Source organism: Quercus suber, unplaced genomic scaffold, assembly GCF_002906115.3.
Source record: "Quercus suber isolate HL8 unplaced genomic scaffold, Cork oak 2.0 scaffold_565, whole genome shotgun sequence".
In the NCBI taxonomy this organism is placed as follows: domain Eukaryota; kingdom Viridiplantae; phylum Streptophyta; class Magnoliopsida; order Fagales; family Fagaceae; genus Quercus; species Quercus suber.
This window is the reverse complement of record NW_027070010.1, coordinates 359753-427098: the sequence shown is the minus strand read 5'-3', so window position 1 is coordinate 427098 and position 67346 is coordinate 359753. Positions and strand designations below refer to the sequence as shown.

At 35.5% G+C, this 67346-nt stretch overlaps 4 protein-coding genes and 2 long non-coding RNA genes across 8 annotated transcripts in view; 4 read left to right on the top strand and 2 right to left on the bottom strand.

Annotated features, from left to right (window-relative positions):
• Positions 1 to 4293, bottom strand: part of LOC136063723 (uncharacterized) — a 4456-nt gene extending 163 nt beyond the window's left edge. Inside the window, exons 1-2 of one of the 2 annotated variants that reach the window (XR_010625341.1) lie at positions 3972 to 4293; positions 1 to 2242 (exon numbers count right to left, since the gene is read on the bottom strand). The exon at positions 1 to 2242 is cut by the window's left edge and continues 163 nt beyond it. This is a non-coding gene — a long non-coding RNA (uncharacterized LOC136063723). The remainder of the gene's footprint in view (positions 2243 to 3971) is intronic. The other variant, XR_010625340.1, reaches the window with a different exon arrangement.
• An 8435-nt stretch (positions 4294 to 12728) lies between these two features.
• On the top strand, positions 12729 to 34231 carry LOC112027233 (serine/threonine-protein kinase Nek2). 2 transcript variants are annotated; one of them, XM_065764515.1, is made up of 15 exons: positions 12729 to 13170; positions 15362 to 15502; positions 15588 to 15654; positions 16071 to 16136; positions 16281 to 16327; positions 16443 to 16488; positions 16946 to 17026; positions 17119 to 17161; positions 17287 to 17336; positions 17425 to 17506; positions 17587 to 17636; positions 31527 to 31600; positions 31911 to 31962; positions 32553 to 33017; positions 33225 to 34231. In XM_065764515.1, the coding sequence occupies exons 2-15, from the start codon at positions 15417 to 15419 to the stop codon at positions 33858 to 33860; spliced, it is 1845 nt and encodes a 614-aa protein (XP_065620587.1). In that variant the 5' UTR covers positions 12729 to 13170; positions 15362 to 15416; the 3' UTR covers positions 33861 to 34231. The 2 variants fall into 2 exon arrangements, with proteins under 2 accessions (XP_065620587.1, XP_023915667.2); XM_024059899.2 differs by lacking the exons at positions 31527 to 31600; positions 31911 to 31962.
• Positions 34232 to 34719: 488 nt separating this feature from the next.
• LOC112027239 (uncharacterized) lies at positions 34720 to 37634 on the top strand. The gene is made up of 2 exons (XM_024059906.2): positions 34720 to 35053; positions 36438 to 37634. Exons 1-2 carry the CDS (start codon positions 34799 to 34801, stop codon positions 37530 to 37532), a joined length of 1350 nt encoding a protein of 449 aa, XP_023915674.2. The 5' UTR covers positions 34720 to 34798; the 3' UTR covers positions 37533 to 37634.
• Positions 37635 to 37915: 281 nt separating this feature from the next.
• Positions 37916 to 45566, top strand: LOC112027237 (VAN3-binding protein). The gene is made up of 8 exons (XM_024059903.2): positions 37916 to 39137; positions 40404 to 40990; positions 41312 to 41437; positions 43301 to 43733; positions 44433 to 44663; positions 44735 to 44784; positions 44868 to 44925; positions 45053 to 45566. Exons 2-8 carry the CDS (start codon positions 40598 to 40600, stop codon positions 45265 to 45267), a joined length of 1506 nt encoding a protein of 501 aa, XP_023915671.1. The 5' UTR covers positions 37916 to 39137; positions 40404 to 40597; the 3' UTR covers positions 45268 to 45566.
• A 10866-nt stretch (positions 45567 to 56432) lies between these two features.
• LOC112039973 (uncharacterized protein At2g29880) lies at positions 56433 to 58247 on the top strand. Its single transcript, XM_024072875.1, has 2 exons — positions 56433 to 56759; positions 57660 to 58247. Exons 1-2 carry the CDS (start codon positions 56433 to 56435, stop codon positions 58245 to 58247), a joined length of 915 nt encoding a protein of 304 aa, XP_023928643.1.
• An 8025-nt stretch (positions 58248 to 66272) lies between these two features.
• LOC136063722 (uncharacterized) overlaps positions 66273 to 67346 on the bottom strand; it is a 1849-nt gene continuing 775 nt past the window's right edge. Inside the window, exon 2 of the long non-coding RNA XR_010625339.1 lies at positions 66273 to 66727. This is a non-coding gene — a long non-coding RNA (uncharacterized LOC136063722). The remainder of the gene's footprint in view (positions 66728 to 67346) is intronic.

The window sequence follows — 67346 nt, the reverse complement described above, 5'->3', positions numbered from 1 at the left end:
CTCAACTTTTACAAAATTTTTACAAAAGCTTCCCTCTTTCTTTTCATTCTTGTTTCTTTACTTAAATGAAATAACTTTCACTTGACATTCAGAGTATCTACACTGTACTCAAAGAATAACATAATCTACCAGTTACTCAAATTCTAAATCTTACATAATACATCTCTTAATGTTTTAAAGTACACAACTTTCATTAGATCCAAAAATATACAATATTAATAAACTAACATCAAATTTCTAATTTGGAATCTATACATTTAAAACTAAAACTAACTCTTTCCAAAACTCAACTAAGGCTCCCTCTGCTCCAAATTAAAACCTGTTGACTAAAAGAGTATGATAGGCCAAAAACGTATTGACCCCTTGTGATTAAATTAATTAATTACTTAGCCAAGTTATTAATTAATCAATTTAACATGCAAACGCGTGGTAACACAAACAAATCATCAATAAACTAATTATGCAGCGGAAAATAAATAATACGGTGATTTGTTTACGAATGGGGAAAACCTGACGGCAAAAACCCCACCGGGTGATTTTCAGGTCACCACTCCCAAAACTTCACTATTATCATAACAAGCAGTTACAAGTAAAGGAATCCCAAGTACCTTACCAACTTACAGTTAAACCCTTACTCCAATATCCAATTGAACTTGTTCTGTAGTGATAGTTCCTCTTTTTGATACACTACTCCCAAGTACGTGACTAACCAATGCGCAGATCCCAATACCCAACTTCAATCACCAACTAGAAGGAGTTGTTGGCTGCAAAGTTCTTCAATTCATCCACGATGAAGATCAAGAAGATGCTTGGTCACAAAATCCAAAGGTGCACATATATAGCAACTTCTTTAAAAAAGATGAACTATGGCAAAACTTTGTCTCTGGTTACAATTTGCTTGAACAGAGTTTGCTCAATGTTTGTGCAACTTATGAACTCTTTGACGGCCCATAAAACAATCCTTTTATATGTCTAGGGTTAGGAGAAAAGAAAGCCCAAAGACACATTCACAGATCCCAAGAAATCAGATCAAAGATTCTGATTTTATAAATCTCAACAGATAGTAAGGTGTTGAGCAGGTGTCGAGATTTAATGATTGTGCACTTCTTCAGCTTGTTTCTTAGACAGACTCGATAACTTCAACACTTGATCTTGAAACCTTGTTTCTTGAAATATTAAAAACACCTAGAATAACCCAAAAACAAGTTGAGTGCGTTTTGTCAAAGGATTAGCCAATTACATACAAGAATGACATATGTTATTAACAAGTGAAATACATATGTCCTAACAGAGTAGAAGGGGTGAGCTACAGCTTAGTAAGGGTAAGATACATAAGAATTCAATAAGAATACAAGTAAATCAAATCATTTCTTTTTATAAATATTCAGATAGGAGAACATCTTTTCGTGCATAGTATTTTATACAATTCATAATAATAACTTATACGCTTTTCGTAAGAAAAATAATTGTTCTCCATTTTCTTATCATAATAATATCACCAAAACCTTTCAGATTGAATTTCTTTATTTTCTTACAAAGTCACCAAATATAATATTGATTGTTTAAAATCACATACATACATACATACATACATACATACATATATATATATATATATGTTCTCATTACAAAATAACATTTTAACTTAAATCGGATAATTGGTAACTTTGTCTTAAACTAGAAACATCTTGATGAATAAGAAAAAACTTTTCTTTATAAACTTCTTCTCGTAAAATATTATAACTTTCATAGTCATAAAGCCTCACGTTTCATAAAGAACAAATATCTGATAAATTTTTAACATAAACTTGTACTTTCATCAAAAGTTTTATCTTTATAGAACACTAAAACCTTTTCATCAGATTCTTTATCTTTAAAGCACAACAGAACTTCAGAAATTTTTATCTTTAAAGAACAACTTTTCTTTTCATCAGAAACTTCTTTTCATGCGAGCTTTTAACTTTCATAATGCATTTAAACAAAATCATTCTCTCATGATCAATAACATAATATAGTTGTTCATAACATATTGGTTAGTCCATATCTGATAAGTCTGTACTTATGAGCGCAGACACACCGCCATCCTCAATACATACTTTAATTGAGCGCGGACAAACCACCATCCTCAATACATACTTTAATCGAGCGCAGACGAACTGCCATCCTCAATAATACTTTGATTGAGTGCGGATGCATCGCCATCCTCAATAATACTTTGATTGAGCATAGACACATTGCCATCCTTAAAAATACTTTGATCAAGTTCAGATTACCAGAGGACATAACCCGAAAACATTTCTTACTTATATATCATACTAAATTTCACAGTTTGCATAACATTTCATTATAATAGCATTTTCATTCTTTTCTTTAAACATCATGTTCTTGAAATTAACAATAGTATCAATATGCTTAAATCAGATACATAAGGTTTCGAAAGCTTACAAACATATTTTTATTTAAAACATGATTATATGCCATATCTTTAATCAAAAACCTTTTAATGCATAATATACTTTAAAATAACCTCATGAATTACCAAATGCCCAAATAACTTATCCTTTAACTAAAAGCAGAGGAACCAAGAGCCTAAAGTCGAATAAGCTCAGACTTGAGTATTTATAACACCTAAACCAAATATCAAAACTTATTACTATCAATTATTCATTATCATAAACTTACACATTCATCTCAAACCCTATATCTTAAAATCAAAGAAATCCTAATCCCACCTCAACGAGGTTCCCCAAACACAAAATACATTCATTAAACAACATAATATACCAAATCATGGAGAAACCATTGTTTAATTGTTCAAATTCTGTTCATGTCAAACAGCTTTAAAATCAATTAAGAATGTGTTTGAAATTGGAAGCAATGGTGCATGCATAAACTTACACAAGGCAACATACAACATGAACAAAACAGTTTCATAAAAATAACAGTTGAATGGTTTAGAACCCCTCCTTTAGAGTACTAAACCTTAAAGCAAGTTATACAAAATCTATCTATGATCTAGACATATCAAAAGATAAGCTTATTAAATTATAGTTCAAAGCATTCACCCTAACTTTAGAATTAGATCCTCATAGTCAAAGTTATCATTTACTGTTTACTGCTCATTTCAGCAGCATATGCTTTGTTTGTAAAATACAAATAGGCTATCTAAACACATCCAATCTTCATTTAATTTTATAGAGCCATTCCTCTAGATGTCTAGTAAATACTATATTAATTTCAGAGTCAAAGCAAAAAGCCATGATTTATTAAAAATCATAAAAGACAACATGCTCAAATCTATTCTGACAGAATTTCATGCAACTTAGAAATTAAATCATTATTTTTATATTGATCAAATGTTGTGAAACTACTTCCAATACAACCATACGTGTCTTAGTTTTCAAAAGAAATATTCCTAGCATCCAAATTCACTGTATACAATTTAATACATAATGTACCATGCATAAACACAAAATCTATCACAGTGACAACTTTGCAACATTTTTTTGTAAATTTACAAAAAATTATCAAATGATGGTATTTTCATCTGAAATTTAATACACACATACTAGACATATTATATAATAATCTCCAATAAACCTTTTACCCATAACTATCCTAGAAAAATACAGGATTTATGATAACCAAACAGGTTAACCAATGAGTGCAACTCTTAGTAAGTTCATGAACTAACTCTTAACAAGCTTCAATTACTGAATCAACCATACATTCAGCACCTCAAATAGCAATTCCATAAAGTTTATCTAACTATTTTACTCTTTTAACACTTACCCATAACAGATTTTTTCTTAGTCTATCATCTAGGAGTACATGCAAGCATAACAATAATTCAATTCATATTAAGGAAATCAACAATCTCTAAAATTCAACACACTCATATACAAATTCATATAACCATCACTTAAATTTAAAATGGACAATAGACTAAAAGAATTAGATTTTTCCCTTACCTAAAGCATGGTTCTTGGAGTGAAAGAGCTAGAATCACTCTAGCTTTAAATAAAGAACAAAAGCTTGAGAAGAATTGAAAGAAAACTTTGTCCTTACTGCTAGACCTGTAGGTGTGAGAGGGAGAGAAGAGTTGAGAGCTTTTCTTTCTTTTGGTGTTGGACCTGTGGGTATGAAAAAGGGAGAGAGCTTCTTGAGTCTTTTAGTTGCTTTGAGAAAGTCAAAGAAGAGATAAGGTGTTGCCGTGTAAGAACAAGGGAAAAAGAAAGAGATAAGAACAAAGAAAAAGGAATAGGGAAAGAAGAATAAGGGCTGAACCTTCTGGTGTAGCCAAGAAAAGATAAGGGAAAAAGTTTTGGGTGGGCACATGTATGCAGAAAGGAAAAAGGGCTGATGACTCACCCTTGTAACTATTAAAAATTACTTACCACCCCACCCCCCTTATAACCTTATACTTTATAAAGACTCAAACTATAAAATAACTTGGCATCTAAACCCTTACCTTAAACACTTAATAAAACACCGACAACTATATATCTAATAACTTAACCACTTAATATAATTTTGTATATATTTAGTATATATTCATAATACAATTAACCATTCAAGTATTTATAATTTTTACAATTCTTATTCAAAGGCATTATAAAATAATGTCTTTATGAAATACTCTTCTATTAATTATAAAAATGAAGTGGCTTAAAAATAATAATTAACCACTCAAACACATAGTTTAACTATAAAGTTGGGTCGGGGTGTTACAATAATTAGAGAGAAAGATTGAACTGTTCCCAACCTTAGGTTACTCAAGCCATAAGCCCGAAGAAACAAGTATGTCTGAGGTTCTATTAAACAAACAAAAAGTATTAATTTATCTAAGGTATGTGGTTCGAGGAACTAGGCATAACTGAGATTCTATTTAATACTTAGTCAAAATAAAGAGTATTAATTTACCCAAGGTATGTGGTCCAAGGAACCAAGCATGACTGAGGTTCTATTTAATACTTAGTCAAATAAAGAGCATTAATTTACCCAAGGTATGTGGTCTGAGAAACCAGGCATGACCGAGGTTTTGTTTAATACTTAGTCAAATAAAGAATATTAATTTACCCATGGTATGTGGTCTAATGAACTAGGCATGACCGAGGTTCTGATTAATACTTGAACACATATAAAACGTTAATTTACCCAAGGTATGTGGTCAGAGGAACCAAACATGACTGAGATTCTGTTTAACACTTAGTCAAATAAGGAGAATATTGAATAATAATAATCAAAACAAAAGATAGCAAGATTGTCTTTCATTAATAGTAATACCTTTGAAGGTTATTTACATTCCACGGATGTGGTACGACATTATCATCCAAATCTTCCAAAAAAATAAGCACCGATACCAGCTACCAAGGTAATGCGATATGACTCTTCCTAGTTAGGTCCTAATTTTCCCTATGATGGGTTCCTTGTAGTTCCTACCACTTTTCTCAACACCAAGTCTCCTGGTGTCAACGGTCTAAGCCTTACACCCAAGATGTACCTTTGTTTAAGCTTTTGCTAATAATATGCCAACTGGACCATGGCCACTTCCCTTCGTTCATCAACTAAATCCAAACTCTCTTGAAGTAACTAGTCTTTTTTGTCTGGGTCAAATAGACTTGTTCTCAATGTCGAAAATCCTGTCTCTAAAGGGATTACTGCCTCGGAACCATAGGTCATAAAAAATGGAGTTTCCCTAGTTGATCGATGAGAAATAGTTTAATATGTTCAAAGAACATGCGGTCCCATTCATCAACCCACTTGCCCTTAGCTTTGTCTAACCTTTTTTTCAAACTGTTAACTATGATTTTATTCACTGCCTCTACTGGACTGTTCCTTTGCAGATAGGTCGGGGTTAAGTACCTATTTCTGATGCCTAGCTCAACACAGTACCTTCTAAAGGCCTTGCTATCAAACTATAGTCCGTTTTCCAAGATAAGAGTATGGGAAATCCTAAATCTAGCAACTATATTCTTCCATACAAACTTTTTTGCATCAACATCCTTGATATTGGACAACGACTCAGCCTCAACCCACTTTGTGAAGTAATCTGTCCCTATAAGGGGCTATCTTTGGTTTCCCACTGCTTTTGGAAATGGTCCTACGATGTCCAAGTCCCACTGTGCAAATGGCCATGGATTAGAGAGAGGATTTAGCGTGCTCCCTGGCTAATGGATGATTGGGGCAAATTTCTGACATTGATCACACTTCCTAACATATTCCTGAGCCTCTTTCTACATATTTAGCCACCAATAACCTTGAGTTAGGGCTCTATGTGATAACGACTTTCCTCCTATATGACTACCACAGATTCCTTCATACAGCTCCTCTAGTAGTGGCTCCACTGCCTCAGGGTGAATACAAAGAAGGTATAGCCCTAAGAAAGAGCGCTTATACAATTTTTGCTCTTCGGACAGCCAAAAATGTGGAGCTTTTCTTCATATTTTCTTAGCCTCTCCCCTGTCTTAGGGCAACTCTCCATCCTTAAAAAATGCAACTATGGGATCCATCCAACTTAGACCAACTCTTATCTGGTGCACCCCAACCTTCATCAGTCCTGGCTCGGCAGGCTTTAATAAATCCTTAAAAGGATGACTCGAGGAAAGCCCTACTCGGACGAAGTTGCCGAAGTTGCCAGAGAGTCTGCATAAGTATTCTTGCTCCTTGATATCTACTATATAGAAAAAGATTCAAAACCCGATTGTAGCTGTCGAACTCTATTGAGATATCCCTACATCCTATAATCCCTAGCTTCTAACTCACCATTAATTTGTTCAACAATCAATCTTGAGTCTGAAAAAATCTTAACAGCTTTACCTCTCAGTTTCTTCACCATAGCTACACTAGTTAACAAAGCTTCATACTCAGCCTTATTATTAGTAGCTAAAAAACCCAACCTCAAGGATCTCTCAATAGTAATCCTTTCTAGGGATACTAGCAATAGCCTAACTCCATATCCCCTTTGGTTAGCTGCTCCATCAACATAAAGCTTCCATATTGAATGTTTGAGGAAAGCAATTGTTGTGACTTACACCCCTATTGATTCCCCCTCCTCGGCAACGACTTCCCCTGGGTATTTAGCGAACTTTGCCACCAAGTTAGCAAGAACTTGTCCTTTGACAGTTGTACGAGGCATGTATTTTATGTCAAATGCTCCCAAGATTGTTCCCCACATGGCAATTCTTCCTGTGTGGTCAAATCTCTAGAGTAATGATTGCAGAGGGAGTTGAGTGAGGACCATGACGGTATGTGCCTGGAAGTAATGAGGGAGCTTCCTCATAGTGTGTTCTATGCCCAAGATCGCCCTCTCCAGTGGCAAGTAACGGGTTTCTGCCTCCTGCAGAGATTTGCTCACATAATAGACCAGTTTTTGCACCCTAGCCTTCATCCTTACTAGAACTAAACTCACGGCGTGACATGTAACCTCAATATAAGCAAAGAGGACTTCCTTCTTTTCTAGCCTGGACAATAGGTGGTCAAGATAGGCATTCCTTCAATTCCTTAAATGAAAGTTTACACTCTTTCGTCCACTCGAATCCCTTCCGCTTGTGAAGGAGCTAAAGAATGATCTACATCTATTTGCCGACCGAGAGATAAACCTATTTAGAGCAACAGTCATTCCAATAAACTTTTATACTTCATTAGGATTCTGAAGAGGTCATAAGTCACTTATTGCCTTAATTTGATTAGGGTTAACCTCAATCCCCCGGTACGTGATCATATACCCTAAAAATTTATTGAAACTGATGCCATAGGAACACTTCGAGGCATTGAGACACAATTTATGTTTCCTTAGTATTTCGAACACACCTCCTAGATCATTCAAATGCTCGGTTACTACTTTACTCTTCACAACCATGTCAACAATGTAAACTTCTATATTTTTTCCAAGTTAAGACTCAAACATTTTGGTCATCATCCTTTGGAAGGTAGACCCAGCATTCTTCAAACCAAACGACATTACTTGGTAGTGATAATTTCCAGTAGGAGTCAAGAAGGCAGTCTTTTCCTAGTCGGCCAAAGCTAGTGGTATCTGATGGTATCCCTAAAAAGCATGCAAAAAGCTCATCTGAGGATGACCGACCGTAGCATCCACTAGCTGGTCAATTCGAGTAATCGGAAAAGGATCCTTAGGGCAAGCCTTGTTTAAATCAGTAAAATCCACATATACTCTCCACTTCCCCTGACTTCTTTTTCATTACAACTGTATTGACTAGCCATTCTGGATACAAAACCTCATTAATCGTCTATGCATGTTTAAGTTTATTTACTACTTCCTTCACAGCCTCGGCATGCTTTTTGGAAGAGCGCCGAGGTGGTTGCTTCTTAGGGATAACTATTAGGTTCACATTCAAAGAGTGACAAATGAAGTCTGGATCCACACCAGGAGCTTCATACGCATTCCAGGCAAAAACATCAACATTCTTCCTTAGGAAAGCCAATAACTCCTCTTTTTCCTGTAAAGGCAATTGAATCCCAATTTGAAAATACTTCTCCACATCATAATCAATAGTAACCTTCTCCAGCTTTTCACACATTATTCCCCCATCTACAATATCTTGGTATTTAATTACTTTTGCTAATTGCTACAAGGCCCCCTTTGGGTAGCCGAAACTCCTTCCTCGGACTGACGTTTGATAGCGGTGACCAGGCACTGCCTTGCCATGGCCTGACTTCCAACCAACTCCCCGACCTGCCCCCCCGAAAGGTACTTCACCTTTAAATGCAAAGTCAAAGAAACAGCCCCCATGGCACGGAGCCATGGTCTTGCTAAGATAGCAGTATAAGGTGAATAAGCGTCCACTTCAGATCCTGTCTAAACAAGCAACCTGATCAGGCCCTTCGGGATGACCGTTTTTCTTTCAAATCCCACCAAGGGGAATCGTTGCTAACTAAGTCCTTGTGTTTCAAATTAAGTCTGTTGTACAAGTAGGGATACATGATCTCTACCCCACTGCCTTGGTCGACCAGGACCTTTCTCACATTGTACCTTTCAATCCGAAGGGTTACTACTAAGGTATCATCGTGCGTTTGAAAAGTCCTAGCCTTGTCTTCATCGGAAAAGCTCAGCGTTGGTCGGACTTCTAATCTCCCATGTTTAGACTCTGGGACCGAGTCCTCGGTAATTGGTCTTGCAATAGACATAAACCCAGAAAAGCATCTCCCAATCTGACTTGGGGTTGCAAGGATTACACTAATGGTTCCCAGGGACGGTTTCGAGGCAGACTCCCTTTGGTATGCCGACCCTACTTGACTTCGCTGCCCAGAGGGCTAATGTAAGAACTGTCTTAGCTTCCCCCACCTTTACCAATTGTTGAAAGTAATCACGGAAAGTTCTACAATCTTCGGTGGTGTGCCTACGATCCTGGTGATATTGACAATAATGACCCTGATTATGCTTCAAGGGGTCACCTCCCTTCTTGTTTGGCCACTTAAAGTATGACTCAACTTTTATCTTCTCAAGGATCTGATGAACAAGCTCCTTGAACACTATATTAACAACTTGCGCACTAGGGTGCCCAGCATGTCTAGCAAAATCCCTTCGAGGTTGGTTGATATTATATCTCTCCGACCTGAAATTTCTTTGGTTAGAAGGAGCAATTTTTTCCTTCCCCTTCCCCTGCTGCTGATCCTTCCGACCTCCTTGTGCTCGTCAATGCGATCCATAAGTTGCTTTGCGTAGGTTTCATTGTTAAGGACTTTCTCAACTCATGCTCAGTAGGGAGGCCAACTTTAAAAGTCCTTATGGCCATGTCTTCAAAATCTTCATCTATCTCATTAAACATTTTCCAGTACATATCTAAGTAAGTTTTCTGGGTCTCACCCTCTCTCATTACCATAGATCACAGGGAATCTAGGGGACGAGGCCTTGAAAACCCTAATGAGCTCTTCAAAAGAACTAATTAAGCCCTCATCTAGCCCATCAAACCACCTCATCGTGACAGGTCCTAAGCTAGAGGGGAACAACTTGCACATCAAAGCTTCATTCCTAGAATGAACAACTATCCTCTGATTGAAATAACTGACATGCTCAATTGGGTCGATCCTCCCATTGTAAATTGTAAAAGTGGGTTGCGTAAACCAATGAGGAAATTTAGCCCTATCAATCCTGCGTGTAAACAGTGATTTAGAGATCTGACGTAATGCCTTACTTATTGCGTCATTCCCCATACTCCTAGGTTGGGCTTTTATTCTTCTTCCTGTGATATCGCTCCTCCCTATCCAACTGTGAATATAATAAGGAGGATTCAATGAGGGGTGTTCTAGACCTTGGTCTATAACTGCCATTTCCACTTGAATTAGTTCCTAAACTAAGAGGGGATGCTTCTCGCTGCTTACATAGTAACTTCCTGCACAAATGGTTTATCTCCAGCCTGAGATTCTGTGTTTCCTCCCTATGCTAAAACATGGCTTCCAGGTCAGGAGTGACTCCTGCTGGTATGACCTGTATGTATGCTAGAAGTCCAGTTGACTTCATGGTCTCTCTTACTTTCCAGATTAACAAATTGGTCTTCACGTTGTGATCCTACAGATTCTTCTCTATAAGGACTAGCATTTGAATCTCAGCCCACCAAGAACAATGGATGATAGCCTATCAAGCCCAAAATAATATATTTGTTAGAGAATGAGTTTTACGAGAAAAAGTCTTAGCAAATTAAATATGGGCCATAGCTAATAGGATTCATTGCCAATAAGATTGAAAACACAAATTGAGAGAATTAATGCTTTTCGGTTAAGTCCAACGATAAGATGTTCTTATATTAACTCAAGCTTATCTAAATACAGTATGCTCTTCTTTTTCTCTTCCTTCTTAGATCACCTCCCTCCTTTTCATGGTGATCCCTTCCTTTTATAGTCCTTCAACCCTTCATCTTAGCCTTTCGCCTGTTGATTTAGCAGAAAATCCTTTGGATGCTTGTCCCATCAAGACCTCCTAGAAGCTTTGTTAGTAGCTGTGAGCTGAGTTGCCACTGTTCAGGTGTCATTTCTCCATAAATGTGGCTAGTTCTTTAGGTACAATGTATTTGATATGGTGGTAGCAGCCTTCTTCCTAAATATTTTGTCTTTCATGATTGACTGAGTTTTTTTTGCTACTTTCCCTGTAGCTCTCCTGAGGTGGCCTAATTCTTCTAAAATTAGAGTCGACCCATCATTCTTTTCCTTTGTCCTCGGCCTATTAACTTAGGCCCAACAATCCCATTAACCATCCTTGGGCGTATTATTGTCCTCGGGCATGGCCCATAGCCCAACACGCTTGCTCGGACTTCCCACCCCTACAATATATATATATATATATATATATATGGGTTGGGTTCAAGTTACATCTGGTGTAGCTCTAAGCAATGTTACACCACTCAATATTTTTTAATTGGATGCAAATATTGATAAATCTATCGTTAGATTACATTATCTTCGTATATTCTTCATGCTTACAAAATTTCAAGGAGATTAAAAATTAATAATCATGTCATTAATCAATTGTTAAGATTCAAATTTTTATAGTTTAAAATAATACATAAAAGATGAGTTTATGGATCAAATGATAAATAGCATCAGATTGATATGAAAATTGGCATGCATGTTAAGATCATATAGAACATGTAATACAATGGTTGGATTTTCAAAATATATATTCAATAATAAGTTATTAGGTTGTGTAATATTATTTAGAGTTACACCAGGTGTAACTTGAACTCAACTCTCTCTCTCTCTATATATATATATATATCAGATCCTAGAAGACAAGGGAAGAAGATGTGTGGAAAATATGAGTTTTCGATGGGTTTAAGGGTGGATTTGGCTAGATGGTTTAAGGGGATGCGGATTGGGTATTGTAGAGGGTGGGTTTGAGAGTAGAGCTTAATTGACGACAATAGAGCCACGGATCAGATATGTTGGAGGAGGGTAGGGTTTCGCCGGTGTGAGGGAGAGTTACGGCTTTATGGATTGGGTACATGCAAAGCTTGAGGTAGGCTTGGAGTGGTCGGAGGTGAGGTTGAGCGAGACAGAGAAGAAAAGGGAGAAAACTCACCAGCGTGGATGGGAAAATGGCAGCGCTGCTCGTCGGAGTGTGGGGTGGAGCTTAGACTAGTGTCGGCAAACAACTAAAGCTCTCTCTCTCTCTCTTGTTGGTGCGTGGGGTGGAGCTCGGACTGGTGGTGGCTTCGCGTGAGGAGGGAGGGATGAGTTGAGGTGAGCTTTGAGTGGATAGTTAAGTGGAGTATTCAGATTGTGTGAGGAGTGAGGAAATACGGAAATGAATTAAAGGTAAAATGAGGGTTGAAATGTTTTTACAGGTTGTGTTGCCAATTTTACGGTCAAATTGAATTCTATTTTCAGTTTGACTGTATTTTCAAGTGGTGCCGAACATGGACCTAGGTGTAAATTGCTTTCGGATTTTAGTTTACCACTATAACAAACGCAGCTTGAAATTCATATTTTAAATGTGGACATTTATTTTTGCCTTTTAAATGGTATTTGTAAATAAAGTTTAAGAAAATATTTTCTCTTAAAATAATAATATGCAAATATGTCTGCTACATCACACATGTATATATAGACTGTGATTAAAACTTTAGCATATAAACTTTAAAAAAAAATGTAAAGAAATTTTTTTTCCTCTTAATAAAAAATGGAAAACAAAAGAAAGTTTTTAATTAAAATGACAAAAAAAAAAAATCTTAACATGGGGAGATGGAATCATGGAACACGGAGGTGTCCTGTAATGTACTACATATAGTTTTACAGAATCGGAGCCTGTTTGTTTTCGTTCACCCGTGCACTCCCTTCACTTTCCTGTCGCTTTCCGGAATCTCGAAAACACCAAAATCAAACAAAATCTTAAATGCTCTTTGACCCCACACACTCTCTCTCTCTATTTTCACATTTTTTTTGAATTGAATTCACAAATAATAGTACTAGTAGTAGTAGCAGCAGCAGAATCACTTTTGCTTACTTTCCAATTCTTTTGCCGCTCTCATCTCTCTACCAAATAAAATAAGAAAAAAACAAGAAGTAGGTAAGAGACCATTTTTTTTTAGTTCCTGTTGTTTTTGTCTTTCAAATAGCTCTGCAAATTCAAATGCTTTAAACTGGAGCTCCTTCCCATTTTCTCTCAAACCCAACAACTGGGTCATCTTCTTCACCACAATTATCTTCAACTTTCAGGTACTTCCATTTTTTTTCTTTAACATTTTGCCACTTCCTGTAACATTTGTTTATTTTTCATTATACCCAGAAAATTTCTTGTTATAGTCTCAGCTTCTTCTATGTGGATTTTCTCACTTTCTTGTCTTTTATCTTATGGTTTTATCTTTCTCAGCTATACAATATTGTTACTGTTTCTGGGTTCTACTGCTTTCAGTTTCTTCACTAATTTCTGCTTCAAAAATTGAAAATGCTTTCTTTCAGTTTTCTTGATGGGTGTTAAATCTTTCATCTTTGAGGTTTTCCTTGACAAATTTCTTGTATTTTCTGGTGGGGGGTGCTAAGATTTATGCATTACATGTAGTGGCTACTACATTAGTTGGAATCTACTTGAACTTGTTAGTGGTGCAGCAATTCATATTGGTAACTTGAAAATAATTTCTAGTTAGCTTAAGCGTTTGTTTGGAATCTGTTTATTTTGCTAAAACTGAATTTTTTTTGCTAAAAGTGTTATAGATAAAAGTAAAAGTTAGTTGAAATAGTATCGTAGGAGTTATAGTATCGTAGGAGTTATGAATGGTATCAAAAAGTATAGTGCAGTTTATAAATAATAGTAAAAATAAGCCGAATAGTAAAATAAGCTAAATAGTAAAATAAGCTAGCAAAAAATAAGCTATCCAAATGGACACTAGGTTGTTTTTGTTTCAATTATTTTGTACATTTTGTTCAAATTTGATGGTGTTTGTGGAACTTTCATTAGCTTGTTATGTTTAGATTGGAATTGTATGGGCATTGGAAGTGTAAATGGAGGCACATACACCATTGTCAGCTATTTTGAATAAAAATGGGGCCTTTTGCTTTAGGTTCAAATAAATGTCATTTTCTTAATAAAAATAAGTCCTTTTCTTACTTTAAGTGTTTTCAAAGAAAACTGACTTTACTGCTTTAGTAGACCCAATTAATTCATTTTAAACTTTTCAGTAATGTCAATATAATTGTTAGATTTCCATTAATTGTCAAAGAATTATTATTCTATTCATATATAGTTTTGTTAAGATTTAATATGAAGTAGGTCCTACGCACTCTTCATTAGCCACGGTGTGATAATGCTTGGCTTACTATAAGGAGTTTCTTCTGTATGGATATAGTTCTTGTCTATTTAAGAGGAGTTGTGATGTGTTTATAGTTCTGGAATTTGGACAGCGTGATGCACTTGAATTTTACCATCATTTCTTATCATAAAGATGTAATTCTTTATGCCTTTCCTTTCTTATGGTCCATATATGCCTTTGGGATTCAAGGATTTATTTGTCTGAGTTTTTCACCTAATAACCAAGTGTTTCTCTTGCTATGCATACACCCAATAAAGATTGGTAATTCCCTCAGATATATGTAAACGCTACAAAGAGTAATGCAAATGGTCTTTGGACCAAATGGCTTCTCCTCCTCCAAAGGAACAAGGGATGGAGGTTGAGGATAAAGTTGCATTTCAATCTCGGTATTTGAGTTTTGTTTGCTTGTGGAAAAATTAGTGGGTTTAAGTTAAGCAATTGTTGCTTATTAACAAAAGAGGTTAATGGGTTGGTGGAAATAGGAAAAAATGTATCCCATGGAAGTCCATGGCACACATATTTTATGAAGAACTTGAAAATATACTAGGATTATGATAATTTTATCCCTTCACAACAGTTGTAGTTCAATGGCATCCATTGCAGTCTGGCATGGAGAAGTCTGTAAGATTAGCCTATGTTCTGAAGACCAAAACTCCACACAATTGTTCTTTGTATACCCATAGTCGTACTTAAATTGATGGGAAACTAGGTGAAGCTTAGACCTGCTAGTTAAACCCCTGGGACATCTACTGTATAGTTATGCCGTGGTCTTCAAATCATGGGCCTTTAGGGGTCTGTTACATCCTCATGTATATGCCTTCTTGTGGCATGTGGTAATGTCACGCGACATGTAAAGTACATTCTTAAGCAGGTCAGTAAGTGGTGTGGGGTTTAGGTGATACTTTTTGTAAATTTACTGTACTCTCGGCTTGGTTTTATTTGTATTTCTATCGTAGATATGTGTTTAGCTAGCAAACATAATGTTAATTTTTTTTTTTAATCTATCATTGGAGAATGTAGCCATTATCTCACTATTCCTTCTTGTTATAATATCTGTGTATGATCCTTCATAATTATATGTTTCTATGAATACTTGCTAGGAATGAAAGCATATTAAGACGGAGACCCCAAGTGGGGAGAGTGGGAACACGTATAATGGAGCAATATGAAATTCTAGAGCAGATTGGGAAAGGTTCTTTTGGTTCTGCTCTTCTTGTGAGGCATAGACATGAAAAAAAGAAGTGAGGACACTTACTGTTTATGTTTTAAAAATTTGATTCGAGAGTTGAACTATGTTCGAGGTGAATATGTTTGTTTTTAATTCAGGTATGTGTTGAAAAAGATCCGTCTTGCTCGCCAGACTGATAGGTCTCGTAGATCTGCGCACCAGGAGGTCAGTATTTTCATTTTATTCTTCATTATCTGAAAATGAAAACAGCTATTATCAAGATCATTATCTTTCCATATAAGGTTTAATGGACTGATGGAATTTGTTTCTCTTAAGCTAGGAAATTTCTGAAAGGTGAAATTTAAGAGTCATTGTTCGATACTGAAAGATATTTTGTTGTCATTTGATTGTAAAACATAAATGGGAACCATCCATTTAGTCTTATTTGGTGCTTTTGGGCAAAATATTAAGTCTTATATTTGCTTGATGTTTGGATCCTGATATGGTTCTTCATAAGATATACTAACTACTAAAACACATAATGTTCCCTAATGGTTGGTATTTAAAAGAATGATGACTTTATTGTACCTCTATCTATGATTTTAGCTTGTAATATGCTTTCTTCTTTCTTAATTCTGCAGATGGAGCTTATTTCTAAAGTATGGAATCCATTTATTGTAGAGTACAAAGATTCCTGGGTGGAAAGGGTTAGCATCGATTTGTACTTTAATTGGTTTACATCTAATGAAGCCTTGTAAATTTTTTATTATGACCCCCCAAGCATTTTAAGGAACATATGTCCTCATTTATTACCAGTTCTACAATTGACATTTTAGTCTTTTCACTTCCAGGGTTGCTTTGTATGCATTGTCATAGGATATTGTGAAGGAGGAGACATGTAAGTTATAATTCTTGCTCAATCAGTTATTTGATATAATGTTACACTACCTGCTTGGACATGATTTGTTATTGGCATTTTTCTGACCTTTGCATAATTGCCATATGTTATACAGGGCAGAGGCTATCAAAAGGGCCAATGGTGTTCATTTTCCTGAAGAGGTTGTCACTATTGCTGCCGAGCTTCTAATTTTCTCTTTTTTTTATTATTTTTTTATTATATATATATATATATATTTGATAGTAGACCTAGTACAAATGTGTAGAGCTTGGGCAAAAGCCAGAACGAAATGCATCGAGGCGTTTGTATTAAAGGCATAATTGATTACCAGTCTCATAACTGTATTGAGCTTTAAATGAAGGTTGATACATGACTTGAGTCTGGTTTTTTATTATTTTTGAAATATGATTGACCAGCCAATGAGTTCTAGCTCAAATGATGCTTCCTCTTCCTTCGATAATGAGATGGAGGGTAAGGTTGTGAGTTTAAGACCCATGGGGTGTGTAAGTTATAAATAAAAAGAAAAGAAAAAACAAGAAAGGCCTTTCTATGTTAGAAACTTGGGTAAATACTATGGTACTCTATTATGTTTCATTCTTGAAATTTTGGTAAGTGCAGAAACTTTGCAAGTGGCTTGTTCAACTCCTCATGGCACTTGATTACTTGCATGCTAACCATATTCTTCACCGTGATGTCAAGGTGAGTGGCAAACTGACTGAGAAAATCTAGCTAGATTTTACATGTGAAAGCCAAAAGCTGATTTGCACTGATGGTGTTCCAAATTGCTTCAGTGCTCAAATATATTTCTAACAAAAGATCAAGACATACGTCTAGGTAAGTTGTTGATCCCTTTATTGTTGAACTTTGTAAGTTTGTTTTTGTATCTGTTCAAATATGCCCTGTTTTATAGCTCTACGTTTTAATTAGTGTTACCAATTTAAAATACATATTGGTTACAGGTGATTTTGGCCTTGCTAAGATGTTAACTTCTGAAGATCTTGCTTCCTCGGTGAGTCATTATCATTGAAGATATGGATACATCTTTTTTCCACCCTCTGCTTTGTATAGTTACCATGAATTTTCTTCTCCATATGCAGGTTGTGGGAACCCCAAGCTACATGTGCCCTGAGCTTCTTGCTGATATACCGTATGGTTCCAAATCAGACATATGGTCTTTAGGTGAATTAAATTTTAATCATTGTTGAACTTTAGCTGGAATTTTCTCTTCATGTGCATATATAATATGATGCATATTCCAGGATGCTGTATGTATGAAATGACTGCTCACAGGCCTGCATTTAAAGCTTATGTAAGTTTCTGACTTGCAGTTACTTAAAGTATGGATTATTGTTATATTATCTCTTTTCCATAATAATGACAGTAAATCAAGTTTTGGACCATATGGGACCTTATATCAGAGTTAGTTATGATTTGATTTGTGCTAATTCTGTTTGGAAAGCATTGATTTTGAGCTTTGAGCAATTACTAATAATGCTGCAAAGTTGTTCACACCCATCGTTAGGAAAATTGGCTAGGAAACAGAAAGGAAAAACTGGTGGGGGAGGGGGGAGATTGAAGAATAAAGAAGAAAGAAAGGAACCATGTAAAACAGTGAGGTTGGAATGCCTTTCTGATTGCCTTTCTGATTGTGTTGCAATGTAATTGACAATTTGATTTATTACTTAATTAGTAACGAATAATTCTAGTTTTGCATTGCAATTGAAGAAATGCCTACCTTAAAATGTATCCTTTATGAAAATAAAATTGGGTGTGACGCAAACCAGAACAAAATTGAAACAACAATAAAATAAAGGGATATGATCTAGGAGTTAGCACCTGGGCTTCGCTTGGAATTAGCACCGAGCAGGGAAACTATTAGGAGTCAACACCTAGGGTAGACCTAGAGTTAGCACTAGGTCAAAAGAGACCAAACGGTCATTTTTTCATTCATCAAAATATCAACTATTTCTTCGAGAAGTATAATAAGTTGCTTATAAAGGATTGTTAAACCCTAGTTCTAATTGACTAGGAAACCCTAATTGCCTTATTAAAAAAATAACCTTGCTTCCAAATTAAAATACTAATAGCCTAATAAACAAATTGGACCTAAAACATAAAAATACAATTGACTTACAAACATAAATAATACTAAATAATAATTTTCTTGCGTATCCTGCGTCATTCTCCTCTAGTTAGAGAAAACTCAACCTCGAGTTCTAAAGCATTGAAGGATTAGGATGTTGACAAGTAACACTTGCTTCAAGTCTGGAATCACCTTAGGGAGCACAGAGAAAAGAAAAACTTTGAATTTCACCATGTTAAACTTTTTTGGAATAACAAAATCAATGTGTGGAATTGACACAATCTTATCTTAAACCACTGGAAGCACTATGTTATCTATTTTCTCCACTTTAGCAAACTATTTGTCTTCATGCACCATGGAAGGCTGATCAAAAGTAGATTCATTAGCTTCCAATATCACATCATGTGCACCCTTTAACATAATACTCTCTTTAGAAACCATCTCTTCACCTTGCTACTCTTCAATAGATTTGTTTCCTTGCACACATGTTAAAGCAACATTTGCTGAGGCATGTACGTCTTTTGTCAACATTAGGCTTTGGTGTTACTTGAGGTTTCTCCACTACCAACATATCATCATCAATGTTGTCTTCTATGGGGGTAGCAATAATTTCATTGTGATCAATTATCCTTGGTTTCCCTATTGAATTAGTTTGAGTCTTCATTTGAGCAATCATGTCTTGAACATCTTTCATAAGCTTTTCAGATATTTTCTTTAATTCCTTGGTAGATTGTTCAAAAGTACACTGAGGACATGAAATGGGATGAGGATTCATCCTATTTGTTTCAACTTGAAAAGTACCACAGTGAGATTGGAGTAGATACTTAGTTCAAAAGTATGGTGACAAATACTCGTTACAAAACTTTTCTTTCATATCTTTCCACACACTAATGGCAAGTTAATACTTTATATGGCGGGAAATATTCAAGATCTTCCCAAAATAGTTGTGCTCCACCCCTTAACTTCAACTTTGCATATCTAATCTTTATGTTATCCGCAAAATTTTCTTGCTCAAAGAACTGCTCCATCCCATTCATCCAGTTGACAAAATCCCTTGGATTATTTTTACAACTATCAAAATAAGGTGTTTTTGATATTACCATGATTAAATAGTGCTTCAACAAATAGTTGGAAGTTGGAACAAGAACCAAGGTTGCTGTGATGTTCTCTGGACAAATTGTTGGAATAGGCTTCTAAGACTATTCTCTCAAATAGTTGTTGGGACTAGACTGGTTGACAAGTTTGGATTTCGTGGGCTGGGTCTCGTATTTTTTTAAAAAGAAAACTGGTGTTGTTAAATGCGGGCTTTAGGCTTGTTAACAAATAGGTCGAGCAAGAGTTTGTTTCTAAAATGAGTTGGTTAGAATATATATATATATATATATATATATATATTGTTGTGCAGATAGCACTCTAGAACTCAAATCAATAACAGTAAACAAGCGAAAATTAAATAATAAGTACACAAAGAACACAAGAATTTACATGGTTCGGCAAACTGCCTACTTCCACGGAGACGACAGAAATTTCACTATAAAAAATAGGGAGATACAATAGTGCGCAAGAATACTCTCAAGAAACCCAAATTCCAATACACCTTAACTCTCTCACCTACAAGACAAGAAAACACTATTCTTGTTCTTATGCAGCTTTACCTAATAGGTTATTGGAATTCTCTAATTCACTCTCTGAATTTGCCGTTCAACACAAACCTAATATATATATATATATATATATATGGTATAGGTCAGTTGTACTAGGATTCATATTCCTAGTAGAATTCGGTTTACTTGTGATTGACTTGGGCTTGTGGCAATTCAAGCCATACACACGGGCCCACTTCAACAAATCTCCATCTTGGCTTGAATTGATCAAGCTACACGAGCAAACTCTTCCATCGCCTCCACCTTTGCCCTTAAGGGCTTACAAGCTACAAAAATCAACCAAGTCCAAGTAGTCCTTGAACTTGTTTGTTGGAATTGACTTTGTCAACATACTAGAGGATTCCTAAGTCTTATTCTTCTGTAGTGACCCCATCTCTTCTACATCCCTGTAAGACAATGGATCTCCACTACTAGTTATGAGAGCAAAGCTAACCATGCCTTCAAAGCCATATCTCTATGGTGCTTTGTGAACCCGCTTCTCTCTACCTTTAGCAATTGAATAAGACTCTTTTTGTTGTTGCTGTGGATTAATCTCAGCATCACCCTTATCACTGGGTGAACTATTCTCGTCAAACTCCACCTCAACAGTTAATTTCTCCTGTAGACTATCATCACGTCTCTGCTTCATTCTGTTTCAACATAAAGGTTTCATCAAATATGACATCTCTGCTGGTCACTGTTTTCTTTGAGATTGGATCCTAAGCCTATAGCCTTTAACACCTTTTTCAAAACCTTANCTAGAACACCTTAGGTAACCCGACATTCAATCTCATGCATCCGGCTCTTTCTGCTAAGGTTCTGTTCATTTTATTTGCAACCTCATTTTGCTTTGGAGTATCTTTAACTGTGAAATTACGAGTAATGCCTTCTAATTTAGAAAATTTTATGAATTCTTTATCTCTATACTCTAGTCCATTATTTGTTTTAAGGTATTTTATTTTCTTGCCAGTCTGATTCTCAACCTGTGCTTTCCACTTTTTAAATATGTCAAACACATCAGACTTATGCTTCATAAAATAAATCCATACATTTCTAGAGTACTCATCAATGAAACTAACGAAATACTAAGCACTACTATGAGAAGAAACTGATACTGAACCCCAAACATCTAAATGAATGTAGTCAAGAAAACCCTTACTTGTATGAGAGTGTCTTGAAACTGACTCTATGTTGCTTCCCATACACACAATATTTGCAGAAGTCTAGCTTGCATGTCTTCACCTCCTTCAGTAAATTTCTTTTGTGCAACTCTAACATACCACGTTCACCAATATGGCCAAGTCACATATGCCATAATTTTGTGTCATCAATGTTGGACTTCACTAGAGTGGTGACTGTAACTCTTTCTACAACTGTGTTCCCAATCAATCTGTAAAGTGTGCTTACTTTCTATCCCTTCACTACCATCAAAGCTCCTTTGGTAATCTTCATGATTTCACCATTTGGTGAGTATGAATAGCCCAAATCATCCAATACACTTAAAGAAATTAAATTCTTTCTAAGATCTGGAACATGTCTGACATTACTAAGAACTCTCACAACTCCATCAAACATCTTGATCTTCACGGTACCAATCCCAATAACCGGGCATGTAGCATCATTACCCATTTGGACCATACCACCGTTGTAAGGCTTATACATGTCAAACCAGTCTTTCTTTGGAGTCATATGATATGAGCATGCCGAATCTAAAACCCAAGATTCCAATAGAACATTGTTGCCTGATGAGATTGAAAGTAAATCTGCACCAACTTCACTGTCATCTAATGATTCTTCAGCAATACTAGCTAATTCTAAGGGCTTCTTCCATTCTTCTTCTCCTCTAAATGCTTTTTCAACTCTTTACATTGATTCTTGTAGTGCCATTTCTTGTGACAATAAAAGCACTCTACATCTTTCTTTACACGTGATTTAGATTGTAATCTATTCCTATTGGAGTTCCATCCTCTTGACCTGCTTCTACCTCTATTGCTTGACTCAAACTTTACAATAAGTCAATCAGCTTGAGAACTATCACCATCTTGCTTCATCTTTATGTGTGACAAGAGAGCACTAGTCACCTCCTTGAGTACTATAGTTTATTTCCCATACATCAACGTAGTCACTAGATAATCAAAAGAAGTAGGAAGTGACACTAATAAGAGTAATGCTTTATCTTCATCCTCATAATTCACTCCAAAACTTGATAGTTGGGTGTTCAACACGTTAAACATGTTGAGAGGCTCCAATAGATCTGAACCCTTCTTCATATGTAAACTATATAGTTGCTTCTTCACGTACAACTTGTTCGTCAGATTCTTTCTTATATACTGTCAGAGTTTCGTCCTCTTGACTTGCTTCTACCCCTATTGCTTGACTCAGACTTTACAATAAGTCCATCAGCCTGAGAACCATCACCATCTTGCTTCATCTTTATGTGTGACAAGAGAGTACTAGTCACTTTCTTGAGTACTATAGTCTCTTTCCCGTACATCAACGTAGTCACTAGATAATCAAAAGAAGTAGGAAATGACGCTAATAAGAGTAATGCTTTATCTTCATCCTCATAGTTCACTCAAAAACTTGATAGTTGGGTGTTCAACACGATAAACATGTTGAGATGCTCCAACAGATCTGAACCCTCCTTCATATGCAAACTATATAGTTGCTTCTTCACATACAACTTGTTCGTCAGATTCTTTCTCATATAAAGACCTTCTAATTTTTCCCAAACCTCCTTTGCGGCCTTTGCTTCTAGGATATTATGAATGACCTCATCACCTAGGTTGAGATGAATAGCGCTAGCTGCTTTCTCATCAATCTCTATCCATTCTGCATCCTTCATCATTTCCAGTTTTTTCTCTTTCCTAAGCAAGGCCTTATGAACTCCTTGTTGAATTAGGAGATCCTTCATTCGCTTTTGCCAAAGTGAAAAATTTCTCTTACTACAAAACTTCTCAACATCATACTTTGTGCTTGACATCTTTATTGTATTCAAAGGATTGAATCATAACCTTGCTCTGATACCACTTGTTATGCAAATAGCACCCCTGGACTCAAATCAATAATAGTAAACAAGCGGAAATTAAATGACAAGCACACACAAAGAACACAAGAATTTACGTGGTTCGGCAAACTGCCTACCTCCATGGAGACGACGGAGAAATTTTGCTATAAAAAAAATAGAGAGATACAATAATGCACAAGAGCACTCTCAAGAAACCCAAATTCCAATACACCCTAACTCTCTCTCACCCACAAGGCAAGAAAATACTATTTTTCTTCTTATGCAGCTTTACCTAATAGGTTATTGGAATTCTCTAATTCACTCTCTGAATTTGCCGTTCAACACAAACCTAATATATATATATATATATATATGTTATAGGTCGGTTGTACTAGGATTTGTATTCCTAGTTGAATTCGGTTTACTTGTGATTGACTTGGGCTTGTGGCAATTCTTCAAGCCACACACACGGGCCCACTTCAACATATATGGCAAAAGAAAGTGGATAACACAGAAGGGGCTGTACTGGGTTACCTTTGAGATTGGGTCGATGGGGTACTTGCAGTAGAACGGCAGTTAGCAAGTGAAGGTCATGGTGGCACAAGGCAAAGGATGGAAGGTGCTCATGGTGGGTCGCTGCAATTGGGGCTTGTGAGTGTGTATAGTGGTAGTTATGGTGGCAAGCAAGAACCAATGGAGGTGGATTGCCGTCGCGAGGGAGGGCAAAAATTTATGATCCGGGTTGGCAGCAACAGGACTTCTTCTCTGTCTTCGTGGTTGCAAAGGGTTGGTGATTTGAGTGTGGCAGTGGGGTTGGGGTCTTGGAGTGGCTGGGTTGTTTATGTTAATGGTGGCGATATGACTTGAGGAAGGAGAGATTGGTGATTCATGGTGGGTCTGGGAATTGTTGGGGATATTATACAGTAATAATGGAAGAATAAGGTTAACACAAAAGATAAATGCAAAATAGATAATTTGGAGGTACAATATCGTTTTTTTTAGACAATATTTGTCCCCCACACTATTATTGCTAAAGAGTTATCGCAAATTTGTCCTCAGAATACAATGAAGATGTTAGGTTCTACAGCTAACAATTTTGGAGAATTATCACAAGATTTTTTGTGTTTCTCTCTAACTTACTATTTACACTCGTAGGGTTGTTTTCATTAAAACGCATGTATGCAGATTTAAAATGTTTCATAAAACCGTTCACAAAACTTGATACATTTTCAAACATTCAGAATAGTCACCAAAAAATCCTGTTTTATGATTTTTGATCGGTTGAAAGTTCCTTTCGATCGATCAAGTGCACTTTTGATCGATCAAATAGGAATCGAATAGCGATCGATTCATCCAGAGGCTCTAGGGTTATTTTCTTACCATTTCGATCGATCGAGCCAAAGTTTTAACCGATCGAATATGCTGAATTTCGAATTTTCATTTAGAAAATTTTAGAACTTGAATTTTCACTTATGAAACAATATTCTCTAAACTCAAATATCATTATTACATGAATATACCTATATATACAACAATCCTCCACTAGGTTGTAATAAACTAATAATATATGTTTCACTTGATTGATATTCTATTGTCCATAATGGAAGGGGTCTTTCAACTTAAATCTTCCCTTAGTGTAATTGCTTTTGAAATCAACAGAGTTAATAGTGGCTTGGTGCTTAAACCAAAACTCTTATGTATTAAAATCGGAAACTACACACACATGAAAATCATCCACAAGACATTTAGAAATACACTGTTGTTAATACTATTATGGCATTGTGCTCTTCTCGGTTTAGTGAACATTTACAAGAGAAAACCCTTTGCTCTTGCTAGAAGCGGCATCACTTCTATGTTCACAAAGTTGAAGTTCTTTCTTATGTCCCTATTACATAGACATTTGTACTTTATGAACTTTATTAAGAGTGTTAAAACTCATCCTCAATTACATTGTAACAGTCTGCACTAATCAATTCTGAATGAAACACAAATTAGTGCTCTTACTAACCACGTATCAATAGCTTATTATTACCCTTTAAACCTCTTTAGATTAAATCAATTTGAGGTTGGGTTCCCATTATTGGTGATTCTCTTAATAAAAAGGTTTTAGTCTCATTCCAATGGATGTTACCCAACCATATCTTGCAACATTGCTTTGTTAAAAGGGTCTACCAAATTATTATTTGACCTTATATAGACAATTGAAATGGTACTAGCTTCAATTAATTGTCTTATGTAATCATGTTTTAAATACATATGATTACATAAGTAAATCTAGAGAAATCATCAATGAAGAACAAAATTTTTCTCCAAACTAGTTTGGAGAAAAACCCTACAAAGTCATAGAAACTCTACAAACTCATCATATATTTTTATATTAAGTATAAATTTTGAAAATTTAACCGTTAGATTGCATGTTATTATTATATCCTTAATGCTTACAAAATTTCAAGAAAATAAAAAATCAATTGCTATGTCATCAGATAAATATTATAATATCAAGTTTTGTATCCTAAAGTTGTATATAAAAAATAAGTTAATTGATTAAATAGTAAATAACATCCGATTTGAATGAAATTTGATATGCATGTTAAGAACATAAGGAATCTGAAATTCAATAGTTAGATTTTCAAAATTCACAATATATATATATATATATATATATGAGAAGTTTGAAGAGTTTCTCTTCAAACTAGTTTAAAGAGAAACTCTGTTTATCAATGAATGTAATGAAATATCTTTTACATTCTCTAGTTAATACACCATTCAATTTACATATATTAGAATGCACAAGTTTAAGCATAATAGAATTTTTATCTGGCTTAGAAAAATGTTTCTTTGTTATCTCTGCTTGAATACAAATTTCACATTTCTTTTCATCATTATGCTTATATGAAATCATATCATGCTTTGACATAAACTTCAAATATTTGAAATTTAAATGTCCTAATCTAGTATGCCACAAATATGAAGAATCAATTATATAAGAACAATTAGAAACTTCTTTATTAATAATACTTAATTTGTATCCCAAAGGGTGCGTCCTCGTGTTATTTCAGATCACTGGCCGCTTTTGTTGGAAGCTGGTGTTGTTTGACGTGGTCGGAGTGCGTTTAAATTTGAAAATATGTGGTTGAAAGCTGAGGGTTTTGTTGATAGAGTTCAACATTGGTGGAATGGGTACAGTTTTGTGGGCTCACCAAGTTTTATCTTGGCTCAAAAACTGAGGGCTTTGAAAGCTGACTTAAAAAAAATGGAATAGGGAGGAGTTTGGTGACTTGGCTCTTAGGAAAAAAAATTTGCTGACTGAACTGTTGAGTTTAGATGTGAGAGAGGAGTTGTTGGGGCTTTCGGGTGAGGATCATCTCCGTCGTATTCAACTCAAAGGAGATATTGAACAGTTGGCTTCCCTTGAGGAAATTTCTTGGAGACAAAAATCTTGGGCTTTGTACGTGAAGGAGGGAGATAATAATACTCATTTCTTTCATAGATTAGCAAATTCTCATAGAAATGCTAATCACATTAAGAGGATCGAGGTGGATGGTGTTCTTTATGAGGATGAGATGGAGGTGCGCTCTCAATTAGTTCTCTTCTATCTTGGGCTGTATAAGGAAACTGATTTGGGGCGCCCTTCTATGGATGGTTTAGATTTTGCTTGTATTGCGGAGGAGGAGAGGTTGTCTTTAGAGAAGGAGTTCACGAAGGAGGAAGTTCTTCAGGTCTTAAGGGAGATGGAGGGTGATAAAGCCCCTGGTCCTGATAGTTTCACCATGGCTTTCTTTCATCATTGTTGGAGTGTTGTGGAAAAGGATGTCATGGATTTTTTTGATTTTTTTCATCAGCACTCTGTGTTTGAACGGTCTTTGAATGCTTCGTTTCTCACTTTAATCCCTAAGAAGTGTAATGCTGTTAACATTAAGGACTTCCGCCCTATCAGTTTGGTGGGTAGTGTGTACAAGTTGTTGGTGAACAGGTTGAGGGCGGTTTTGGATAATCTCATCTCTGAGTCTCAGAATTCTTTTGTTGGTGGAAGGCAGATTTTGGATTCAGTGCTTATTGCAAACGAGTGTTTGAATAGTAGGCTGAAGAGCCGATTACCGGGGGTGATTTGCAAGCTTGATATTGAAAAAGCATATGACCATGTTAATTGGGAGGCCTTGTTTTATTTGTTGGACCGGATGGGTTTTGGTTTGAAATGGAGGGGGTGGATTAAGGTTTGTGTTACTTCTGTCCGTTTTTCGGTCTTGGTAAATGGATCCCCTGAAGGTTTCTTTGGAAGTTCCCGTGGGTTGAGACAAGGTGACCCTCTATCCCCTCTTTTGTTTCTATTGATAATGGAGGTTTTAAGCAGAATTTTGAAGACGACAGAGGAGAATAACCTTATTCAGGGGTTTCATGTGGGAGCAGTGAATTCTGTTGGTGTGCGGATTTCTCATTTGTTGTTTGCGGACGACACTATCTTATTTTGTGATGCCTCTAGGGATCAGTTGCTATCCATAAGGTTGGCGATGTCTTGTTTTCAGGTGTTTATAGGCTTGAAGGTTAATGTTGGGAAAAGTGAGATTGTCCCTATTGGGGAGGTGAATAATCTAGTTGAATTGGCTAGTATTCTTCAATGTAGAGTGGGGAGTTTACCTATGAAATATTTGGGAATGCCATTGGGATCTTCTTTTAAGACTGCTTCGATTTGGAATCCTATTTTGGAGAAGATGGAAAAGAAACTTTCAGGGTGGAAGCGTCTCTATTTATCTAAAGGTGGTAGACTCACATTACTAAAGAGTACTCTTTCAAGTCTTCCAACGTACTTTCTATCACTCTTCACTATTCCTAAAGCTATGGCTGCTAGATTGGAACGTATTTAGAGGAATTTCCTTTGGGGGTCTTCTGAGGGTAGTTTCAAATATCCTTTGGTGGCTTGGGAAAAGGTGTGTTTACCTATCAAATTGGGTGGTTTGGGGATTAGAAGTGTGGTGTCTTTTAATCAAGCTTTATTAGGAAAATGGTTGTGGCGTTTTGGGCATGAACTTACCCATCTTTGGCGGAGAGTAATCTCCACAAAATATGGTGAGGGTCATGGGGGGTGGTGTACGAAGGTGTGCAGGAGGACTCATGGTTGTGGTCTTTGGAGAAGCATTCATGAAGGGTGGGAGAGTTTTTCTAAGCATTTGTCTTTTGTAGTGGGTGAAGGCACCTGTATTCGCTTCTGGCATGATAGGTGGATTGGGGATAATACCCTAAAAGACCTCTATCCTGAGCTCTATGTCTGTTCAGTTGCAAAGGATGCTTGTATCTCTGAGGTTTTGTGGTCTCCAGAAGGAGGTACTTTCAGAGTGTGGGACGTAAGGTTTTTTAGAGCTTTTGAAGATTGGGAGTTAGCTACTTCTTACTCTCTTCTTCGGCTTATCCATCCTCGTATTCCTTGGGGGGATAGGAGGGATACGCTTCGTTGGCAGCTCAAAGGGGATGGGAAGTTTGATACCCGATCTTATTACCAAGAAATTCAGGGCAATCCAAATCTTTTGTTTCCTTGGAAGGGTGTGTGGAAACCAAAGATTCCTAAGCGAGTAGCCTTCTTCTTGTGGACAGCTGCGCACAATCGGATTCTCACTTTGGATAATCTCATGCTTAGGGATCATCCTTTGGTAAATCGGTGTTGTATGTGTTGTGGTGATGGGGAGTCGGTAGACCATCTTCTGATTCATTGCCCTATTACACATACCTTATGGTCCTTCATGCTTCAGGCTTTTGGTATACATTGGGTTATGCCAAGATCGACGGCAAGTTTGTTATCTTGCTGGCATCAATGGCTTGGGAAGCACAATTCAAATATTTGGAATTTGATTCCAGGGTGCTTAATGTGGACTGTTTGGTTGGAACGAAATCGTCGCTCCTTTGAGAACATGGAGAAGACGTTTGATGAGTTAAAGGTTTTATGCCAGCGTAGTCTTTTTGAGTGGGCTCGTTGTTGGGGCTTTACTGATTCTTTGTCTCTTTCAGAGTTTATGTTTTCCCTTAATTTAGCTTTCTGATTTCCTTATCTTTTGTTTTGCTGTTTGGTTCTTCTATCTTGTTGTTCATCATCATGAACTACTTGTACTTTTATTTTTTCTCTTTTATAATATTTCTCTGATTACCTATCAAAAAAAAGTACATGCCATTAGTAGCATATCTCTTTTCTACAAATATCCCATTCTTGAACAAGATTAACTTGTCCGATTCAAGTATAGCTTTTACACCACTCTTACATAACAAATTGGCAGATACAAGATTCTTCTTAATATCGGGTACATAAAAAATATTGTTCAAGATCATCATTTTGCCAGAACTCATCTTCACTTCAACGGTGCCCTTTTCAAGAACCTTTGCTTTATTGTGGTTGCCCATCAGCACTTTTTGTTCTATGGAAGACTCATCATAAGTCTTGAATTGTTCTTTATCATTGCACATATGCACCGTTGCACCCAAATCGAACAATCAATCAAAAGGATTTTCAGTCACAACCATATGAATTTCAGTGATCATATCAATATGTATGTCATTCACCATAGTAATAATGTCCTCAATGACATTTGTTTCATTGGCATTGCTTTCTTCATCCTTCTTCTTATTCTTTAAGAATTTACATTCGCGAATATAATAACCTTTCTTTTTACAATGGAAATAAGCCCGGTTCTTCTTGTCTTTGTTGGGATTCTTGGAGTTGTTCTTCTTGAAACCACTCTTACTTTTGTTCACTTCCAAGTGTTTATTGGTCTTACTTGAACTTTCACTTTGAACATTGTTCACGTTTACTTTAGAATAGGTGTTGGTCTCATCTTTAACCCGACTTTCCTCTTCTTAAAATTGTTCCAACTTGGTGGAAGGTTCGCAGTGATTGCACCAATTTGGAATAATTTAGGAATATTAATTGACAAATCATGTAGTTTATTGACCAAAATCTGTAACTCATGTACTTGATCCAAAACTGAGATATTATCAAGCATTTTATAATCAAAATACTTTTGAATAATAAACTTATTCATACTTACTTTCTCAGTTTTGTATTTTGCCTCCAAAGCATTCTAAATCTCCTTTAGTGACTTCATCGATGTGTAGAAATCATAGAAACGATCTGAAAGAGTATTGAGAATGTGCCCTCTGCATATCAATTCGTCTTCCTCCCGTTTCTTTCTTTGTGTCTTTATCTCGTTAGTGTCTTCATCACTCGCAATAGGAAAATGCATCAAATTTGGGTCCAAGACATAGAAAAGTTTCAGTGCAGTAAGTAGGAATTTCATCTTGTCTTTCCATCGAGAGAAATTGGTTCCATCAAAGCGATCCAATTTCACCAACTCATGATTCAACATCTTTAACGTTGAAACATCACTTATTTCTTCCATCGTAGGAAATATTTTCTAAGATTGTTGGGGATATTACATAAAGTAATAATGGAAGAACAAAGTTAACACAAAAGACAAATAGAAAATAGATAAGTTAGAAGTACTATATCGTTTTCTTTAGATAATATTTGCCCCCACACTATTATTGCTAAAGGATTATTGCAAATTTGTTCCTAGGATACAATCAAGATGTTGGGTTCTACAGATAGCAATTATGGAGAATTATCACATGGTTTCTTGTTTTTCTCTCTAACGTACTATTTTGTGGTTCGTGCCTGCGATGGTGCTTCAAATAGATCAGTGTTTGCTCTGATACCAAAATTGACACAGGACAACCAAAACAAAACTGAAACAATAAAAAAATATGACCTAGGAGTCAGTACCTATGCCTGACTTGAAGTTAGCACTAATCGGGGAAACTACTAGGAGTCAACAACACCTAGAGTAGACATAGAGTCAGCACCAGACCAAAAGAGACCAAACGACCATTTTTTTATTCATCAAAATATCAACTATCTATCTCCTCAAGGAGTATAAGAGGTTGCTTATATAGGATTGCTAAACCCTACTTCTAATTGGTTAGGAAATCCAAATTGCCTTATTACAAAAATAACCTTACTTCCAAAATTAAGGGCCCGTTTGTGGAAATTCGTGTGGATGAAAAAGTGTTATGGAAATACGTGTTTTTTTATTTAAACAACGAAAAGTGTTGTTTAAATCACACAACCAAACACCCTCTAAAATACTAATAGCCTAATAAACTACTAGAACCTAAAACATAAAAATACAATTGACTTGCAAAAATAAATAATACTAAATAATAATTTTCTTGTATCTCTTGCATCAGGGTGTTTACCAAGATTTCAAATTGTCAATAAGTTAATCTCTTTGAGATCCTAATAATGACTTTAAACCGTGGAAAGATAATTTTCTATTAGATGTGATCAGAATCAACTGGAATTGTTGTAGATTCTATTTTAGAGTGTAATGAGTGATTCCATTTCCCTGGCCATTTTTGTGTATAATTATAATGGTTTCTTGCCCTTTCTATAACCATTATGTGTTTCTGTCTTCTTTTACCGGACAGGATATGCAAGCTCTGATTAACAAAATAAACAAATCTATTGTTTCCCCCCTTCCAGCCATGTATTCTGGTGGATTGTGAGTCCTCTTCCTCTCCATCTGCATTACGAGCTTAAGTTCTGAAAAAAAAAAAAAAAAATCCTTCTACATTGTTTTCTGTTATGTAATGTCATGACATTTTCAATCTCCTTAGAAAATAACGATGTTGTTGCACTCTTTTACTTTTTAAAAAATAAGTATACAATAAATATTTAGGTTTTATATAACCAGCTGCTTTTTTAAAAAAAAAATATATATATATATATATATTGGCACTCTTTTCCATACACTAATGGGCCTTGATCACCTCTGTGGTTTCCCTGACCCATTTCTTGATTTCATTGGTCAGTCGAGGGCTCATCAAAAGCATGCTGCGGAAAAATCCAGAACTCAGACCAAGTGTATGCTCTATTTTTTCTTTCTTTTAAGACTTTTTCATTTACCAACACATTCATGTAGATATGAAACAAAGAGACAGTTCAAGAATATCATTATTTGAAAAAAGAGATACACCTGGAGTGTATTTTCTTTCATCTGATCAGGCATTTGGATTTGGCGTTGAAAGTAATAGATGGTCACGGAAGTAATATTGCATGTGTCTTGGACTGTCAATACAGTTGCCTGAGTCACTTCCATATGATAAATTAATAATTAAACCTATGGGTATGATGCTTGTGATTGTGTTAAAACAAATGAGATCGGTAATATTATATAAATTCTGGTAATTACTGTAGGTATGGAAACATTCTGCAGTTCTATAAACAAAATTAACCCAAGTTTTAAGACACACTGATAAAAGTAGGGCTCAAATTTTAAGTTTCCCAAATTAAGACCCATACCCAAGTCCATGTTATGTCACGTTGGGCTTGGGTTCTTTGTTGTTGTTTGACTGCCACAGCTTTTTGATTGAAAATATGTTTTATTCAAGTGTATTTGCTCCAGCAATCTTTCTTCATACTTATTCACCAAAATATAATTTTGGTTTTGCCAGGCTGCAGAGTTGCTCACTCAGCCACATCTTCAACCATACATCCTTAAAATTCATTTGAAACTGAATAGCCCTAGATGGAATACATTCCCAGTTCAATGGTCTGATTCCAACTACATAAAGAGAACAAGATTTGTGGAGCCAGAAACAATTTCTATTCATTCTGTCAAAGAGAAGGGGAGGTCATTCAGCAATGACAGGACCTTGAATCCTAGTATATCTGGAACTGAACAAGACTCCCTATGTTCTTCTCAAAGAGCAGATGAATTCGCAGGCTTGAATCAAAAGTTCATAGAATTATCTGTTGGTTGTGGCCTGTACAAAGAATATGATATTGACGAGTCAATAACCACAAAGTTTTCTAGTGTTTCCCAAACCCCAAGATTGACACCGAGAACAGTTTTTGCTACACCAAGGAAACAGACACTGCCATCAAAGAAATCCCACATGGGTTCAAAACGTGACTCTGTAAGTATAGATGCATGAATATAGCTCTAGAATTCTTTCTTTTTCTTACTAGGGGTGGCTGATGGTTTCTTATTCAATGACCTCTAGTGCTTGATACAATTTCTTAAAATTTCCATCTTGAGAAAAATATTGAGTCTTGTACTGTACTCTTGTCTTTGTGTTATGTGTAAGTGGTTGATTATTTTAACCAAATGCTTATGTTTACAGCTTCCGATGTCACAAACTCCAGTGATAAGATCTACTCATCCAACACGAAGAGCATCTCTTCCATTGCCAACAAGAGTTGTGGCTTCGGAAACTCCTTACAAAGCCAACGTTGGTTTCCTTCACAGCATAGACTCTCCAGATGTTTCTGTCAATGCCCCACGGATTGACAAGATGGCTGAATTCCCCTTAGCTTCTTCTGAAGACCCTCCCTTTCCAATCCGCCAAACTTCATCAACATCTGCACGGTACTCTTCTACCTCACCAGATAGTGCTAATTGTTCAATCACAAAGGACAAGTGCACTGTCCAAGTAGTGGAAAAAAACTTTGTCAAGCCTAGTTTCACTGATGCCAGCCATGGAGCTGCAGGGAATGGCAGTGAATGCTCTGAGCATAATCCACAAACTGGTGTTTCAAGTCGTTCTTCTTCTGAGTCACAACAGCGCCGTTTTGACACCTCCTCATTCCAGCAACGTGCTGAGGCATTGGAAGGGCTGCTCGAGTTCAGTGCACGACTCCTACAACAAGAAAGGTTTGAGGAGCTTGGCGTGTTGTTGAAGCCATTTGGGCCGGAGAAGGTTTCTCCAAGGGAAACTGCAATATGGTTGACTAAGAGCTTCAAGGAGACAGCAGCTTAACTGAAAATACTGTTGCCATGTGATTCTTGCAGATGTACATTATTTCTACCTTTGACATTTGAAAATTGAGAAAGTATCTATAAGTCTTCATCTTGAAGGCAATATATAAGTCTGCTGTGTTCTGTATGATTGCTTATTTGATGAAAGTACTATAGAAAAGAAGGGAGAAACGATTTTGTGTGCGCATGCGAGGCCTGCCAAAATAAGCCGAAAGCTGGCTTTATTTGCGCTTTGCCAAATGCACACTGATAATGTGAATTGAGTTTTTTTTCTTATTCCCCAAGAAAGGGACAATGTGATTGAGGATGGAGGCTTATTTGAAACCCATAATCAAGAATAAATTACTCAAAGATCATCCTTCCTATGTGATAGTTTGAGTGTCTCTCAACCATGGCAATATCATTCTCAAGATCCATAGGCCTTGGCAAAATTCTTCTGATTTCATTTTTTAGAATGGTGCTTGGGTGGTTGTCCCTTGCAATATATAATGCGGTTTTGGTTTTTGCACTTTCAATCCAAGCTGGTTCTTGAGTCTTGACTAGGATTGTACCTAATTCGCATTGTGTAATGTGATTGCATGTGAAACAATGTATCACAAGACGGTGAATTGTAAGAATGGTGGCAGTTGAGCGATTCTTATGTACACTGCATGTCAGTGTAATTTAAAATATATCTTTCACTAGTATAATTTCATCACTAGGAAAAGTAAATTTTCCATGTCATTAAAAAACATTTCAACCACAAATTGAAAAAAAAAAAAAAAAAAATTGTAAGTCGTGATCTTACTAAAAAAAAAAAACAAATTACAGGGAACTTCCATACTAATAAATAAATAAAAAAAAGCGCGATTTTTGGAAAAAAAAAAAAAAAAAGACATTCGGCTTTCCTATTTAAATCCACAATATTTGCAGTGTCTCTCATTCTCTGAGTTTCTTTCAATGGATGAAGAAACAGAGTTGATAGAAGAAGAAGAGTTGTATGAGCTCCATTATTCGGATCTAATGCTTGTTTCAGAACAACTAAGCCAAAGCAGGCAAATAGGAGAAATAATGAAAGCCCTAGGGCCCACTGGCCCAGGCCTGCTCTCAATCACTGGCGTTCCCAAACCCACCACCTCTCTCCGCCGCCATCTCCTCTCTTTGGCTCGCAACCTCGCTCTTCTCTCTCCCGATCACCGTCTTCGCATCCTCAAGGTCAACCTCTTCCCTTCTTCAATATATATATATATATATATATATATATTTATATTTATATTACATTTGTAATATTAGTGCCCATTTTGTCTATTTCAATTCTTGTAGTGAGCATTGGATTTTGATCATTTCTGGTATTTAATGGTGAAAGAAAGGAAGAGTGATTAGAATTGTATTGGTAAAGGAAACAAATTGCAATGATTTACGCTTAGAGATTAGTATTGCACTTCATTTTATTATATAAACTCTGCATTTTATGATTGAACTTACATGGTGGGTGGAGAAGTATTGTTAGAGCCATTTGAAATGGGATTATTCATTGACTAAGAATCTCTGTCCATTCAACTTTGACTAATAATAATAATATCATCTTTCCTAGTTTTCCTTTTTCACTACCAAAAGATCATGTCAATGAACTAAATTTAAATGTAGGATTGGTAAATATGCCAAGCTTGCAAACCAGAAATTGGCTGCACTCTTTATGCTTTCCCTCGAGGGGACAATTGGTTCGCCGCGATGTTATATTATAGGGTAATATTATATTAATGTAATCTCAATACAAGAATACAATATTTCATTTGTTTAGGAAGTGATGAGATTAAGATGATGTGATATATTTTGTAATTTTAGATTATGTTAATGTTAAAAAAAATAAAATAAACCAAAACCCTAATGTCACATAAATCTTAATGTGCATCACATCAAGGGCACATGCACATCATAGCGAACCAAACGCCCCTGAAAGTTTTTGAGTCATCAGTGTCTTTTCTCCTGGGTTGATGATAATTATTTAATCTTTTTAGCTTTAGTACTAAAATACTTACTAATTCTAAATATTTTTTTTAAAGGGAAATTGGGATTCAGCACACATTTATTTGATGTGATTATAAAGAATTTAGCTCATTAGAAGGCTTTAGTCCAACATCTGATTCATTTCAAATCTAGCCAATGTCATTATTTTTATATTTTAAAATAAATCATGGTTTTTTCATTTATGTCAAATTTAATAACAAAATAACTTATGTGTCCTTGAAAAAGAAGGAAACTTGCTCATGTAGAAGGGATTTTTAAAATTTTTTATCAAGATTGTTATTGTGTGCTTGATATATATCATTGACCCATTTCATAACAATTTTATTCTTTTTTAGGGGGTAAATTTCTGTGATTCTCTCTAGCAATAGATTGTGTTTAGGGCCCTCCATGAGATGCCTCATACACCATCATATAACTTCTTCCTATTGGTTTACATTGTCATTTATGTGTGCAATTCGTTAAGTTAGATATTTCTCTCAACACAGAGATGGATTTTTTTTTCTAAAGTAATTTTTTTTAACAAGTATTTCATTGTTCTTAACTTCTATTTGTTCTGTACACCTATTTTCAGGAGCATAACTTGGGGAGTGATGTTCCTTTGAAAAATCCGGATAGAAATGTCTCCTCTTTTGCTATGCAACTCAGATACAAGCAAGGTCTGGAATCTGTTCAAAGTAAACCAAGTCATAGTGTAGATACCTTATTCAGTTCAGAACAAGCACATCTGGATGTTGGTACAACGGGAGAAATTCAGGATATTGAATTTAAAAATCTTGGAAATACTTTTAGAAAGCTTGGATTTTGCATGATGGATCTAGGGCTTCGCATTGCGCGTATATGCGACAAGGCCATTGGTGGGCAAGAGCTTGAGCAAAGCTTATTGGAGTCCTGTGCAGCTAAAGGGCGTCTTATACACTATCACTCTGCTCTGGACAATCTTGTTTTAAGTGAAGCTGGGGAGAGCAAGGCAACCACAAAAAGACAGGCAAATGGTAGAAGGGATGATAAGAATTCCACAAGGAATCGACAAGGGCAATTAAAAGGTGTAGTTAACTTGGATTCAAATGGTAGTGAAGTTGGATCCAGTGGAATTCATTCCAATCTGTGGCAGCAATGGCATTACGACTATGGTATCTTCACTGTTTTGACATCTCCCTTATTTCTTTCCTCACAAGCAACAGAACCAAATGATCCATTTTCATTATCCTGCAATGAAGAATGTCCATCTCCCAGTGGCCACACATGTTTGCAAATTTTCAATCCCTACAAGAATAATGTCTGCGTGGTGAAGGCCTCTCCTGAAAGTTTTATCATTCAGGTGGGTGAATCGGCTGATATCATATCGAAAGGGAAGCTTTGCTCAACCCTTCACTCTGTCTCTAGACCTTCCAAGTTGGGAAGTTTGAGCAGAGAAACCTTTGTTGTTTTCTTGCAGCCTGCATGGAATAAAACTTTCTCAATCTCAGATTATCCTATGAAACAATTTATGTCATGTCATGAGGAAACAAATCATTCTGAGCAGGACCATAATAAACTAACTCAAGAAATTGGAAAAATAATTCCCCCTCTATCATCACGATTAAAGGATGGGATGACATTTGCGGAATTCTCACGTGAAACCACCAAGCAATACTATGGTGGCAGTGGTTTGCAATCTAACAGATAAGTAGTTCCTATGATGTTCTGCAGAATGCTATTTTTATTGAGCCCTCTTTCAATATCTATCCTGCAATTGCATTGCTGATTTTTGGTTTTCTTTCCAGCCTAACGTGTATTTCCGATTCTATTCAATCTTTCTCACTTCTTTACATATTCTTGTTGTTTGTAGCTGTCTAGTTGCCCCATTTTTATGTAGAGAAAACCATTTTATATATGTTGCCTAAGATTTAAATATTAAGAAAAAAGGCGGAGAACCCCTCAAGGGAATGCTTCCCTGTTGCAGAAACTTCTTCTTGTTTCACATATGGTGTGTGCTCCCTTATTTTTGTAGCTAAGAAATGGTGAGTTCTGTTTAGTAAGCCCTTAATCTGAACAATTAGTTGCCTGTAGATGTTATTCTTGTACTTGATTGAATTGGCACCCCACTCCTAGAGTATTACTTGCAAGTTTGGAATTCTTCAATGCTGCTTTCAAAAGACTGCTATAAAATATTTAAAAATGAAGGTAAAGACTGCCAGCAATCAAACTAAACTGATCTCAACTGTTTGACACTTGAAGGTCAGGTGAGGTTTTAACAACGCCCAACACTTGATGTTATTTGAAAGAAGTGGTAGTAGGAAAGAGAACCATTTTGGGTTCATGTTGCAGGGTATAGCCTGTGGGAGGGTTACTGAAGCATGGCACTTGGCAAAGATGATTTTTTTTTTTTTTTTTTACATGTGGTTGAACCGCAATTAGTTGTTATTACTGAAGAAAATAAATTATGCAATCATGTACATTTAGTGTGCATTTGGATTTGGATGAAAATTATAAATTATTTTACTATTTAACTTATTTTTTCTACTATTTATGAGTTCCATTGCACTTTTTGGTACTATTCATGGGCTACATTGTACTGTTTCAACTAACTTTTACCTTTATCTACAGTACTTTTAGTAATAAGTTTTCAGTTTTAGTACAATAAGTGGTATCTAAACAGACCCTTAATTGGTTTTCCTGTTGGACTGTAAATTGCATTTTAAGCTCTTTCTTCATTTTCCTGTCTAGGACTCTTCATGACTAATTTTAGGGTGTGTAGTACTTCTGTCCCATACATTATGAGTAATTATCAGGAATAATCTTTGTGGTGACTTTAAGGTAGTTGGCTAATCTCTGGGTGTTTAGTCCTTTTCAAATTGGGTGTCTAGGGACAAGGTTGAGTGCTTGGAAGCTAGGTCTGGTTTTAATGTGGTATTTTTTTGTTCAGCATGGTTTAGAATTAGATCCCCGTAAGTTCATGCTCTTTTGGACAGTACTATTTACTGAATCTCCTTGTTAAAAGAAGCACTATCTAACTTATTTTATTTTTCCAATATTCCACCTGAATTAAAATCTACCGTTTGATAGTACTACTAAAAATTTTTCTCACTTCTTTTAAAGTTGTCTTTGTCTTTGACTCCTAATCGAAAAGATGGAGATTGTTCCTGTAGCTTTACAACAAGATGCTGATGCCTAATGGGCAATTGAGTGTGCAAAGTACGTGTTTAGCTTGCAATCAAGGATCGGGCTTCAATTCAGAAAAAGAAAACTCAAGCTAGTTTTTTAAACTCCGAATTGATTTTTTCTAATCAAGGTGCATTTTCCATTCCGTACAAATAAAATTAACACAACCTTCATACTATAATTGGTAACTAGCATCTAATTATTGCCTGTCTCGATGAAATACTCAAGTAAACAAAGCAATGAATCTAACACAATGGCTCCTTTTCCTATTCTTAGATCTATTCTTAGATAGAAAAAGCTGAACACTAGGCTATTTGAATTGTCCTACATAAGGGGTCTCATACACATTTGAAATGCAATGGTAAACGAAAAGTGGTAATGATCATTGAGAAAACGAGGCAAAAGGAATAAAGGGTCTCTATTCTATATGGTCAGTAATCATGACCTTTAAAAAACAAAGCTGACCAAAAAATTAATGAAACGAAAAATATAGTATGCTATTGGGGATGAAGAAGCATAGGAAAATGACGTATCTAGTTCAATGGCACGCGCATTTTAGCACAAGTCTACCTCTGGGCTCTGGTGCTCAGGTTTGTGTCCAAGACTCTGGTGGAAGATAAAAAACTAAGCTAAAATTTTGTCTGTACCTCTAAGCTTGTCGGCCTTGGACATTGCCAAGACCTTAAGACATGTAAGAAACACAATCACTTTGGTCACCACCTAGGGTCGCTGCACTGTTGTATATATATTAGATTACTTGCCTCTCTCTGACAGGCTATGTAGTACTGTCAGAATTCAGAATTAGAAGGGCGAACCCCATTTAAAAAGGTGGGGAACGAATTGGTCCACACAGCCAACAAGAAGCTCAAAATCTGAAAGGCACAAGTCAAGCATGCGACTTCAAAAATATCTTCTCTAAGTGCCAATTTTCATTCATGATGTGTGTATATAGAACAATTAAGACATATAAGTTTGTCTTTCTCAAAAAAAAAAGACATAAGTTTTGATCATTAAGACCTATTATCTTTAGAAACTCTCTTTTAACCGGTTTATTCTTTCATGTAATAAATTGTTCATCCAATAAAACTTTAGATATGGTTCATCCAGTTTGGACTCTTTCCCCATGGATCTACTAGCCCAAAAGTGTCTCAAATATGTGGGGTGTAGGTTGCATCATCTCAAATAAAACATCAATGTGAACCACAATGACTTTCAATAATCTACAATAAGATTTGATCACATGATGAGAAATGCAATAAAACCCATGTGGGCATTCTTCTTTTAACAAAGATTGATCACCTGATCAACAAAGCTTTCTTTATTCTCTTCTTTATACTTTTGCCATTAAAGCTTCTCAATGGAATTTTATTTATTTTACCACTGATCTTTGAAATAGGAGGAGAATTTGTCAATGGGCCCCAATCACCATCCCCGTGGCAGTTGAAAGCTACCCCACCTCAAACCATTTGACCGCATCCTGACCAACTTTAGCCATTATTTACCACATCCCATAGGAAACATCCAAAAAACACGAACTTCCAAACCCAACCCCTCCCATATATAACATAACCAAAACCGCACCACACCTCTATGCCACCACCACTCACTCTCATGGAAGAGACACTTCTACCAAAACATTCTCGCCGGGCTTCTGGGCCTACACCTCGTGGAGGGACCCAATTGCCGGAGAGCCCACGAGCCCCAATGGAGTTTCTGTCAAGGTCTTGGAGCGCTTCTGCTCTTGAAGTTTCCAAAGCTCTAGCTCCTCCTCCTGCTCTTTCTTCTTCTTCTTCATGCATGGCTTCCAAGTCTACTAGCGGAGCTTCTTCTTGCACCACCAACTCTATACCAGAAGACATAGCTGGAGAGTGTGAGGAGCTTCCTCAAACTGATAACAGTCTCTCAGCGAACCAGTTCTCTTTTGCTTCATGTGCCACTTCTCAGCTAGTTCTTGAGCGCATTATGTCACAGTCTGTGAGAGAGGTACTTTATAATGGTTTATAGCATAATAAATATTAATGTTAATGTCAACACAAAGTACAAATGCTTAAGAAAGAAGAAAATCCCATTTATTTCTTTCCCGCATACATTGCCTTTTGCACTAATGAGAGGAACAAAAAGAAAATGCATGTATGTTTTTGAAAAAGAACTCTTTTTTTTTTTTTAAGCCTTTTCTTTTCCATTCTTTCCCGGGAACCAAACAGAACATAATAAAATGTAGAGGAGCACTCAATCTATGAGGCTTCCATTTTCATTTGGGTTCTATTTTCTAAATGGGGTTGTTTTTTTCTTTTGTTTTAACAGGAAGTGTCGCCACTAACATCAGGAAGGCTATCTCACAGTAGCGAACCTTTGAATGGCGTTGGTTCTTTAACAGGAACAGATAGTCCCCCAGTTTCTCCATCTGAGGAATTTGACGACGTTGTTAAGGTTTTTCACTTTTTCTTATCTTTCACTTTTTCACTTTTATTATATTCTTTTCAAAATAATACAGCATTTCATATTAGTGTGGTTTTCTCTGTATCCAACAAGGAGACCAATATCTCAGCTTTTTACTGTCTCTCTCTCTCTCTCTCTCTCTCTCTGCCACACATAATTGTTGCTATTTTGGTTTTGTTTTGACTTTTTTTCTTTTTTTTTTTTAATATCTCAGCTTTTTACTCTCTCTCTCTCTCTCTCTCTCTCTCTCTCTCTCTCTGCCACACATAATTGTTGCTATTTTGGTTTTGTTTTGACTTTTTTTCTTTTTTTTTTCTTTAAAAAAAGAATATTAGTTTGGCACCAATGATTAAATAAATCTTCTTTCAATAAAAGCTTTTGGTTACAATCTTCCTATGAACCAAGGCTCCTTGTAAAGAGAGAGAGGGGTTGCTACTTGCTATAGAGGTTGGGCTGTGTGGGCTCAGCACTAATTGATCAAATTCTAGTTAGATACGGACTATAATTTGTGTAATAATTATAGTGACACATATTTTCACAAATTCTCTCACAATTTCTGAGGCAATCTATTGCTATTGATACATGTAGTAAAAATGATATCATGGTCATAAATATAATTGACATCTCAGTAAGATATGAAATAAGTTGAGGAAAAAATTGTTTCACTCATTTAGGTGAATTGAGTTGTAGCTTAGCTAAGCAAGAACTGACCCAAATGTGTGCAAGTTGTAGTGAAACTAGGTAATTACTATGCTAGGATCGGTCATGTTGTCACATTTGTCTGCAATTTTTGCCTGTTTTGGTTAGAGTCATAGAGTAACCGGCACTGATTCTGCATAGTTATCCGCTTCTCTCCCATCTCATCACACATGATAAGCAATTAATATCTTTTACTTCTGACGGTGCTAGCTAGCTGTATTGTACCGTAGTATCTCCATAATCTTTTGGCTTTCATAGTCACATGCTCAATGATTTAAGGCAATTCTGAAATAGACATGAAATATGAAAGCCCTCGTTAATCTCAAAGCAGTCCCTGCTCATGTAAATCAATCCCTTTCACTTGAAAGTGAAAACTCAAAACTGTTAGAGGAAGCCAGCCAATCCAGCCATCATGACTTGGTTACGTAGGGGAAGTATTGTTGTGACGATAGCAATTTTTCTTTTTTTGTCAAGCAGTAACCCCTCCATCAACCACAAGTTGTGCCCTTTTTTCTTTTTTTCTTTTTTTTTTTTTTTTTTTTTTTTTGTCTTCTATTCTATCTCCTTCACGGATTTGCCCTTAAAGTAATCAAAATTAAAAGATCATACTTTACCCAAAGAAAAAAAAAAAGGAAAGATCATGAATGTAACTAGTAGTAGTTTAGTACTATACAGAGTCTATAGTACTTTGTTTTTTTTTTTTTTTTTTTAAAAAAGAGAGTCTATAGTACTTTATTCAATAAAATAATATTTTATGTTCAACCATTGAGGATATGGAATTATTGAAGCTACCCAGTAGACTGATGGTTATGTAATGATTGAATTGCTATTGTTAAAAAAAAAAAAAAAAAAGAAGAGTAATGATTGAATTGCTAGTACTGTTGCTGTGAATATGATCAATTAATGATTGTCCTATTTAATATGATGAATTATGTAAAAAGCTTATGACAATTTTAATTTTTATTGAGACCTTTCACAAGTAAAACCACACTTATTTTTTGCCAATGATTCTTGAATTATATTCAACTGATAAGAACATATATTACACTTGAGGTTAGCCGAACCTTGATTAGTATGTTGATTATTTATGGTCGCTCCTAATAAAGTTTAGGAATTAAAGGCTTAGTTGTTGTTTTACTTTTTTTGTGCACGTAGTTTTTCCGTGCCAACAATACCATACAGCCCCTATTCAATGGTGGTCGTGCTAGTGCTGGCAATGCCAATGGCAACCCTGGTGGTGGAGCCAAGACAGTTGGGAGGTGGTTGAAGGAAAGGAAAGAGAAAAAGAAAGAGGAAACCAGAGCCCACAATGCTCAGCTCCATGCAGCCATTTCAGTTTCTGCAGTGGCTTCAGCAATAGCAGCCATTGCAGCAGCCACAGCAGCCTCTTCAGCTTCAGCAAAGAATGAGCAGTTGGCCAAGACTGACATGGCCGTGGCATCAGCGGCAACATTAGTAGCTGCACAATGTGTGGAGGCTGCAGAAGCCATGGGAGCTGAGCGTGATCACCTAGCTTCGGTTGTCAGCTCTGCTGTCAATGTGCGTTCTTATGATGATATCCTTACTCTTAATGCAGCAGCAGCTACAGGTAAGGTTTGATGAGTGATAAGCTAAATTAGCTATGCTTAAAGTGCTACAAATTTTTCTATAATTTAATTATATATTTGTGTGGTTAATTATTATGTTGCCAAATACAATGTATGGTATTCACTTGTTACACTTTGTACTAAATTTATACAAGTGACCAGCTGTGATATACATGACTAGACAAAATAATACTATCTCAATTTATAATATTTATGTAATATAATTTAGCACCCTAAATGTTTCTCTTAAAGGATTTTTTTTTTCTTGGCAATTAACTCATCTGTCCATAAACGTGTGACCTTACTCACCACCTTGCACTCATGGGAGGTAAAAGTTTTTTAACTTTTTAAGAAATCGATTTTGAAGCTTAGTGACAATGATATTGGCTTGTTTGCGCAGCTTGCTTTTACATCATAGTGAGAGTTCAAATTATTAAGTGATGGAAATTAAATGCATTCCTATTTCATATAAAATAGGACACACTAAGCAACTCTAAAACAGGCTGAGTGATATCTTTTAGGTTGTAACTTTAGTTATCACAGAATACTTTCATAATGCATGAGCTGTTATCTTGAGTATCAGCATCTTGGACACATACCTAAAGCATCTAGTTTTATTTTTTGTCATTGAATTGAATCTATGGATATGGCATTATGGGAGAAAATGCCATTCCTGTTCTTACACTGTACTTTGTATGTAGCTCTACGTGGGGCAGCTACCTTGAAGGCAAGAGCTCTAAAGGAAGTGTGGAATATTGCAGCAGTTACACCTCTGGAGAAAGGAATGGGAATTGGAATTTGTGGTAAAGTCAATAATGGTCATCCTAGTAGTAGCTCTAGTGGAGAACTTGCTCCTGGAGAGAATTATCTAGGCATCTGTAGCCAAGACTTTCTTGCTAAGGGAACTGAGCTCCTTAAACGCACGCGCAAAGGTAATCTTCAAAAACTGAATTCTATGATACCCAAATCCTAGACATAAGCTAATGTTGAATTAATTCTGCAGGTGATCTTCATTGGAAAATTGTATCTGTTTATATTCATCGAACAGGCCAGGTTAGCTCTCTTAATCAAAAGTCAAAAACAACTAATGATAACACTCAGTGAGTAGTACTATACTCGGCTCTCACTTTCTGCAGGTAATGCTAAAGATGAAGAGCAAACATGTCGCAGGGACCATCACCAAAAAGAAAAAGAGTAAAAATCACTGCTTTCTTTATCGTCTTTTCCATCTTTTTCTTTTTTCAATACAAACAGATTCTCCATTTGATAAGTAAGGAGCCAAGAATAGCTAGTTTTATAAGTAGTGATTTTGGAATTATAGATGTGGTGATGGAAGTGTACAAGGACATGCCAGCATGGCCAGGAAGACACTTGTTTGATGGGGGAGAGCAGCGTCGTTACTTCGGATTGAAGACTGAACTGCGAGGTATTGTGGAGTTCGAGTGCAAGAACCAGAGAGAATATGATATCTGGACTCAAGGAGTTTCAAGGCTTCTCTCCATTGTGGCAGAAAGAGAGAACAGAAAAGTTGCATGAAGTTTATTCCAACTGGCTGGACAATAAGTATTAGGACAATTAATTTTATTAAAGTAGGAACATAGGTAATGGTCCCAAGCATATAAGCAAAGGATAATAGGATTCAGCTTTCAATGCTTTAGAAGGAAAGGAGAAAAGAGTAGGAAGGGTATAAAGTTTGCTTTGGGTTGAGGTAAGAGTAAACAATCAATCAGTTGGCCTGCTTTTAAATTATGACATCATATGTGGACATACTAATTAGTTATTTTATGGGTGTATATTATTGTTCATATTGTTTTCAATCAAACAGGTGCATGTTAATCTAGTTGGAATTTGCTTTGTCCCCTAACTCCATTGGATATGCCCTTTTAAGATAAAAGTAAATGGAAGCAACTTTGAATCACATGCAAGATAGTGAACAATTGAAATTAGAAAGCTAAAATATTTAGAGTTGGTGCTTGACTTAAATTAAGAGATATTCAAAGTTTGGTAGGTTGCTTATAGATGATAATGAAATAGTATCCTAGAAGCAATTTGAAAAAGGTCCTAGCAAGAGCAAAAGTAAAAGCTAAAGCAAAAGTAATAAAATAAAGTTCATGTGATTCAGCTTTCATTGTTTGAAAAATATAGGAGATGAAATGTGTCAGGGATGAAGGCTGATTGGAGCACAAGAAAAGATGATTCTAAGGGCATAAATTGTATGTACTTCAAAAGTTGGCTGCTAAAACCATTTGGAGTTGCTTGGATTCATATAAAGTTGAGATGCCTTCTATGGTGTATCGTTGTCACAAGTACAGAGACATGAAGCAGATGCAGTAGCAGTACTAACTATACGACAGCCGTTTTCTTAGCTTATGTCAACCACGACATAGCGTAAGTAACAAATCATACGTAGCTAAAAAGGGGAGAGAGTGAGAAAATATGCCCGTTTGGTTCAGTGTTTTCGAGCCAAAATGCACGATTGTGATTTTAATCGTGATTTTTTTCATTTTTGGCGTTTGGTAAGATTTCCAAATCGTGCGTTTTAAAATCGCAATCAACCCAAAAACATGTTTTGGTAATGGACCATCTGAGATGGAAAACGAAAACGCTCTCCAAGCTTGCATTGTTAGAGCATTCCCATCAGTACATGGAAACTCATGTATAATAGAAAAAACTACCATTTTTACACATTTATATCAAAATTGCTCCACATCAGTGCTTCCAAAGTCTGATATAATCATCTATATTTATCCATGAGCTACAGTAACCGTGTATATATACACGGTTACTGTAGCTCATGTATTTATTATTTTATTAATATAAATTCGCACCAATTTTTCTCTCTCTTCTCTCCGTGCACAACTACCTCACCTCCTCATCTTCTTCTCCTCATCAGATGCACACAAACACAAACACAGCCACACACAAAGAACACAGACAAACCCACACACAAAGAACACAGACAAACACAAAGAACACAGACAAACCCACACACGAAGAACACAGACAAACCCACGCTGAAGATCGGTGCTTGAAGATCTGACCGGTGCTTGCTCGGAGATCAGATCGGTGCTTGTTGGAGATTGGGTTTTGTTGGAGATTGGGTATAGAGTTGGGTTTTGTTTGAGAAGTGAAGCTGTCCGATCGGTGCTTGTCTGACCGTGGGTCGTCGGAGCTCGGTTCGTGGGTCGCCGTGAAGCTCGGTTCGTGGGTCACCGTGAAGCTCAGCTCAGTTCGTGGGTCGCCATGAAGCTCGGTTCGTGGGTCGCCGTGAACTTCGTGGGTCGCCGTGAACCGTTGCTAGTTCCGCATATCTATATATATATATATCTATATATTACTAAAAGCTGAAGCGTAGCATTTAATGTTGCTACGCTCAGGTTAAGCCACATCAGCTGCCATGTCATTACAATTCTTTTTCCTAAATTTGTCTTACAATTTAAAATAAGTTTTCTTAAATTTAAAAATACTAATAAAAAGAAAATAATTCCCAACCCTTTGTCTTCCACGGTTACAATTCTAGATGACAACCCTTTGTGGTCCACAATTACAATTTTAGATGGCAACCCTTTGTGTTCCACGGTTACAATTTTAAATAACAACCCTTTGTGTTCAATGGTTACAATTTCAAACGGCAACACTTCAGCTTCCTAACACTAGACTTTGGCTTTCTAACTCCTTCATCTCTTCCTCTCCTCACACTATATTAATACTGAAAAGCTGGATGATTCAGTTTAGGTATCTCTAAATCTCAGTTGCTCTTGACCTCTATTCTTGTAGTTGCCTGCATAATAGTTCAATTTAAGGATTAGATTAATAGTGTTTTTTCTTTTTTAATTTTTTACTACCTCTTTTGTGTTGTGGATCATATATTAGTTTATATGTATTTAGGTTGGGTATTTGTATTGATAGATGATTGTTTATTTCTATGTTTAAAATTGATTTGGTTTTTATTTTATTTTTTTATTTTTTTTAATGTTTGAGACAATAACATTATTGGTTTATATTGTGTAATCCGTGTGATAGAGTTTTTGTAGTATCCATGTGATAGAGTTTTAGTAGTTAGAAAATTGAATGATAGAGTTTTAGTACTATCGTGCCTGCAGAAATTCAATTAAATGATGTAATCCGTGCCTAAAGAAATTTAATTTGCTAACTACTAAAATACCTTAGCAAATTGAATTGTAGAGTTTAAAATTCAATACTATACTCAGAACACGATACTTCTCCTTTTTTCATGGTCTCCTCATTTAAGTGAATCCCTCCTTCATCCGAAATCGATTTAAATTCCTTCTATTAGCTTTTATTGTACTCTTAGCTATATCATAAAAGACTTTTTTTATATAATCTTTTTGTGGTAATTATCGTCATTTTTGTTGTAGTTGAATCAAAATAAGATAAGTAGATCTGCATAATTAGTAGTTGTTGCATCTTCATCATTATCACAAGTTTAAGATAGAGATTACCTCATCAGTAGCTGTTGCGTCTTCTTCTTGCCAAACTTGATCATCTTGACAAACCTTTTATTTATCTGATTGTACCACATGTATGTATTTACTTTTGAATTCTATTTGATTGTAAGATTTTTATGCCTTTTGATATAAATTAACTAGCTGGTATGCTAGCCAAACCGCTTGCTTCTTCAGTTTTTTTTTTTAATCTTTTACTTTGCCTCCAACACTATCGTAATTGGTTGTCTCTTTAAAGGCATTTTCTGTCTCCATCGCTATATATATATATATATATATATTGTTTTGTAGGATCCAAGCAAGAAAGAGTTTAAGATGCTTGCTATGTTATTCTCTCAAATTTTTTACAGCATGAACAACTTGCGGTATTGAAGTAATTACAGAATATTTTTTATCAATAGTTGTTTGACAACTTTAGAATATGAAAAGTTTTAGGTTAAGTGGGTAACAACTTTAATTTTGTTAATTTTTGCTTTCTAAATTACTGATAGTAATTTATCATGTTAAATTGGTAGTTTATTTGTATATTAATTAGCTACAATGTTGTAATGTTTTTTTTTTTTTTTTTTTCCTTCTAATTTGTGAGGTTTAATTCAAATAATTTTGAATAAGTCCTCTGAAATCAAATTCAATACAAAAGAAATTTTGTTAGGGACTCTGTAAGGCTAAGGGGAGCTTGAAGATAATATAAGTTTTGGCCTTATATAATGTACTTATGTTGTGAGCTTTAGTGGCTGCAAGTAGTATTGTAGTAACTTAGATATGAAACTCTAGATACAACACAAACAGCTAAGGATAATGACATTTACTAATATTTATCTTTTAATTTAAATGGTATTTTTCATAACTACTTTGCTTGCATTCATTAGATTTAATTTTTAGTAATTTTCCCGTGTATCACACGGGTTAGCGACTAGTATATAATAATAGGTGAAGCAGAGAGAAAATTCAATTAGATTTCAATTAGATTCTCAATTTTGCGCCACTTGTTCTAACCAAAACTAAAAAAAAAATCTAATTAGATTATAAATTTGACTCAAATTTTGTGTCATGTATCTTATCTAAATTTTCTATTTTTTATGCCCAAATAAATGATGCATTAACATTTAACACGGAAGTCAAGAAAACCACAATAATAGTGCTCATTAACCTAAGCAAGAACATATTACCTGCACACTTTTATGAAGATTATAAATTGGACTCTAATTTTGTGTCATATATATTATCTAAATTTTTTAATTTTTGTGCCCAAATAAATGATGTATTAACATTTAATACGGAAGCCAAGAAAACCATAATGATAATACTTATTGGCCTAAGTAAGAACATCTCACCTGCACACTTTTATGGGTGATCTCAATAAATCTAGAACTCTTCTAATTCCACAACCAGAACTAAGAAGTCCAACGAGAAAGACTATAGAAGTAAAACATCATCTCCTCCTAATTCCATATCATCATTCCATGTCACCTCCTCTCTCAACCTCTATTAACTAGATCCATACACTACCCTCTCCTCCTCCTTACGGATTTCTCAAAGTAAGGCCGGGTTCAAACACAATATTTAATCCCACTCTTTCTTACTTCACACTCTCATACATTAGCGTTTCATTGGTGCCTCCAAGAAGATTCCAAGCTCAATGATAAGTTTTTATTTTTTAATGTCCCTTTATATATTTTAAATAATAAAATACAATATTCTCTTTTTTTCTTCACTGTAGCATCACTTAAATAATAAAATACAATATTCTTTTTTTTTTTATTCATTGTTTTATCTAATGCTATCCTATGTATGATAAACCAAAAAAAAAAAAAAAAAGACCAATAGCATTACTTAAATAATAAAAACTCAGTTTACTGTTACAGTTAAAACTACCTCTGTAACTAATTTTAACAAACTTAACAGAAACTTGAGAGAATATCTAAAATCTAAAATCTTAAGAGATTATTCATTCTCTTAAAAGAGATTATTCAAATTATTCAAACTACCTTTGTAATAAATTATTCAAATTATTCATTCTTTTAAAAGAGATTATAATGATAATCAAAACTCATATCAAATTTATATTAAGTATGTATAATTTATTCTCTAGATTTTATTAGAGAGAGTGTGTGTTTGTGATGAGGAACTAAAAAATATGACACCAAAACGTATGAACCCAAAATATAGTTTTGTTAAAATATTCTCTAAGTTTTTGTATTTTTTTTTAGTTTGATATTCTCCAAGTTTTGTATTTTGGGTTCATACGTTTTGGTGTTGTATTTTTTAGATCCCCATCACAAATAGTCTCTCTCTCTCTCTCTCTCTCTCTCTCTCTCTCTCTTCAATTAAAATTAGAGAATAAAGTATACATATTTAGTATAAGTTTGATATGAGTTTTGATTATCATGATAATCTCTTTTAAGAGAATGAATAATTTGAATAATTTATTTAAATAAAAATCATACATACACATATATGTATACTAGTCTCTAAGCACGTGCGTTGTGCATGCTTAGAGGCTCTTCTATTTTTTTTTTAGTAAAGGTTAATAATATGCATCTATTATAAAAAAGAAATTAAAAAAAAAAGAGCTAAATTTTAGGGAATAAAAAGATGAATGTGAAGGGAAAAAAAATCCTAAATTTTAGGAGTTCTCTTTTTGAATTCAAAATGAAATTTTTTATTTGACATTTATGACCATATTTCTAAAAGAAGTTACCCTTTATTAATAAAGATATTTTTAAACCATATAAAAGTTCAATTCAAAGAGGAGAATCCTTTTATCTATAGTGTAGATACTTATTTATTTTGATTAAATATATAATCAACTTCGAGCAATTCATTTAAAATTAAAAATGTTAAAATAAATGAATAATTGCCCTAAAAATTACATTTGTATATTCATAGTTTTTATGTTTGGAAAGACTTTTACTTAAATTTAGTCGTATTGAAGTGAACTGAAATATTACATTAATGTGGCTCAACAAAAGCGTAACAATAATAAATGTTATACTTAAGATTTTAGATATTATGAGTCTTTTCCCAAACATGTCTTTTTCCTACAAAAGCGTAGCAACAATAAGTGCAAGCGTATAATAAGTGCAGCAATATATATTTTTTAATAAATTTGGATTTAGATTAGGTTCTTTCAACCCAAACATGTTTTTCCCCTTTATGTAAGTGCACAAAAATAGATGTAAGTGGACCAAAATGAACCGAAGTGATCCAAATGGACCGAACTAGACCAAAGTGGACCAAATGGATAGAATACGACCGAATAGGAATAAGGTGGACTGAATAGGATTGAATAGGACCGAAGTGGACATACTGGACTAAATAGAATCAATGTAGACTGAATAGGACCGAAGTGGACAGAATAGAACCTAAGTGGACAAAATGGACCAAATAGGACCAAAGTGGACCGAATTGCCCAAATAGGACTAAAGAGGATCAAAAGGACTGAATAGGACCAATATGGACCAAATAGGACAAAATAGAACCAAAGTAGACATAATGGAGTGAATAGGACAAAATGGACCGAATAGGACCGAATAAGGCCAATGTTGACTGAGTGGACAGAAGTGGGTTGAATAAGACCAAATGGACTAAATTGAACTAAGGCGTAAAACCCATTTTCGTCCCTACATTTTCATGCAATTCCCACTTTGGTCCCTATCCTTTTTTTCCACCGCTTTTAATCCCTGTCCAGAAAAACGCGTCTCGTTTTAGTCCTTTCCGTCAGTGCCCTGATGGCCCTGTTCTACGTGACAGACAAAATTATTAAAATAATAATAAACAAATTATTTTGTCATTAAAAAAAGCCACGTCAGCATTTAAATTTAAAAATTTAAATTTATTAATTTTAACTAAATAAAAAAATTAAAAACAAAATAAAAAATAAAAAAATCACATGAATTGAGATCTAAATGTGTTTTGAACAAAAACAACAAGAACACAAATCCAGATCTAAGAACACAAACCCAGAAATTAAAATCTAAAAATTTAGAGCCCGTTTGGTAGCCCAGTTCAAACACCGTTGTTTAGTTTTCAAACCACAAAACATATTGCCCAAAACCAAAAAATAGCGTTTGGTGGCCCATCTGTGTTCACGCTGAGTTTAAAAAATGTTGTTCAAAACGATGGGTTTTTTAAAACACGGTCCGGCCTGATTTCAAACAACAAAAATACGTTTTCCGTGGCAATTCAGTAATAAAATTGAAATATATGGGGCCCAACCTGATCAGCCTTTCTATCAATTCCTGTCTCCTGTGTTCGTCTCTCTCTTCACGCCTTTACCAAAGAACCAAAGAACTCCATCTCACCCACACACCGAATCAAGCCATTCTCACCCACCTCCATAACTCCACACCGACCCAGCTACATTAAACCCATCTCCATTAATCCTCAACCACCCAGCATATACGCGTCTCCTCCATACACCGCATCACCAACCATTTGTCAATCAATTTTGTCCACTTGCCTAATTCCTGCGAAGATATCCCACCCTGACCTACAAATCTGGGTTGCTAACCAAAACCCAAACAGTGCGAAGGACTTCGGTGCTAACCAACAGCGAAACTGACACAGTGTGGAGGCCTTGGTCAGGTAAAAATTTGTAGTTTTATTAATTAGTCGTTGCAGCTTTCTTTCACATCCCCATCTAACACAGATCCGTTCCCATTAACCCAGCGTAGGCCATATTTAGTCCGAAATCCTCATTCAGATGGAAGTGTCCTCTTCAGCCTCCACCTCCTCTGTTGTGCTATACAGAGCATCTGATTCCTCCTTAGAGAAGTAAAAGAGTCCCACAATGATATGTCACATTCTCTTATGCTCACTGCTCAGGTATAAATATGACCCCCCAAAAAAAAAAAAAAAAAAAAATCACCCTTTTAAATTTCCAAGTAGAAAACTAAATGTCGACACAAGCTTATTTCAAAAAATCTTTATTGGTCCGGGACGTTCCAGAATATTATTTACATGTTAAGACTCAATTATCTAGATTGAACACTGGTTCCAAACACAAGTATGAAATGTAATTGGCATTGCCAAGCTCTTACTATACCCTTGCCAGCTGGCCCAGCTCCTTAAGTACCATTCTATGCAATTTTTTATTTATTTTATATTTTTTATCATAGAAAAGTCTCCACATTAAATTGTAATAGGACGCGATTTTTCTCGGTCCGAAACCAAGAGCCCGTTTGGTAGCCCAGTTCAAACACTATTGTTTAGTTTTCAAACCACAAAACATATTGCCCAAAACCAGAAAGTAGTGTTTGGTGGCCCATCTGTGTTCACGCTGAGTTTAAAAAATGTTGTTCAAAACGATGGGCTTTTCAAAACACGGTCCGGCCTGATTTCAAACAATAGAAATACGTTTTCCGTGGCAATTCAGTAATAAAATTGAAAAATATGGGGCCCAACCTGCTCAGCCTTTCTATCAATTCCTGTCTCCTGTCTTCGTCTCTCTCTTCACGCCTTTACCAAATAACCAAAGAACTCCATCTCTTCACCCACACACCGAATCAAGCCATTCTCACCCACCTTCATAATTCCTCACACCGACCCAGCTACATTAAAGCCATCTCCATTAATCCTCAACCACCCAGCATATACGCGTCTCCTCCATACACCGCATCACCAACCATTTGTCAATCAATTTTGTCCACTTGCCCAATTCCTACGAAGATATCCCACCCTGACCTACAAATCTGGGTTGCTAAACCAAAACCCAAACAGTGCGAAGGACTTCGGTGCTAACCAACAGCGAAACTGACACAGTGTGGAGGCCTTGGTCAGGTAAAAATTTGTAGTTTTATTAATTAGTCGATGCAGCTTTCTTTCACATCCCCATCTAACACAGATCCTTTCACATTAACCCAGCGTAGGCCATATTTAGTCCGAAATCCTCATTCAGATGGAAGTGTCCTCTTCATCCTCCACCTCCTCTGTTGTGCTATACAGAGCTGATTCCTCCTTTGCTTCCTGCTCTGCTTCCTACAGCGAATCTCACCGTCTTCCCTTCCTGGTAGGTCTGCGTAAATATTGATATCATTTCGTAGCAACTGAATCATTTGCTTGCTTGTATTATTGTAATAATTTTGTACCTAGGTCATGCATGTTGTCTTAGTTGGGCCGTTTATCAATTTTGTTGATTTATATGCATTTTGATTAAGATTAACTTGAAATCTAACCATGCGATTACATTAATTTTGATGTTATATTTAATACCATGTAATAGATTTTGATTGTAAAGCCTAACAGTTTGTATCATGATTTGGGTCTGACAATTTAATATATAATATACATGGGTGACATGCTATGAAAAATGTTCCTAGTTTTTCCTTCTTCTCAGACTTGCGGTCACATTTGTCAATCTGTGTTCCAAGACTTCTTTACTGTTTGTAGTGTTGTGGCTCCTTTTAGTTCACTTCAGACTAGTAAAGAGTTTGGATTTTTGGCTTTCTTTCATGCTTTCTTAAGAACTAGGCAGTGCAGTCAATGTTTATTGCTGCATTTGCATGATTCAAAAGCTATGTAGACATGGTTTAATGCGTTAATTTTTTATGTTAATTTTGGTGGATTTATCATCATGTTTGAAAAAAAAAAAAAAAGTAGGCAATTTTTGTGGAGCCATGGTGTTGAGTTTAATTGAAAAATATTAATTAGGGTAATTTATGACTTTGATCTACAATTACATGTTCTTCAAATGTGCAATTCTTGTTAAGCCACTTTGTTAGAATGAGTTTGAAGTTAATGCCTGAGTTTGAAGTTAATCCACTTTGTTAGAAATGTCTGATGCCCGTTTGATCTTTTTGAGTGGTATATATGATCTGACCGATGGGGTTTGTGACTTTTTTGTCTCTTTTATGTTGCACTGGAAATGGCAGTCTATATTTTGTTGTGGCATGTGAGTCCCATGTTCTCCTTCTTTGAAAAGGGGTTTTCTGTGTATTATAGTAATTTCTTTCCCAACTGAGTCAAACTGGACTTTGCATGTCAATCTTAACCCTTTCATGCAAATTTCAAAAAATTCTCCTTTCTGAAATATTGTGTAGCTTTTGCAGAATGTTACATTAACTAATAGGCATAATCCAACTGTTTCTCTTTTAAGATTTTGCAATTCTAGTATGGTTTGTTTTCTTCCATTAGAAATTAAGGTTCAAATTCCCTTCCTTTATTATTGTGAATGAGGTGTGAGTTTAGCTCTTTATCATAAGCCACGTTATTGTTTTTTTTTCCCCTACTATTTGTGAGTCCCTTACTTATTTTACTTAGCTATTACCTTTTATTTGTAATACTTTATTGCAAGAATCTAGATAAGTTGCTCACAAATAAATACTTCACTATCAACAAAAAAGGCAAGTCATGAGATACATGAGTTGAGACTCACTAGAGTTTGTAGAATAATTTGACTTGAGTAATGTTAAAGATTAAAGCTACTACAAAATTTATTGAATTATATTTACAGGTCACCAACCACATTCATTGGTGACATCATTTTATAAGCATATTCTATTCAGCTAGAAACATTTTAAAATCTTAATCAATCATGGTAAACAAAAGTGTATTATATTTTGATACATCATATCAATAACTTAAATAAATAATAAAATAGTCTTTATAATTGATCACTTAAATATTAGGCATGTAACAAACTATGTCCCCTCTTCTTTACTCACTGCTCAACCTATCTCTATTTGAGTATGAATTTGTGCTTAATTGAATACAAGTGTGTGGTTTTCCTCTGTATTTTCCTTTGCTATGTTTTTGTTTTTTTTTTTTTTTGGTTATGGGGCTTTAAATTCACTTATAGTTGTAAACAATTATTGGGTATACATTGGTAAAGCAGAAATTGCATGTGCAATAATAAATAACTAACTAAAGAATTTGTGTAATACATATGATATAATTATATTCAAACTTGTAAAATATAAATTTTTGGGTTAAGTAGTATCTAATATATCATATTGAGCGGTGTTATCAATCCTAACAACCAATTAATTGCTAAGAACAAGAGTTCTATATTGCTTATACTTAGAATTTCCGACAATCATTTATATTGAACCAACTATTACATTCCAAACTTAGCTGTATCCTCTATGCTGTAAAGATAACTTTCCAGATTTAGACCTTACTTTGAAGTTAATGCTTGCTGCTTGGTAGTTTTTAGTGAGTACCTAAAATGTTTGTTAATCCATATTATACAACTCGAAATGACAATTAGCTGTAAGTATACCACAATTTATTTAGATGGATGAGAGAGCGGCTGATGCGGAGGAGAGGAAGTTGTGGCCTACTGCAGTTGAGAGGCATTTCATAGAAGTGTTGTTAGAAGAGGATGCAAAAGGGAATATACCCCAAGGTGTGTTCAAGACTGGAACCTGGACAACTGTTACGAAGGAGTTTAACAAGCGCACGAATAGAGGTTTCAACAAGACACAACTTACACAAAAATACCAACGAATGAAAACCCAACACCGCACGTTCTCCCAGCTCATTGCACGTACAGGAATGGGATGGGACCCCAGTTCAAATACTGTGACGGCCAGTGAGGAAGCATGGGCTGCTGCATTTGCGGTAATTCCTTTAACATACTTCAAACTATTGTACTTTTGTGAATTATTCTCAGTTGTATTGTGCTTAGTTGGATCTATTGGTGTTAATGTGCAATGGGCTTTGTTTATCCAGCTGCTTTTGTGCTTGTCCTTTTTTTTTGGGCTATGAATCTGATTCTAGCTACTACTATATAGCTACGGCGTCCATATCATATACTATATTTGTTAATCTTTTATAGACTTTTCATGATGGATGATTAAATTCTCATTTGGAAATTTGAGACGACATGTATGCTCTTTGTCCGCTTGTCCTAACTAAGAAGTAAACAGCGTTTTAAAGGCATTTCCATATACGTATATGATTATAATAAAGTTAGTCCTTTTCCCAAACTGAAATTATGGTTCATGTCAAGTTGTGAACAACATGTAACAAAATCAACTTATAGACGTTGGGACCTACAACCAACTTCCCGAGTCATGCCCTTTCGTTCTTTACCACATTAATTGCGGAACATATTACAATAATTTGCACAGAAAAGAATCTTGCTGAAGAATTGGTCCTGATCTTACAAACAAATATGTTTGTGCTTCTGTTTTGTTCTTCATACTGTTTGTCCCTTTGAGGTAGTGATGAAATTATGTTGTAGTATATCGAACCATGCGATGCTTAGAACATAGTAATAAGTGATTAGGCACCTCACAAAGAACACAAATTGTTCAAATAAAAAGGCTCTTCTGTTAGCATTACTTCCAGTTATATATGTGACAATTTGGTATAAAGTTTGATGACATGTTGTTACTGTTTCTGTTATTGGTATATAAGAGTGGATGGTTAATATAGGGTTATTATAATTACCCATCTGACTTGTATTGAGTTTTATATGAATAAGCCATCTAACCCATTTTATATGGTTGTTAATAGGTCAATCATAAATTCCGGGAGTTCAAAAAAAAGGGGCTGCGACACTATGATCTGATGGGCCAGCTTTTCAACTCAAACACAGCCACGGGTTTCCTCCAAATGTCATCTGCCCAACCAGCTCCCAACAGTGATGAAGAGAGAGAACTTGATGCAGCCTTCCTATCTGAGGGGGTACATGTCAATGTAAACTTAGATGGTGTGGATGATGTGGAGGAGCTGCCCACACCGAGTGAAGCCCAAAGCCAGAGGCAAGCTGAAAAGCGACCATCTGAACCATCTACTTCAAGCGGAAAACGGAGGAGAGGCCACTCCCTTGAGTCCATGACCGCGGCAATATGGGGTTTTACTGATATGAGGAACCGTGGGGGGAAAAAGTCCACCAACACTGTAGAGTCTGGTGTGGGGGCTGACTCTGAGACAATTACACAAGCTGTAACTCTCCTCAACCAGCACACTGATGTGGATCATGTCACCTACTGCAAGGTTGTGCAGGAGCTGCATAATGCCAAGAGTCGAGCTGCTTTTTTTGCAATGACAGTTGATAGAAGAAGGGCCTGGATTGAGTTTATTGGGGGTGGATTGCAGTAGTGGTGCTTGTGGTTGATAGCCTAGGCAGTTAATCGATGATATGCGCCATGTATATAGCCTAGGAAGTTAGTTAGTACTCTAGTGTGCCTTAATGTGAATAGGAAAAGTGTGTATTATGTTAATATGTAGGACAATGTTTGAATGCTGCCTGTGTTTATTATGTTGACTGCTGTGGACATCTATGCTACCTATGTAACAAATATGTTTTGTGGTTGTCACCCTCTTCTATGAATTTCTTTGTTTTGGTGACATATATGTGTGTGTGTCTGTGTGTGTGTATTAGTGGTATATGTGTATACAGTTGTGGTTGTCACCACATATGCTGAAATTCTTCATTTGCACGTCAGTCTGATCTCTGGTTTCAGTGGTTGCTCAGCTGAATCTTTTTGATCTCAACTTATGTGTGATGCTTAGATATTAATATGGATATATATGTATATATATATATACTTACTTCTCAAAAAAGAAAAAGAAAATGTGATGTTTTCTTTATGTGGTACACACAGTAACAGCTATATATATATATATATATATCTACTGCTTCCAGCAATGGTTACACAGTTATATAGATGCAGAAATATACACAGTTATAAGCTTTTCCACCTTATAGATGCAGAAATATATGTATGAGTGCTTTGGTTTTTTTTTTTTTTTTTTGGTTCATTCATTATTGTCTATGCTTTTTTTATGGGAGTGGGAACTAGTGCTCACTTCATTGGTGCATATATTAGCTTTTTTGTTTGCTGGGAATGGTTTGATGAATTCCATTTATAGGACCTTTATTGGGACTGTTTGTGCTTATAACTTAACTCATTAATGCATTCAATTTGGTGTTATATCAGGTGGAAAAGCTTATCCAATCCTTATATAATTATATTTCATTGATATGGTGCATAATTAGGCATGTTATTCCTAATTTGTCTTTTATTTTTTTAAATTTCCAAAAAGTCCACCAATGCATTCACTTTTGCAAATTTATTTATATGTGTCACATATCTGCTTCATACATTGTCAGCTATGCCAAGAAACCTTAATTGCATTGACCATACAAGTCACATTGGATTGAAGGAGTATTTGGCTCATCCCTTGACTTATATATGCACACAGCTTATATTATATATATATACTTAATTACTCAGAATTATAAATACCATTATGCAGAAATATTATACGCATTTATACTCATTTATATATATACTAACTTATATATATACATACAACAATATATATATATATATATATATATATACATATAGCGATATATATATATATATGTGTGTGTGTGTGTGTACTTCTTTATAGTGGCTGATGTGAACTTATTCCCTGCCCACAGGTGTGATTTAGTTATGGCCGACACCGATTCAGATCGTGATTCAGGCATGGCTGAGTCCGATTTAGATGAGTATGATAGTGACGTGGAGCTTGAGATTGCCACAACCTACGTTCAGTTGTGCATAGAGTACGTGCAAAAGTACTACATGAAGCGACCGATGTGCACTAGTATCTTGACTGGGAGGTCATATGTGATTGAAGTACTAGAAGGAAATCCCCAAGTGTGTTACGACATCTTCTGCATGGACAATACTATTTTTAGGCACTTGTGTAATGAGTTGAAGCGGCTGCACCTACTAGAGGAGGACACTGGTATTGTTTCAGTTGAGGAGGCCGTTGCGACAGTGCTATTTACTGTTGGACACAATGCTGACTACCGACTAACTGCCAACCGCTTCCAACATTCTCTCGAGACCATTCAAAGGCGGTTCCGGCGTGCCTTGCATGCTATCCATGCTTGGGGATGTCTCATCATCCGGCCCGACGCTGATGCAGCTGAGCTTCCTCATTCCCTTCGAGGGAATGAGAAATATTATCCATGGTTTGAGGTATGCTTTGATTTTTCTTTTTTTGTTAATTCACTTGTCAGTTTCTCTCTATTTTCATTCTCCTATGCACTCTCTTTTTAAAGAATCCTCAACTTTCTTTCCCAAGTTGTGTGTGCATTGTGTATTGTCAGTGTATTGAGATCCAAGTAAATTAACCAAGTTCAATTGGGTGCTAACTTAGAGATCATTTTGAACCTAACATCTAGAAAGAACGAAGCAGTGGAATTTCTCATATTGGTGTACTCATGTATTACTTAAGGATCGTTTTATATGTAATCTTCGCCTGGATCTTTTATAGTTTAAGTATTTGAACCTTTTTTTCTTGAAGAAGCATATCAATTTGTGAATAAATAAGAAAACTTGCCATGTTTTGTTTGCACAAATTTGTGGTCCGAATTGTAATAGATTTTGATTGTAAAGCCTAACAATTTGTATCATGATTTGGGTCTGACAATTTAATATATAATATACATGGGTGACATGCTATGAAAAATGTTCCTAGTTGTTCCTTCTTCCCAGACTTAGTGGCTAGTGCGGTCACATTTGTCAATCTGTGTTCCAAGACTTCTTTGCTTTTTGTAGTGTTTTGGCTCCTTTTAGTTCACTTCAGACTAGTAAGAGTTTGGATTTTCGGCTTTCTTTCATGCCTTCTCAAGAACTAGGTAGTACAGTCAATGTTTATGGCTGCATTTGCGTGATTGAAAAGTTATGTAGACATGGTTTAATGCATTAATTTTTTATGTTAATTTTGGTCGATTTATCATGTTTGAAAAAAAAAAAAAAAGTAGGCAATTTTTGTGTGTGTGTGTGGAGCCATGGTGTTGAGTTTAATTGAAAAATATTTATTAGAGCTACCTCTTTTTGTAATAGAAATGTGTGGGGCCTATCGATGGGACGCATATAAGTGCCTCTGCCCCATCCGGTAGGACCACCGGATTCATAGATAGACGGAGTGACATCACCCAAAACGTGATGTGTGCATGCAACTTCGACATGCGGTTTACGTACGTACATACTGGATGGGAAGGGAGTGCAAATGATTCACGAGTCATGCAGGATGCACTTGGACATGCCGAGTATGAGTTTCCTTGGCCGCCTAGAGGTAAAAAATAGACTTCACTTTCTCTATATCTTATGGGTTGGCCAAACTCTTTGATCATCCTTTGATTAGACTTAGTTGGGTTGTCGATGCACAATTTTTTTTAGGATTTTACTTATGTGTGTTTTTAGGGTACATTAATTTCTATTTTTGGAATTTTTTTTTTAAGAATTAAAAAAGTAATAAATTTTTTTTAATTTTTAAAAAAATTATTTTTAAAAATAAAAAAACAATATGTGCCAGGACATACGTTAATCAAACCCTCTCTTCTATAAACCTTACTGTCATATAACTTAGCTTTTGCATAAAAAAAGAAAGAACTAATGGCTATTTCAAAAGGCACATGGCCTAGCTTGTACTTGGATTGTCATCATGTCAAAAGATGATAATGGCATTAGGTGGTAGAAAAAAAAAAAGAAAAAGAAAAAGAAAAAATAAAAACATATACCTGAAGAGTGTTGCTCTTCTTTCTTTTATGAATTCTATAAGTCTTATCGTAAGGCATTATTAGGGGTAGAAAGTAAAAATATATTATATATGATGAATATGTGGATTATGCGTTTAGATACTAGTGAAAAATTATGGTATATTTTTAGTAGTTTTTCTTTTACTCTATTATAAGTAATTTTTTGAATTATTTGATTATTGAGTATAGTGCTTAAAAATTATTTAGGTGATATCTAAGAATTGTAGAGAATGTGCTAGAGAGAAATTTTTTGTGCTGAGATAGCTGAAGTAAGTAATCCTATCCTAAACTTGCCCCGTGGGTGAGTTGTGCATAAAGTAGTGGCACAAGAACCACTCTTTGTTTGGTTGTGTTGATATTTGATAACAACTAAACAATAGGGGCTGCCATGGCAGCAAAATTGTGGAGAAAAAGCGGAAGGCATACTAGCTTTATAATTGTGAATGAGAATGAAGAGTAAAGCATAAAGGTTTATTTTAAGGATTTTGCTAATATATGCATTTAGAGCACACAGTAAAGTCTTTAATTTAATCTTTTGTGTGCTTCTTTCATTGTGAATTACCCTTCTCATAACTTAGAAATTAATTGTAACAATCATTTTACTTTTCTTTCATATTTTGACTCACACACATGATTTTGTTTTGGCTGAATCAATCTGAAAGCCTTAAAGCATAGCAGGGTCAAAACAACCTGATATTTTAACTAATATGTTTTAAGGGGTCAAGTGGTATTGAATTATTGATCGATGGGAAATTTTGTTGGCCAATTTGGTAAGGAAAAAACCTCGATTTGAGTCTTTGTTTTCTTGTAGTTGAAAGCCACAGATGTCAGCTTGATCACATTGACAACGGCTTTTGCTGTCGATGTTGAGGAAAAGTTACATTTAGTATAGCACGACAACAGTGAAAGTTTCTTTAGTCCCACGCCGAAGACTGAGAGAAGCGAGGAGTGAAAGCTGAGCTATAAAACTAGAACTGTGACTCTTTAACCATTTAATGTTGAAAATATTTTTTCCAAAATTGAAAATATTTACTAGTTGGTTGGGTCATACAAATGTATCACTACACTTGTCTTATTGTTTTTCTATTTATACTCGCTTGTTGTGTGGTTATCACTCTTTTTGCAGGATCATACTATCTTGTTGACTCGGGGTACGCAATAGGCAGTGCATTCCTGCCCCCACACAAGTCCGTATGCTACCATGCCCAAGAGTTTCGGGGTGCAAACCGGGAACCTACTACCCTACAAAAGTTGTTTAATTATAGGCATTCCTCATTGCGGATGGTGATTGAACGATGCTTTGGCGTGTTGAAGGCGAGGTTCCCGATCCTAACTGAAATGCACTCCTTCTCCATCTCTAGACAACACCTGATTGTGACTGCATGTTGTGCACTACACAACTTTATTCGCATGTATAACCGGGCGGATGAAATGTTCCAAGTGTGGGAAGGATCATTTGTGCGTAACAGTGACGCACACCCAACAGGAGCTGCACGCGTAGGTAGTGGGGGCAATGAAGAAGCTTTTAATTCTCGTGCACAACGAGCAATGTCGGAGTATCGTGATGCGATAACTGCTGCTATGTGGGCAGATTACATAGGCAACCGTGATTGAGCGTTTTGGGACTAGAATGTAAAAATGTGGATAACATGGAACTTTTGTTGTTGTTGACTTTGCTTCATCTCATTTCCTTGCTTTTTAGTTCAGTTGCTAAGTAGAATTACGTATGTTTAATTATGGTATTTGAAACAGTTGTCATCAGTGGGAACATTTTTGTTGGACAGCTTTTGTAATTCCCTCATGTTTCATATGCTAGTAAACTAAATTATTGTGTTTGGTAGATTATGAGGAGTGATGGGATGAGTTCAGCTTTCGGAACACCATTTTCAGCTTATAGTGTAGCAATTGCAAATATGGACTGTTTTCTAGATTGAAATTGTTGGTAAAAGATAGCAATTGCAAATGTATTAAGCTTTTGTGTAGTGGCCATGTGTAAAAGATAGCAAATGCTACTTCAAACGTGCCAGTCATGCCATAGACGCAATGCAGAACCTGCAGAACCAACTTATTTATAGTGGGTGGGGTAAAGGGTTTGGATCATCCATTCCCACTCCTACATGCAAGTTTCTAACGTGGCCAATATTTGTTGTCATTCTCAATGAATTTTTTTTTTTAAAATTTTTTTTATATAGAAGAATTATTAAATCAAGGGATAACATTATTATTTTTTAAATAATTCTATAATGTTATGTATTGTACATATTATATGAGACAATTTTTTTTTTAATATATATATATATATAGCAAAAAATTTTAGATGGAGTGACTTTTACATAACTCAAAACCCAAATTTGCTTGATGAAGTTTGCTTTATAAGTTTGAATTATCTAATATATATATATATATATATAAATATATATATATATATTTATATATATTTGTTGATAGAAAAGTTGCAATAAATAATCAAAATAAGTGGTTGGACCAGTACCCAATAAAGGGAAAAAAAACACAGCACAAAGTGACGCTCAAAAATGAATAAGAAGAAGAAAGCGAAAAAAACCCTTAAAATGCCAAGAATGGTGAATGATTGCTAATGAAAGAGAAGAATAACGTTAGGGTTTTTACCAGGTGGGTCTTTCTTGGAGCTTGCATTTTGGGCAGTGATTTAACAATGTACAGTATTCTTGCTTTAGTTCTTTATTGCGTGGTCGTCAAGTATCTGGGACTTGGAGTTGACTGTTAAAGACTGCAAGACCCAGAGGAGAAGAGAAATGTTAGCGAATACTATTTTTTGCAACAAATTTTATAAAATTGTGTACAATTATGCATTGTGGTTATCATTTTCCATTCATAGAAATTGGCAAATTGCTCCACCATTCACAGAAATTGGCAAATTGCACAACTGTAGTGTTTGCTCCACTTTGTCTTCAATTCCTTACAACTTTTGAACATCACCATACTCCAGTTATTTTCAATTAGCAAACTTAATATATGCAAGTTCGAGGAATTGGTGCCGTGGGGTATGTCTAGATATCTTCATTTTTACTGAGGGAAAACAGACTTTCTTTAGTAATTGATTTTCGTTTTACGATTGAGGTTCTTTATTTATTTTGAGATAATGCACTTCCCCTATATATTTTCATTGAAATATTGTTTGTTTTTGGTATTTCTTTTGCTTTTTTTTTTCTCAGTTAGCTTAGCACCGATTGTTATTTTCCATATTGACCAAAAGAATACTATTTTTAAAGAGGATAAGCATATAATTGGTCATCTTTAAAAAGTTTAAAGTCACACATTTTTGCTTTGGTGTGATGTAGATGTCAAAATTGAGAGAATCATTCAAACTATAAATATACTAAAACTGAAAAAAAAAAAAAAATCAATGAACATGCCAACAGGAAAACAAAAAACCCATTTAACATTCATGTTCATTGCTTTGGGTGTTCATACAATTCCATCAATGAACATGATATATGCCATTAGTCATACATTATAAATCTTTTGAGAGATATGGTTGACAACATTGCTTGAAAGCCTTGGATCTAACAAGGATAGTGCTCAAATGAAAATATAAATAAGAGGCGGCAGTAATACTTCAACTGCCTAATAAATTTCCTTTAAATCAAGGTGATAAGAGTTATTTCTTTTCATCACTTTTTAACTTATTATGCTAAACGGTGTTGTTGCACCCCCTGTCTTAGACTCAATTGCCTTGCTTCAGTTGTTGCCAATAGTCCTTTTCATCGCTCTTTCATCCCTCTCTGAGTCAGAGAGCTATTGACCTCGTAATCCCATTCCCCAAACTCATATTTCTATCTCTCAATTTGTACATCCATTTTAATCCCGACTCTGAAAATGGTCAGACTCTCCTCTCTCAAATCCTCCACCAACTTCCTCAGAAAACACAGAAAGTGGCCACACTCACCTTATAAAACCAAATGGCACCAAATCTTAAATCAAAACCAAGCCATGCAAACACTAAAACAAACCACAACAACAACAACAATAAAAACAGAACCCCAACAACAAGAACAAATCTCAAACAAACAACCCCTATATCTACCAGCACAGTTCAGTTACTGCATTTCCAAGAAATAAAAAACAACTATAAGTCAATTATTCATAAATGTAATATGTAAAAGGAACCTAAAATTGATAATGACAATGATATAGAATCATTTTCCCCCTACTCATTCAGAACTTGCAATATAACCACCTACAACAACAACAAAGCCGTAATCCTAAATTTTGAGGTCAGCAATGGTACTCCACAAACTAGGTAGGTTGTGCCATGAAGATAAACCATCAAAAAATTATAATATTGCTGGGCTGAAATTGAAGGTAGAAGTGTTACAGAACATAAAGCCCGAGAAGAACAAAAAAACATAAACTCAAACCTTCCTTTTTTTGATCACTACAATCCTTTACATTATTTACACCAAAGCAAGCATTCTCATTCTAAGAAAAAAGTGAAGAATAAGCCAATAACATACTACTGTAAGAGTCAACCCTATACATATACCTAGCACTACCAAAATGGGTGACTCAAGATTGTCAAAAAACTGCTACAAAGTGCATCAAGTTCAAGAGGAGTCAATAGTACGTAATAACATAATATGGGTACACAGTTAGAATGAACACATCATCATAACAGTTTGGCTTACACCATTGTCGTAGTTAGCAGTAGTGCAAGCGCAGTGCAGAACAAACACCATCCAATGAACATAATCTTGACCCTTTTTTTTGTCTGATCTAAGGGATGGACCTTGTCATGCATTACCCTCAATTCCTCGCGCAACACACACAACTCTTCTTGTAGTTGTTGGAATTCCTCCGCATATGACAATGGCGTCTTCATGGGAATACACCATTGAAAAAACCTACATGCGTCCTTTGGGCAACATTGGAAAAGCCTGTATCGGTTCTCATTTCGCTTATCCGAAATCCTCACACTTGCTCTCATGCCACAAAAACAGTTGCAATTTCGGAACCGAAGCCCATCGTCAATATCGTCATGCATTGCGTCCGACATCTGCAAGAAGAAGCCAAAACATTGACTGCACTGCCTAGTTCTTGAGAAAGCATGAAAGAAAGCCAAAAATCCAAACTCTTACTAGTCTCAAGTGAACTAAAAGGAGCCAAAACACTACAAAAAGCAAAGAAGTCTTGGAACACAGATTGACAAATGTGACTGCACTAGCCACTGTCTGAGAAGAAGGAAAAACTAGGAACATTTTTCATAGCATGTCACCCATGTATATTATATATTAAATTGTCAGACCCAAATAATGATACAAACTGTTAGGCTTTACAGTCAAAATCTATCGTGTTCAATATGAGTTCTACAGTTGCCATCAATAGGTTCTTGCAATCAAAGAGTAAAGGTTCCAATAGATGGTTAGCACTGGTGGACTCATGAAAAAAAATTTGACTACAATTTGAAGCCAATTTGAATTGGATTTGGATTTTAATTCTGCATTCACTTTAGAATAATGCTATATTACAACAATTTTACGACAAAGCTTAGGTCTTAGGTGAATATCTATTAGTAGTTCTTATTTAGGCTTACCACTGAGATTAATACAAACTTTCATAATATTGAATTAGAAAACCATCGATCACAGAACCAGAACAGAGAAAACTGAAAATAC

Coding starts and splice junctions, on each gene's coding strand:
- LOC112027233 (XM_065764515.1), top strand. CDS start 15,417: ATGGAGCAATATGAAATTCTAGAGCAGATTGGGAAAGGTTCTTTTGGT. Junction 15,655..16,070: donor GTAGATCTGCGCACCAGGAG/GTCAGTATTTTC, acceptor TTAATTCTGCAG/ATGGAGCTTATTTCTAAAGT. Junction 16,489..16,945: donor GTGTTCATTTTCCTGAAGAG/GTTGTCACTATT, acceptor TGGTAAGTGCAG/AAACTTTGCAAGTGGCTTGT.
- LOC112027239 (XM_024059906.2), top strand. CDS start 34,799: ATGGATGAAGAAACAGAGTTGATAGAAGAAGAAGAGTTGTATGAGCTC. Junction 35,054..36,437: donor ACCGTCTTCGCATCCTCAAG/GTCAACCTCTTC, acceptor ACCTATTTTCAG/GAGCATAACTTGGGGAGTGA.
- LOC112027237 (XM_024059903.2), top strand. CDS start 40,598: ATGCCACCACCACTCACTCTCATGGAAGAGACACTTCTACCAAAACAT. Junction 44,664..44,734: donor CCTTAAACGCACGCGCAAAG/GTAATCTTCAAA, acceptor TTAATTCTGCAG/GTGATCTTCATTGGAAAATT. Junction 44,785..44,867: donor ATATTCATCGAACAGGCCAG/GTTAGCTCTCTT, acceptor CACTTTCTGCAG/GTAATGCTAAAGATGAAGAG.
- LOC112039973 (XM_024072875.1), top strand. CDS start 56,433: ATGGATGAGAGAGCGGCTGATGCGGAGGAGAGGAAGTTGTGGCCTACT. Junction 56,760..57,659: donor CATGGGCTGCTGCATTTGCG/GTAATTCCTTTA, acceptor GGTTGTTAATAG/GTCAATCATAAATTCCGGGA.